The sequence below is a fragment of the Oncorhynchus gorbuscha genome, unplaced genomic scaffold, assembly GCF_021184085.1.
Source record: "Oncorhynchus gorbuscha isolate QuinsamMale2020 ecotype Even-year unplaced genomic scaffold, OgorEven_v1.0 Un_scaffold_607, whole genome shotgun sequence".
Classification (NCBI taxonomy): Eukaryota; Metazoa; Chordata; class Actinopteri; order Salmoniformes; family Salmonidae; genus Oncorhynchus; species Oncorhynchus gorbuscha.
In genome coordinates this window covers 21,746-92,973 of record NW_025745734.1, presented here as the reverse complement: position 1 = coordinate 92,973, position 71,228 = coordinate 21,746, and the positions used below count along the sequence as shown (strand labels likewise).

Below are 71,228 nucleotides of genomic sequence, written 5' to 3'. Positions count from 1 at the left end.
ACAGATTTTTTTAACCTTTTGTCAGCTCAAGGATTCGTTCCAGCAACCTTTCGGTTACTGGCCCAACGCTCTAACCACTAGGCTACCTGCCACCCTATACTTCACTGGTGCAGTGAAGTATAGGGTAGAGACACCCTATAAATACATTACAGACATTTACAACTTAGTAAGACTGTAGCACAATTGAGGCTAGTTGACCAGTAGACGAGTAGGTTTGGAAAGTCCCTTAACTCTCTGCGATAGACACAAGGTTCTATTATGGCCTGGATACAATCCTGACATGGATGTGTTGAGAGGAGGACTAACGTGGCTGTTTTTCTCTGTAGACAGATGGTTTGTTGTTCAGATATTAGCCATGCTTATAAGCCCCAGGCAAACACTGGTGTCATCAGACAGCCCTGTGCCCTATGGGAATCAGAAGAGACGTCTTTAGTACTTCCAGTTGTATCTGAAGCAGATCTCTAACACACAGAGATACACAACTGATGACTGGCTTTCTATCCTCATTGTCTCTCTTTCTCCCCATCCTCATCTCTCTGTTCTCTCTCTCTCTTCCTCCCTATCCCCATCTCTCTCTCTCTGTGTTTCCTCTCTCTTCCTTCCTATCCCCATCTCTCTCTCTCTCTGTTCTCTCTCTTCCTCCCTATCCCCATCTCTCTCTCTCTGTGTTTCCTCTCTCTTCCTTCCTATCCCCATCTCTCTCTCTCTCTGTTCTCTCTCTCTCCTCCCTATCCCCATCTCTCTCTCTCTGTGTTTCTCTCTCTCTTCCTCCCTATCCCCATCTCTCTCTCTCTGTGTTTCCTCTCTCTTCCTTCTTATCTGGCATGCTTAGCTTGTCTTCTTCCTCCCTATCCCATCTCTTTGTCTATCTCTTTCTCCATCTTTTTCTGTCTGATAGTCTCTCTGTTTTTTTCTCTATTTTTAATCTGTCTGTATCTGAGAATAAGGAACCCCAGTCAGCGGACCAGCAATAATGCTGAGTATTTCTTGGTAGTAACAACGCCACTACATCAGTGATGAATGATTTAGCTGGATGTTCTTATTGAGTCAGGGAGACTCCCAAGTACAGTATGTTTACAGGCAGGCAGAGAAACCTCAACCTAGGTTACATTCCTGTGGCATCTCCCAGAGAGGCAGCTTGCTCTCTTCGTCACGGTGTGTGTGCAGGCCAGACCGGGACAGTGATGCCACACAGAGAGGTGGTGTTCCGCTCTCTCACCCCCAGCTGTCCAAGACCCTCTGCTGTGACGTGGCCCACCATGGCATATTGAAGCAGCCTGGTCTTACCGTAGCTGGCTGGGTTTTCTCTCTGAGATTGGGATAATCGCTGTACTACTTGTGATCTCTAACCCCTCTGTAATGTGTTACATGTTGTTTTAGAAGAAGTCGACCATAATCATGTCAGATTATAAGATTGGAATCAATCCTTTCTGTGTGTGTGTGTGTTTTTAACACTGACTAACCACCTCTCTGACCTGTGGTTTCCAGACTGTGGGCTGAACGTACACAAGCAGTGTTCCAAGCTGGTGCCCAGCGACTGTCAGCCAGACCTGCGCAGGATTAAGAAGGTGTTCAGCTGTGACCTCACTACCCTGGTCAAGGCCCACAACACCACACGGCCCATGGTGGTGGACATGTGTATCAAGGAGATAGAACTACGAGGTACCGTTTAGAAGGTTTCTGTGACATTTAGCCAGGTGCACCCTGCATGTTGTTAGCTAAACTGAAAGAATATTCACATTTCAAGGTGAAAATGGATGTCTGTGATTTGGTCTTGTGTGGCTCAGTTGGTAGAGAATGGCACTAGCAACGCCAGGGTTGTGGGTTCGATTCCCACGTGGGACCAGTAAATTTAATGTATGCACCCACAACTGTAAGTGGCTCTGGATAAAAGCGTCTGCTAAATTATTAAAATGTATTGGCTCTCTTGGACCAGGGTTAAGGAGGCTCCTAAATGAAGTGCTGTGTAAACTAATATTTTAAATTAGCATCAAATTCAATCAATCAAATGTATTTATATATCCATTTTTACATCAGCAAATGTCACAAAGGGCTTATACAGAAACCCAGCATAAAACCCCAAACAGCAAGCAATGCAGATGTAGAAGCACAGTGGCGAGGAAAAACTCCCTAAAAAGGAGCATTTGTCCATTTGAACTGTGTTGAACTACTCTCAAAAGGATTATTTCAACTGGATGTGTTATTTCTAAAATACAGTATATATAATAGACTCAACATTTTAATCAAAATATGTAATTTCCCCAAAGTACTGTAATCTGCCTCGAGGCTCCATTGGTTGAAATAAAGGCCACCCTTGTTGAATAATTTTGTTGATCCAAAGAGCTTGTTGAGTTTATTTAGTAGAGACTGCATGGGGTGAAAGAGGGTACAGAGAGTAGAGATAACCGACTCTCTGTGTTGCTGCTTGCAGGTCTGCAGTCTGAGGGCCTCTACAGAGTGTCTGGCTTCTCAGAACACATTGAGGACGTGAGGCTCGCCTTTGACCGAGGTCTGTGTTAACTTCATTTCCTTTGCCTCAGGGCTTAGGTCTGGTTTAAGGTTATGAGACATGAAAGTCCATAGGTTGAAATGAAAAGCACATGAGCAAAGGAAAGCCGTATCAGACTGCCGGATGTCGTTATGTGAGGTGTAAAGGGCAATTATGTTGCATTGTGGTAATTGTAGTGAATATACTGCAGTCTGGTCGGTACATAATGTGTCTGGTGTGTCATCTCTGCAGATGGCGAGAAGGCAGACATCAGTGCCAATGTGTACAACGACATCAACATCATCGCTGGAGCTCTGAAGCTCTATCTGAGAGACCTGCCCATTCCAGTCATCACATTCCACGTGTACTCCAAATTCATACAAGCTGCAAGTACGTACGCCCATACTTATTCCCACAATTAGCTCAATGCACCTTGGGTCTCCAGCGCAATGACTGATTGTGTACTGAGCTAAAGGCTAGGCACTAGCTTGGGGAGCTAAGGAAAATGTTCAGGTCTGTGGCACGGTTATTTATCAGGTGAATGTAACTAACAGTAGTACTTCCTCCTGGTAGAAATTCCCAACCCAGACACCAGACTGGAGGCCATCCACGAGGGGCTGCTGCAGCTCCCACCAGCCCACTACGAGACCCTACGCTACCTGATGATGCATCTCAAGAAGTGATGAAACACACACTGCATCTGATCTTCATGGGGTTGAATCAGTGATGTAGTCTTACATACACATGTGTTGTTTCTCACCTTTCTGACTCATATAATAATCATCTTTCTCACAGGGTCACCACGTTTGAAAAGGACAATTTCATGAATTCTGAGAACCTGGGGATTGTGTTTGGTCCGACGTTAATGCAGCCGCCCGAACAGAACGCCCTGGCCACTCTGAACGACATGAGGCATCAGAAACTCATCATACAGCTCCTGATAGAGCATGAAGACGTCTTGTTTTGAAGGACTGGAGCCCTGTCTGTTGCTGGGCAGGATGGGCTGGAGCCCTGTCTGTTGCTGGGCAGGATGGGCGGGAGCCCTGTCTGTTGCTGGGCAGGAATAGGATGTTTGATTTATTCCATACCAGTGGAATCTCAAGCCATCATGTCTGTCATCATATGAAGTGTCAAAATTCCCAAATGTTTCTATTGTGGTCAGATTTGAGCTTCCATTACTTCTCTCCCATAAGCATGAGTGTTGAAGTTGAGTCTGTGGTACGTCAGTCAGACATCATGTCTTGTTCCAGTAAGGTCAAAGGTTGTCCATCCTGCCATATTCTCCTTAAGAGGAACAAGGTACTGGATACGTCCCAAATGGCACCCTATTTTCATTACTTCTGAACAGGCCCCATAGGGCTCTGGTTAACAGTAGTGTACACTATATAGTGAGTAGGGTGCCGTTTTAGAAAAAGCCATTGATTCCAACATTTTCACACACCTTTCATGGCGTCAAGTAGCCTAGCGGTAAGTGTTGGGCCAGTAAACGAAGGTTGCTGGTTTGAATACCTGAGCCAACAAGGTTAAAAATCAGTCAATGTGCCTTTGAGCAAGGCACTTAATCCTAATTTGCTCCAGGGTCGCTGTACTACCATGGCTGACCCTGTAAAACAACACATTTCACTGCCCCTTTCCGGTGTCTGTGACAATAAAAACATTTTTCCATAAATCTAGCATCATCACACTAACACATTCTTCTTGGTTGATGTCTGTCTGTCTGTATAGTGATTGTCTGCTCAAGTGTGTTCGTTGTGTGCTTATTGGTCAATGAGTCTCATGACTCAGTAACTGTGTGATCCTGTAGGGTGAGATATGGATGGATGGTCTATGTATGAAGCACTGTGCTGATCAATTTATTTTGTGAAGATTTCTTTGTTTTCAGCATCATGTGCTTTTTTCCCCCCTGAAACTGATAGGTTGTCAAGGATCTGCGATGTGTTACATTGTCAAAATACAACAAAACCCTAAAGGAATTGGTAGACAGAGCAGGTTAAACTTGTAAGGAAATGCTTAGAAACATATTTTGAGTGGCACGGTTGAAGTTCCATCTGCAACTGTTTGCTGGTACTATAAAAATAGGCAGAGTTATAGTGTATGGTTTGGGTGAAATGTGTGTGAGCCTAAATGTTTACAGAACTTTTAAATCAAACTTCTCATTCTTTTAAATGAATTAATATAATATATATATTAATATTCATACTTTAGTGGAATACCATGGGGTAATATATGTATATACATATACACACACTGAACAAAAATATTAACGCAGCATACAACAATCTCAACAGAATTTACTGAGTTACAGTGCAAATAAGGAAATCAGTCGCAATAACTGAATTAGGCCCTTATCTATGGATTTCATAAGACTGGGTGGGCCTATGTCCTCCCAGCCCTACCCATGGGTGCTCTGCTGCCGAATCAGAATGAGTTTTTTTCCCCACACAAAGGCTTTATTACAGACAGAAAGACTCCTCAGTTCTATCAGCTGTCCGGGTGGCTGGACTCAGACGATCCCGCAGGTGAAGAAGCCGGATGTGGAGGTCCTGGGCTGGAGTGGTTACACGTGGTTGTGAGGCCAGTTGGACATACTGCCAAATTCTCTAAAATTATGCCTGCTTATGATAGAGAAATGAACATTCAGTTCTCTGAGATATCTGTGGCATTGTGTTGTGACAAAACTGTACATTTTAGAGTGAACTTTCATAGTCCCCAGCACAAGGTGCACCTGTGTAATGATCATGCTGTTTAACCAGCTTCTTGATATGCCACACCTGTCTGGTGGATGGATTATCCTGGCAAAGGAAAAATACTCACAGGGATGTAAATAAATGTGTGCACAACATTTGAGAGAAATAAGCTTTTTGTGTGTATGGAACATTTCTGGGATCTTATTTCAGCTCATGAAACCAACACTTTACATGTTGCGTTTATATTTTTGTTCAGTAATAGCTACTCGTAGACTGCCAAACATCTAGTATGGGTAAGGACTAGACCTCGTAGTGTTCTGACACTATTTGACACTACTAACGTTAGGAAACATGAAGTGTAAATGTTCAGACTATAAAACTGCCTGGAGCAGCTATAGTTGTTGTGGAGCTCGCCTTCTCCAAACAACGTCATGGCAACAGAGTTTACACATTCTCTGTTTTCCATTATTGATAATAATTGAACTCCTTTCTACGAATCCATTTTATTAAAAGTATTTTTGTGATGGGTGCAAATTAAGATTGTAATTGATCAAATGCTGATTTATTAAAAGGATGTAAAATGACATTTTGCTCAATCTTTTATGCGTACGTTTAGGATAGGCTACAATTCAATTGCTCAAAGCAATGTCTGCGTCATGGTGCAATGCAATCACAACACACACGTACTGTACCACACCTTCAATAGGACAACGATGGCTCAATAGCGCTGGTGCTGAAGAGAGCAACAATGGTGGACGCCCTGTACCTGAGGGTACACACATGGAATATGTCTCAAATGGCACCCTATTCCCTATATAGTGCACTACTTTTGAACAGGTTCCATAGGACTTTGGTCAACAGTAGTGCACCATGTAGGGAATAGGCTGCCAATTTGGGACTCAGGCATTATTAGTCACCCTGTTTCTAAATGTAAGGGTGTGGAGGACTTTGCATGTATTGTTTCTTCTGTGTGTCTAGTTCTCAGATCCTGTGTTACTCTGGCTGTCAGGTCAGGTATTCTTCCTGCAGGCTTCCAGGGAGGTAACTTCTCTCCCAGTTTTACGTGCACCAATCAGGTGTGCATGGGTGGGGTTTTGTTTGTAGGCAATATAGACAGCTGTATTCCGATACCTGTAACATTTGTTGCCTCTCAGTGACAAGGAATACATCAGAAGTCAGTTATTTACAGTTCTACTTAAAACATTGGCCTTTGTGTAGATTCAAGCCTTGATTGGATGTTGTAAATTGAGTCTTCCAAGTGGATGCAGCTGTAAACAACTTGGAATCTACACTGTCTTAGAAGGTCTGTGTGCGGGTCATGTTGTCCTCAGCCGAGGACTAACCTCACGTTGAACCCCCTTGGAGATACTAAAGGAGACACCAGAGGGCTGAAAACATACAGGTGAGTTGATTGCAGGTGTATGACATATTATCCATCATAGCTGATCACAAACGTATAGCATGTTTACATGACAGCTCTATGAACATGACTTCCTATATGTTCTATTATTGATATCATTTTTATGGCATGATTTTTTCTCAATACCAGTTTGTCTATATTGACATACACTAATGTATCTTGCAGGTGAAACTTAATGGTCCAGATATGGCAGTGCCTGTAAGATACCCTTGGTGGAGAGCATTTGTGACAAGGAAGAGTATTCCAACAACCCAAGAATCTGGTGAGACCCAACCTTCTGGGGAGAAGATGTCTCCTATCTCCTCCAAATCTACCCCGGACTCAAAGGGAAACGAAACCTTTCCAGATGCAGAAACCTTTGACGATGCAGAGTTTGAGCCAATGTTCAATGAGAAAACCTGTAGACGGAATCTGAAAGTTTCACGTTCTGGACGTTTTAAGGAGAACAGACGAGTACGGGGGACCATACCTGACAATAACAACTTCAGTGGAAGTGTTGCTGCGACTGCTGTTGCTGAGTAGTCCAGGCTACATCATGATCATTATACCTGCCAGACTGCAACCTGTTATGGAGCATTGATGATGAAATATGAATATATTTGGAGGCATTTTTTAAAGATATAACTTTCATAATGTTCATCAATTGCGCCTATCACCAGGTTAATATATTAGGTATACACCTAATTCATAATATGTTTAGGCCAATGAAGCATGGATACGGAATAGCTATGAAGTATCAAATAATTGTAAAGAATGATTTCATAATCATTTTATAGTGAATTCAGGAAGTAGCTCCGTCCGGGACTTAAACCAGGGTCCGGTAACTGTCAAGCCAAGACCTTAATGCCAAGAGTTCTGGGTTAAGGTTACAATATTACCACCTTCCTTCAGGAGAGTGTCCCCACACTTCTCTATACCAAGTCTCTCTCATGTGTACACGCCTCTCAAATGGGCTCACGGGCACCATCCCACTTCACTAGGTGTTTTCATATTTCATACACACACAGCCTAAAGCACATGGTATCTAATGTTACAAATATATCCAGCCAGGGTCAATTACTTATTTTGTCATTTGTTTAAATTGGTTTTTGTGTGTTTGTTTTCTTGACATGAATGACTTGAGGTGGTTTGATATGAAGGACTTGAGGTGGTTTGATATGAAGGATTTGAGGTAGTTTGATATGAAGGACGAGGTGGTTTGATATGAACGACTTGAGGTAGTTTAACATGAAGGACTTGAGGTGGTTTAATATGAAGGACATGAGGTGGTTTGATATGAAGTACGAGGTGGTTTGATATGAAGGACTTGAGGTGGTTTAATATGAAGGTCATGAGGTGGTTTGATATGAAGGACGAGGTGGTTTGATATGAAATGTAAATGTAAGGACGAGGTGGTTTGATATGAAAGACTTGAGGTGGTTTGATATGAAGGACTTGAGGTAGTTTGACATGAAGGACTTGAGGTGGTTTAATATGAAGGACATGAGGTGGTTTGATATGAAGTACGAGGTGGCTTGATATGAAGGACTTGAGGTGGTTTAATATGAAGGACTTGAGGTGGTTTAATATGAAGGACTTGAGGTGGTTTAATATAATCGACTTGAGGTGGTTTGATATGAAGGACTTGAGGTAGTTTGATATGAAGTACGAGGTGGCTTGATATGAAGGACTTGAGGTGGTTTGATATGAAGGACTTGAGGTGGTTTGATATGAAGGACATGAGGTGGTTTGATATGAAGGACTTGAGGTGGTTTGATATGAAGGACTTGAGGTGGTTTGATATGAAGGACTTGAGGTGGTTTGATATGAAGGACATGAGGTGGTTTAATATGAAGGACATGAGGTGGTTTAATATGAAGGACATGAGGTGGTTTGATATGAAGGACATGAGGTGGTTTGATATGAAGGACATGAGGTGGTTTGATATGAAGGACATGAGGTGGTTTGATATGAAGGACTTGAGGTGGTTTGATATGAAGGACTTGAGGTGGTTTGATATGAAGGACATGAGGTGGTTTAATATGAAGGACATGAGGTGGTTTAATATGAAGGACATGAGGTGGTTTGATATGAAGGACATGAGGTGGTTTGATATGAAGGACATGAGGTGGTTTGATATGAAGGACTTGAGGTGGTTTGATATGAAGGACTTGAGGTGGTTTAATATGAAGGACATGAGGTGGTTTGATATGAAGGACATGAGGTGGTTTAATATGAAGGACATGAGGTGGTTTGATATGAAGGACATGAGGTGGTTTAATATGAAGGACATGAGGTGGTTTGATATGAAAGACATGAGGTGGTTTGATATGAAGGACATGAGGTGGTTTGATATGAAGGACATGAGGTGGTTTGATATGAAGGACATGAGGTGGTTTGATATGAAGGACATGAGGTGGTTTAATATGAAGGACTCACATACAACCAAACTTGATTTAGATCATGTTGGATTAATCTGATTCTGTTCATACTGTACTAGGCTACCTAAGGTCTAGTAATGCACTAATGCAGTGGTTCCTAACCATTTTTTGGTTACTGTACCACCAACTGAATTTTGCTCTGCCTAGAGTACCTGCTCATGTGTATTTTACCAGTAAACCTATGGTCTCATGAGTCTTCTCAAGTACCCCTGTGGATAGACCAGGTGCCCCCAGGGGTCTTAGTACCACTGGTTGGGAACCACTGCAGGAATGAACTCTGACAGAGGATGCGAACGAAGGATATGCCAGCATGTACATTAGCTAGTGTTCAGGAGATTGTAAGATTACATTTAGTTGTTTACATCACATAATACTTTAAATGTAAAAATGCGCACACTCACTCAGGAGTTACATATGACGTTAATACACCTTTGTTACATATTTATTGTGGATAATATATTTACTATTTAGTCACGATCTCAAAATATTTGTTTTGAATGGACTATGCCTTCTGTCATCATTGTTAGCAGTCTGCTAAAAGATTACTTCAGAGATGTATATGAAGAAAAAAACATCTACAATATTGTAAATAAATGTGTAAATATGTTATTTGGTTTACTTTGTGTTTTATTTTCACTTAATAACAGATATGGTGAAGAAAGCTAAATACATCTAAAAGTCTAAATACATCTCAAATAAAATAAAATGTTATTTGTCGCACATACATATTTAGCAAATGTTATTGCGGGTATAGCAAAATGCTTATGTTCCTAGCTCCAACAGTAATATCTAACAATCCAAAACAATACACACAAATCTAAAAAGTAAAAGAATGGAATTAAGAAATATATACATATTAGGATGGAAGTCTAAATATATCTAGAAGTCTAAATATATCTAGAAGTCTAAATACACCTAGAAGTCTAAATACACCTGGATGTCTAAATACATCTAGAAGTCTAAATACACCTAGAAGTCTAAATACACCTAGAAGTGTAAATACATCTAGAAGTCTAAATACACCTAGAAGTCTAAATACACCTAGAAGTCTAAATACACCTAGAAGTCTAAATACACCTAGAAGTCTAAATACATCTAGAAGTCTAAATACATCTAGAAGTCTAAATACATCTAGAAGTCTAAATACACCTAGAAGTCTAAATACACCTAGAAGTCTAAATACACCTAGAAGTCTAAAAGTCTAAATGCACCTAGAAGTCTAAAAGTCTAAATACACCTAGAAGTCTAAATACACCTAGAAGTCTAAAAGTCTAAATACACCTAGAAGTCTAAATACATCTAGAAGTCTAAAAGTCTAAATACACCTAGAAGTCTAAATACATCTAGAAGTCTAAATACATCTAGAAGTCTAAATACATCTAAAAGTCTAAATACATCTAGAAGTCTAAAAGTCTAAATACATCGAAAAGTCTAAATACACCTAGAAGTCTAAATACATCTAAAAGTCTAAATACATCTAAAAGTCTAAATACACCTAGACGTCTAAAAGTCTAAATACATCTAGAAGTCTAAATACATCTAAAAGTCTAAATACACCTAGATGTCTAAAAGTCTAAATACATCTAGAAGTCTAAATACATCTAAAAGTCTAAATACACCTAGAAGTCTAAATACACCTAGAAGTCTAAAAGTCTAAATACACCTAGAAGTCTAAATACACCTAGATGTCTAAAAGTCTAAATACATCTAGAAGTCTAAATACATCTAAAAGTCTAAATACACCTAGAAGTCTAAATACATATAAAAGTCTAAATGCATCTAAAAGTCTAAATACACCTAGAAGTCTAAATACATCTAAAAGTCTAAATACACCTAGATGTCTAAAAGTCTAAATACATCTAGAAGTCTAAATACATCTAAAAGTCTAAATACACCTAGAAGTCTAAATACATATAAAAGTCTAAATGCATCTAAAAGTCTAAATACACCTAGAAGTCTAAATACATCTAAAAGTCTAAATACACCTAGATGTCTAAAAGTCTAAATACACCTAGAAGTCTAAATACACCCAGAAGTCTAAATACACATAGAATTCTAAATACACCTAAAAGTCTAAATACACCTAAAAGTCTAAATACACCGAGAAGTCTAAATACACCTAAAAGTCTAAATACACCGAGAAGTCTAAATACACCTAAAAGTCTAAATACACCTAGAAGTCTAAATACACCTAGATGTCTAAATACACCCAGAAGTCTAAATACACCTAAAAGTCTAAATACATCTAGAAGTCTAAATAGATCTAGAAGTCTAAATACACCTAGAAGTCTAAATACACCTAGAAATCTAGTACATCTAGAAGTCTAAATACACCCAGAAGTCTAAAAGTCTAAATACAACTAGAAGTCTAAATACATGTAGAAGTCTAAATACACCTAGAAGTCTAAAAGTCGAAATACACCTAGAAGTCTAAAAGTCTAAATACACCTAGAAGTCTAAATACATCTAGAAGTCTAAATACACCTAGAAGTCTAAATACACCTAGAAATCAAGTACATCTAGAAGTCCAAATACACCCAGAAGTCTAAAAGTCTAAATACACCTAGAAGTCTAAATACATCTAGAAGTCTAAATACACCTAGAAGTCTAAATACACCTAGAAATCTAAATACATCTAGAAGTCTAAATACACCCAGAAGTCTAAAAGTCTAAATACACCTAGAAGTCTAAATACATGTAGAAGTCTAAATACACCTAGAAGTCTAAAAGTCTAAATACACCTAGAAGTCTAAATACATCTAGAAGTCTAAATACACCTAGAAGTCTAAATACACCTAGAAGTCTAAATACATCTAGAAGTCTAAATACATCTAGAAGTCTAAATACACCTAGAAGTCTAAATACACCTAGAAATCTAGTACATCTAGAAGTCTAAATACACCCAGAAGTCTAAAAGTCTAAATACACCTAGAAGTCTAAATACATGTAGAAGTCTAAATACACCTAGAAGTCTAAATACATGGAGATGTCTAAATACACCTAGAAGTCTAAATACACCTAGAAGTCTAAATACACCTAGAAGTCTAAATACATCTAGAAGTCTAAATACATCTAAAAGTCTAAATACATCTAGAAGTCTAAAAGTCTAAATACATCTAGAAGTCTAAAAGTCTAAATACACTTAGAAGTCTAAATACACCCAGAAGTCTAAAAGTCGAAATACACCTAGAAGTCTAAATACACCTAGAAGTCTAAATACATCTAGAAGTCTAAATACATCTAGAAGTCTAAAAGTCTAAATACACCTAGAAGTCTAGAAGTCTAAATACACCTAGAAATCTAAATACATCTAGAAGTCTAAATACATCTAGAAGTCTAAATACACCTAGAAGTCTAAATACACCTAGAAGTCTAAATACACCTAGAAGTCTAAATACACCTAGAAGTCTAAATACATCTAAAAGTCTAAAAGTCTAAATACACCTAGAAGTCTAAATACATCTAGAAGTCTAAATACATCTAGAAGTCTAAATACACCTAGAAGTCTAAATACACCTAGAAGTCTAAATACATCTAGAAGTCTAAATACATGGAGATGTCTAAATACACCTAGAAGTCTAAATACACCTAGAAGTCTAAATACACCTAGAAGTCTAAATACATCTAGAAGTCTAAATACATCTAAAAGTCTAAATACATCTAGAAGTCTAAAAGTCTAAATACATCTAGAAGTCTAAAAGTCTAAATACATCTAGAAGTCTAAATACACATAGAAGTCTAAATACACTTAGAAGTCTAAATACACCCAGAAGTCTAAAAGTCGAAATACACCTAGAAGTCTAAATACACCTAGAAGTCTAAATACATCTAGAAGTCTAAATACATCTAGAAGTCTAAATACACCTAGAAGTCTAAAAGTCTAAATACACCTAGAAGTCTAGAAGTCTAAATACACCTAGAAGTCTAAATACATCTAGAAGTCTAAATACATCTAGAAGTCTAAATACACCTAGAAGTCTAAATACACCTAGAAGTCTAAATACACCTAGAAGTCTAAATACATCTAAAAGTCTAAAAGTCTAAATACACCTAGAAGTCTAAATACATCTAGAAGTCTAAATACATCTAGAAGTCTAAATACACATAGAAGTCTAAATACACCTAGAAGTCTAAATACATCTAGAAGTCTAAATACATCTAGAAGTCTAAATACACCTAGAAGTCTAAATACACCTAAAAGTCTAAATACACCTAGAAGTCTAAATACATCTAGAAGTCTAAATACATCTAGAAGTCTAAATACACATAGAAGTCTAAATACACCTAGAAGTCTAAATACATCTAGAAGTCTAAATACATCTAGAAGTCTAAATACACCTAGAAGTCTAAATACACCTAAAAGTCTAAATACACCTAGAAGTCTAAAAGTCTAAATACACCTAGAAGTCTAAATACATCTAGAAGTCTAAAGACATCTAGATGTCTAAATACATCTAGAAGTCTAAATACATCTAGAAGTCTAAATACACCTAGAAGTCTAAATACATCTAGATGTCTATACACATTTAGAATTTTCAAGATTCTGGTTTATTCTGGTTTCTAGAAGATCAATGGATGCATGACCGCGAACCACACAATAGATGTAGCCATTGTCATTGTTCTATTGCTAGGCCTCTGGGTGTGGTGAAATGTTCAGACAGCAGCTTCCCTGGGGCTGCTGGGGTTATTTTTACATCATACATTCTTGCCTTTTAGAGCACCATTATTAGACACAGAATTACCTTGGCTTATTACAATAAATTATTGATAGATCCGAATGACCAGTTCCTCCTTACTGGATTCGAGGTAGCTACTGTAACTCATTATGGTTCATGTGAACGGCATGGTTGCTAATGACAGTGTCAGGACCTGATCATGGCTGCTAATGACAGTGCCAGGACCTGATAATGGTTGCTAATGACAGTGCCAGGACCTGATAATGGTTGCTAATGACAGTGCCAGGACCTGATCATGGCTGCTAATGACAGTGCCAGGACCTGATAATGGTTGCTAATGACAGTGCCAGGACCTGATCATGGCTGCTAATGACAGTGCCAGGACCTGATAATGGTTGCTAATGACAGTGCCAGGACCTGATAATGGCTGCTAATGACAGTGCCAGGACCTGATCATGGCTGCTAATGACAGTGCCAGGATCTGATCATGGCTGCTAATGACAGTGCCAGGACCTGATAATGGTTGCTAATGACAGTGCCAGGATCTGATCATGGCTGCTAATGACAGTGCCAGGACCTGATCATTGCTGCTAATGACAGTGCCAGGACCTGATAATGGTTGCTAATGACAGTGCCAGGACCTGATAATGGTTGCTAATGACAGTGCCAGGACCTGATCATGGTTGCTAATGACAGTGCCAGGACCTGATAATGGTTGCTAATGACAGTGCCAGGACCTGATAATGGTTGCTAATGACAGTGTCATGACCTGATAATGACAGTGCCAGGACCTGATAATGGTTGCTAATGACAGTGCCAGGACCTGATAATGGTTGCTAATGACAGTGTCATGACCTGATAATGACAGTGACAGGACCTGATAATGGTTGCTAATGACAGTGCCAGGACCTGATAATGGTTGCTAATGACAGTGTCATGACCTGATAATGACAGTGCCAGGACCTGATAATGGTTGCTAATGACAGTGCCAGGACCTGATAATGGTTGCTAATGACAGTGTCATGACCTGATAATGACAGTGCCAGGACCTGATAATGGTTGCTAATGACAGTGCCAGGACCTGATAATGGTTGCTAATGACAGTGTCATGACCTGCTAATGACAGTGCCAGGACCTGCTAATGGTTGCTAATGACAGTGCCAGGACCTGATAATGGTTGCTAATGACAGTGTCATGACCTGATAATGACAGTGCCAGGACCTGATAATGGTTGCTAATGACAGTGCCAGGACCTGATAATGGTTGCTAATGACAGTGTCATGACCTGCTAATGACAGTGCCAGGACCTGATAATGGTTGCTAATGACAGTGCCACGACCTGATAATGGTTGCTAATGACAGTGCCAGGACCTGATCATGGTTGCTAATGACAGTGCCAGGACCTGATAATGACAGTGCCAGGACCTGATCATGGTTGCTAATGACAGTGTCAGGACCTGATAATGACAGTGCCAGGACCTGATCATGGTTGCTAATGACAGTGCCAGGACCTGATAATGACAGTGCCAGGACCTGATCATGGTTGCTAATGACAGTGCCAGGACCTGATAATGGTTGCTAATGACAGTGTCATGACCTGATAATGACAGTGCCAGGACCTGATAATGGTTGCTAATGACAGTGCCAGGACCTGATAATGGTTGCTAATGACAGTGTCATGACCTGATAATGACAGTGACAGGACCTGATAATGGTTGCTAATGACAGTGCCAGGACCTGATAATGGTTGCTAATGACAGTGTCATGACCTGCTAATGACAGTGCCAGGACCTGATAATGGTTGCTAATGACAGTGCCAGGACCTGATAATGGTTGCTAATGACAGTGCCAGGACCTGATCATGGTTGCTAATGACAGTGCCAGGACCTGATAATGGTTGATAATGACAGTGTCAGGACCTGATAATGGTTGCTAATGACAGTGTCATGACCTGCTAATGACAGTGCCAGGACCTGATAATGGTTGCTAATGACAGTGCCAGGACCTGATAATGGTTGCTAATGACAGTGCCAGGACCTGATCATGGTTGCTAATGACAGTGCCAGGACCTGATAATGGTTGCTAATGACAGTGCCAGGACCTGATAATGGTTGCTAATGACAGTGCCAGGACATGATAATGGTTGCTAATGACAGTGCCAGGACCTGATAATGGTTGCTAATGACAGTGCCAGGACCTGATAATGGCTGCTAATGACAGTGCCATGACCTGATAATGACAGTGCCGGGACCTGATAATGGTTGCTAATGACAGTGTCAGGACCTGATAATGACAGTGCCGGGACTGGATAATGGTTGCTAATGACAGTGTCAGGACCTGATAATGACAGTGCCGGGACCTGATAATGGTTGCTAATGACAGTGTCAGGACCTGATAATGACAGTGCCGGGACCTGATAATGGTTGCTAATGACAGTGCCATGACCTGATAATGACAGTGCCGGGACCTGATAATGGTTGCTAATGACAGTGTCAGGACCTGATAATGACACTGCCGGGACTGGATAATGGCTGACTGATGACCTTCGTTAAGTGAAATGTACAGTATAAAGGAATGATCTGGTTAATTATTTTTCAACTCAGATTCACGCAGAAGAAAATACTGTATTCTCCGTTGCTCTATGTAATCTGCTTATTCACTCGTGTTACAGATGGTGTGAAAAAGGGGGACAAATATTTGTGATGGAATGGCTTCTGTGAGTTTTTCACTTCAACTGTTCTCTCCAAGTAAGCAAAGGAGTTGTTCTAGACTTTGGGTATTGGTATGAAAACAGAAGAATTAGCGCCCTCTACTGTTCATCCTGTACTCTACTATCAGTGCCTCTCCAAACACCTCATCTCTGTAACCCAGAAGTAAAATAATCTGCCTACAGGAGATTAACAATCACTAGACCTGGGTTCAAATACTGGGCTTGATTGAGTTTATCCTGGTGTAACAGTATCGCTGTAGCTTGCTTAACAGTATCACTTCCTTCCTTAGGTACCCTGTCCCTTACTGAGCTCGAACCAGGGATCCTCTGCCTCGCAAAAACATGAGTCACATGTAGCTTGTGACTGGAGGGTCCACTAATCCCTGCCGTGTGTAGAGTCCTCTGATGCCTACATCTGGTTTGGAGAGCCTCCAGTCATCGTTTAGATCCATTTCCTGGAACGACTCATGGGACCTGGGACCGTTCCGAATCTCCATGATCTCAATGTCAAAGATCAACGTCCTCTCAGGGTGATTTTACCTGACAAAATACACGTCAGCAATATAACACGTTGGCTGTTTCCCAAATGCCATCCTATTCCCTAGTGTACTTATTTCATCCAGAGCGCTCTAGTCAAAAGTAAAGCATTGTCCCATTTGTGGTGCATCCGATGACATTGACCCTTGACACAAAATAATCACCTAGCGAATTAAAGTCATTATGGATTTCAGTGTTTCAGGAGATCACACTAACGTTCACACTAATGATCAGGCTAACGTTCTGTAATTGGGTATGAAGGGTTAGGTAAGCACTCGGCTACTGGTAGTCATAGGTTAATACAAGTGCAATACCTTTTCCCTCTTTGCCATAGGCCAGAGCTGGGGGGATAATGAGCTCCCTCCTCCCTCCTGGACACATGTTCTTCAGCCCCTTATCCCAACTCTTGATCACCTCTCAGATCCCCAGGGTGAACCACACTGGCTGCTTGTCCCTGTTGTTACGGCTGACAAGAGTCACACAGATCCATCATAGTGTTCTTAAAGAAAAATCAGTAACCACTAAATTAAAGGACTATTTCACACCAGTGGCAGCTGCTGGGAGGAGCAATGGGAGGATGGGCTCATTGTCATGGCTGGAAAGGAATTCATGGAACGGAGTCAAACATGTAGTTTCCATATACTTGATACTGTTCATTCCAGCCATTAAAATGAGCCCATCCTCCTATAGCTTCTCTCACCAGCCTCCTCTGGTTCACACGCAAAAACACAGTTCTGGCATGCACCCTTTTTAGGATTGTATTAATGGTGGACTAATTGACAAAATACCAAAATATAATTTTTGATTGGACTGTCACAAAGACCAAACGGTTACTCAGAAAAACAAACACATCGATTGTCAATGTCGACAAACATGCAGGTGTTATGGGAGTGTGATTAAGGGGATTCATTTGGTGGGCAACTGGGGTTTTTTTTGTGCCAACTTCAAGATCTCAATTCAACCCTTGAGTATGATGGACTGGTTGACCATTGGTTAGTAGACTAAGATTGCAGCAACAGGCAACGGAACCTTATCCAATCAACAGAGCATTTCATATCGGTTTCAACAAGTCACCTGGAATGAAACATGGTGCCATTGCTCTCCAGAAATCCCTCAAAGTGCACAAGAAGTACGTCTCCATATTTCGACTTCTGAAAGCAGGCAAAGGGTTTATGCAAAACCTCAATTTTCACCACTGGTTCGGGTAGTTTAGCGCCATTCATATATATATAAGTTACATTTCAGTGGTTTCTGGTTGGATAGATAGATTAATCACACCAGAGTACACAACTAGGCCTGACTAACAAGTGTGCAACAAATCAAATCAAATCAAATGTATTTATATAGCCCTTCGTACATCAGCTGATATCGCAAAGTGCTGTACAGAAACCCAGCCTAAAACCCCAAACAGCAAGCAATGCAGGTGTAGAAGCACGGAGTCTAGCCCAATTGATGGCTACGTGGCAGTCAAACTGAGAGAGGTACTTGCAAAATGTTTCCCTTGTTCACTTGTGAGACCACCTTTTTTTGCGATTGGAGAGAATGTTTGGAGGCCGCACCCAATTTCTAAATCGTTTCTGTTCATTGGAGGACATACATAGATCCTCCCACATTGTTACGTCCACAGGGCCTAGAACGCAAATCCTTGACGTCATAGAACTGGGCAGGATCTCACGCGATCACATGGAACCCCATTCATGTATGATTTACGTACTTTTCTGTCGTATCCAAATGAAACGGGTCCTTTATTTCCGAAAATCTTACTTGGGAATGAAATTGAGTCTCCAGGATCAGCTGTGGCCGGCGTCTTGTTCTAATAAACAAGTAATGAACCTCAGAAACAGATGAAGAATGGAGGGAATCCTATTCAAGTGGACAAATTACATAAGTGGTAAGAAGAAACTAAGCAGCTAACTGAGCTTCTGAATAAGTCCGCTTTGAATCAGATTGTTAGCTAGCTAGCTAACAACTAGCTGGACAGGTAATAAGCCAGAGAAACAACATGATCTAACCTTAGCTAGCTAGTTAGCTAATTTTCATTGGATGGCACTGAGTCATATTTCTTGCTCTGTTAGCTAGATAGCTAGCAACTACAGGTTACAATGAATAGTGAATGTTGTTTTTCACAGTGGTCATAGTTATCAATATCCTTTTTTCCAGGTTGGCAGCCTCGCTGGTTTGTACTGGAAGGAGGGACTTTGTCCTACTATGACTCGCAAGAGGATTCCTGGAAAGGTTGCAAGGGAAGCATCAAAATCTCAGTGTGTGAAATACAAGGTTGGTACTTGGTAGCTATTATTGGCCTGGTAAAGACACAGTGGCCTGTATTATGACAACATGCTAACTGTTGCGGTCCTTTGAACTAGATAGGCTACACCCTACTGAAGAGTCAATCTGAAGCTTAGTCTATATTGTTTTTGTCCCCAAAAACCCACTTCCTGCTTACCTGTGTGCCTATATACATGTGACCCATGACCCAACATATAGTGCACTCTAGTGTACACATGAAGTGGAATATACAAAGGCAGACAAACTATAGACAACATAACAACCACATATGATTGCCAAAATGTCTCCCACCCCAGTGGGTCCCAACCTGGGCTACTTGGCCTATCCACAGGAGTACTTGAGAAGACTCATGAGCCCAGAGGCCTACTGGTAAATGGCACATGAGGGGGTACTCCAGGCAGAGCTAAATTCAGTTGGTGGTACAGTAACCAAAGCAGGTTGGGAAACACTGTCCTACACCCTTGAGTCTGCTGTTAACTGGGGTTTCTCCACTTTCTGTCTTTCTCTCTCTTCCACCATCTCTCCCTACTAGTCCACTCCTCTGACTTCACACGAGTTGACCTGACCATCCCTGGAGAACAGTACTTCTACCTCAGAGCCATCAACGCAGCGGAGAGGCAGAAATGGCTGGTCGCATTGGGATCTGCAAAGGCCTGCCTCACAGACAACCGAACCAAGAGAGAGAAAGGTAAGGTGTGAGCTTTGGGTTACTCCAAACAAGTCTGAAAACACAATAGCTTGACTGAAACACGATTTCATGCTGCTGTGTGGGTCTTTGGCTTGGTTTTACCTGTTGTAGCCTGGTGCCTGCCATGGACATGTAGGTCTACATGGGTGACCTGTTAAAAGCTATCCAACTGACCTCATGAAATGAATGTGTTTATATTCCTCAACTGGTGGCCTGAGGGAGGGACAAATAAAATCACCCAAGTTTTCTGAGCAAAAAACCCCCCAAAACAATGTGTTTATTTGTTGGACGTGAGACTGTAAAATCTGTTCCAAAGTATTCCCACATAAGAGACGTGATCGTATAAATATAAGCAAGGTTTGAAGTGATTATGTTTTTGTCAAATATATTTTGTGACTCTTGCGGTCAATTTTCAGTCTACAAATGATTTTTAATTATGTTCTGACCCAGCTCAATAAAACAATTGTCCCGCTGCTGACTAGTTGATGATCTACAGCAAGTACGTGAGAACCTCCGCATCCCAAATGGCATCTATTCCCATATAGTGCACTACTTGCCTATTGACCCTGGTCAAAAGTAGTGCACTAAATAGAGAATAGGGTGTCATTTGGGACGTAACCAGTAAAATGAATTTCCAGGTGAACAAAAGAGAAGAGCAGTCTCAGTTAAAGCCAATCCTGTTTATTACAAGTTATAACAGGGAGACGCCTCCAGCACAGCAGCAGAGAAAATGTCTACCTGGCCTTCTCTGAGACTAAATCCTAATCAGCAGACAGCTGCTCTGTAAACACCAGCCCAGAAGGCTTGTATGAAGTTAAAACAAAAGGCAGTGACTGTCGGCTTCTACAGGATCAGTGTTTCAGACAACACAATAATAAACAGTGTGTTTAGTCCTTGTACATCCAGTCTGGCGTCAATCACTATCAACAGATATGAGTTTAATCCTTAACACACAGCATCCAGTCTAGTGACCATCACCCCGAAAGTCACCAACTGGACATTGTGTATTATAGAGAGCCACCAACAGAACACTGGACATTGTGTATTATAGAGAGCCACCAACAGAACACTGGACATTGTGTATTATAGAGAGCCACCAACAGAACACTGGACATTGTGTATTATAGAGAGCCACCAACAGAACACTGGACATTGTGTATTATAGAGAGCCACCAACAGAACACTGGACATTGTGTATTATAGAGAGCCACCAACAGAACACTGGACATTGTGTATTATAGAGAGCCACCAACAGAACACTGGACATTGTGTATTATAGAGGGCCACCAACAGAACACTGGACATTGTGTATTATAGAGGGCCACCAACAGAACACTGGACATTGTGTATTATAGAGAGGGAAATGTATGCAGAGAATCTGATCTTTATTCATCTTAAATATTCACATAACACAACCAAGGATATTTTCATCGCGTCTCTCTCTCTCCCTCAGAGCACCAGGAGAACACAGAGGCTCTTAAGACCAAGATGTCAGAGTTGAGGCTCTACTGTGACCTTCTGCTCCAGCAAGTTAACCAGATCAAGGACAGTGAGGAGACTGAGGAGGTAAGACAGAGGGCGGGGTGAGTTTTCAATGGCCTATTTACTCTCTGTGCAACCAGAACCTTTTCTCACTGAGTTCAGTATGTATGCTCTGTTTGAATCGGCAGTGGATTATGTTACAATGCAAATGGCCAGTCACTTTTACAGCACAAACAAGGGATAAGCAATCTGCTTAGGGGTTGATGTTTGTGTATATCTGTGTGTCTGTTTCAGGCTGGGGAGAACCCTGGCACCATGGTGAAATCTACATGCACTACCTTCATCAAGACGTTGGAGGAGTGCATGCTGATCGCCAACCACACCTTCAGCTCAGACCAGGCCACAAAGACCCCGCCCGGGTCACCTCCCGTGGCAACCATCAAACCCCAGAAGGTACCGGCTTACACATAGAGATGCCAAAGGTTTTTTATAACTAAACCAAGATAGACCACAGCCCATCGTTTCAAATGAGAACAAATTAGTCATATTGGGCAGAACAAGCAAGGAGGTGGGCAGAGCCCAAGCATGAACTAGCAAGATCCTATTGGCGCGTTCTAGTATTCCTTTGCATATTTGCCCCTACCCTGAAGTGAGCATGTGCAACAACTCAATTTGAATTTGCACTCCTAAGTAACAACAATTTTAAAACTTTGGGAAACGGTAAAGTCTACAAAACTTAGTCCACTCTGTTTGTAACATATTTTAGTTTTGGTAACAGAACTGTATTGCGATCAAATGTTTAATTGATGAGAAAATCAGCAGAATGTCGGCCAAAATCCATCTGGTTCCATCTTCACCCACTGCCGGCCACTCGGCTTCCTCTCACCACCATATTTGGTAGTGGCTTCCTCTCACCACCATATTTGGTAGTGGCTTCCTCTCACCACCATATTTGGTAGTGGCTTCCTCTCACCACCATATTTGGTAGTGGCTTCCTCTCACCACCATATTTGGTAGTGGCTTCCTCTCACCACCATATTTGGTAGTGGCTTCCTCTCACCACCATATTTGGTAGTGGCTTCCTCTCACCACCATATTTGGTAGTGCGTTTTGGAAATGTGTTTTATAAGTCTGAGAGAAGTGGAAAAAGATTCTTTAGTTGTTAGTTGTCACAAAATCTAAAGGCTCAACCTAGATTGGAGCCAATATCTTAAGTCGTTTTTATATTTGATATTTTATTTTACCCCCTTTTCTCCCCAATTTCATGGTATCCAATGTTAGTAGTTACTATTTTGTCTCATCGCTACAACTCAAGTACGGGCTCAGGAGAGACGAAGGTCGAAAGCCGTGCGTCCTCCGAAACACAACCCAACCAAGTCGCACTGCTTCATAACACAGCGCGCATCCAACCCAGAAGCCAGCCGCACCAATGTGTCGGAGGAAACATTAGGACTACCTTTTGATTTGACGGCCTCAGTTTGGTGCAAGACGACCGTGATTCTACACATGAGCTGAGCCAGCCAACGGTTTCTCTCCATACTGCTCTGTCTTTGGCTAATGTGCATTTTGTTGTTGTTCCACAGGTCAAACCTGTCAATCAATCAAATCAGGAAAAGTAGGTGGCTCTCTTTTCAGAAGTTTGGTTTGAAGCTAACGTGTTCCTCACGGTCTCAACCTTTACACCAGCACTCCCTTATCTCCATCTTCCATGAATTGCTACATGTCCACTAACTGCATGAAACTACAGCATTAGATATGTATCCATGATAACTCTGGCCGGGATGTGGGGGGTATTTGTCTTGTTCTCCAGGATGTGGGGGTTATTTGTCTTGTTCTTGTTCTCATGGATGTCTTGTTCTCTGGGATGTGGGGGTTTGTCTTGTTCTCTGAGATGTGGGGGTATTTGTCTTGTTCTCCGGGATGTGGGGGTTATTGTCTTGTTCTCTGGGATGTGGGGGGATTATTGTCTTGTTCTCTGGGATGTCGGGGGTTATTGTCTTGTTCTCTGGGATGTCTTGGGGGATGTTTATTGTCTTGTTCTCCGGGATGTCGGGGGGTTATTGTCTTGTTCTCTGGGATGTCGGGGGGTTATTGTCTTGTTCTCTGGGATGTGGGGAGGGTTATTGTCTTGTTCTCTGGGATGTGGGGGGTTATTGTCTTGTTCTCTGGGATGTCGGGGGGGTTATTGTCTTGTTCTCCGGGATGTCGGGGGGGTTATTGTCTTGTTCTCCGGGATGTCGGGGGGTTATTGTCTTGTTCTCTGGGATGTCGGGGGGGGGGTTATTGTCTTGTTCTCTGGGATGTGGGGGTTATTGTCTTGTTCTCTGGGATGTGGGGGTTATTGTCTTGTTCTCTGGGATGTGGGGGTTATTGTCTTGTTCTCTGAGATGTGGGGGTTATTGTCTTGTTCTCTGGGACGTGGGGGGCTTAATTGTCTTGTTCTCTGGGACGTGGGGGTGGCTTAATTGTCTTGTTCTCTGGGATGTGGGGGTGGCTTAATTGTCTTGTTCTCTGGGATGTGGGGGTGGCTTAATTGTTGTCTTGTTCTCTGGGATGTGGGGGGTGGCTTAATTGTCTTGTTCTCTGGGATGTGGGGGGTGGCTTAATTGTCTTGTTCTCCAGACACAGGGAGTGTAAAGAAATCTCCGGAGGATCTGTAACACATGACAACCAGAGCCTTGACTCTGGAGCAGAGGGACCAGACCAACGAGACGGACCAGACACGCTCCCTGAGAGAACCACCCAAACACCCCCAACAGGTCTCTCATTTAAATACACTTGCCCTTTCAAATGTACTTGTATACACACACCCTGTATGTGAACCAGGATCACCTCCAAAGCATGAGACTTTTTACTGCTCACCATGCAGGAGTTCTGTAGAAAGAGGACCAGCTGAATTTGGCAAAGTCTTCTAGAGTTCTGTAGAAAGAGGACCAGCTGAAGTTGGCAAAGTCTTCTAGAGTTCTGTAGAAAGAGGACCAGCTGAAGTTGGCAAAGTCTTCTAGAGTTCTGTAGAAAGAGGACCAGCTGAAGTTGGCAATGATTTATTATATTTATCTTAACATTGATTAAAATAACGGACCCCATTGTACGAAGCTAGATGTATCACTGGCACTTGATAAATGTGGAACTCAGAAAGTGCTTCTTTCACAATATGGCACACCTAGATACTTTTAAGGTAGTGGTTTAGAGTACTCCTTGAAATTACATTGACAATTTCTGTTTGAATGGGTTTCACATGCTAGTTGCTATGGCTCATACATGCCAACTGGAACAGAACATTTGTGAACATGTGTGTCTCTCTGTGCCATACAGAAAATAGCCCAGTCGGCGGGGACCCCCAGGGCCTAGAGGAGTCTGCAGTGGAAGAAGAGGCCACTACCCAAACCACCCACACAAACCCTGACCCAGAACACACCGACCAACCAGCACAGCAGGAAGAGGAGGAGGAGGAGGAGGAGGAATTCAAAGAGGTGGAGCAGGAAATGAGCAACGCCCAAGAAGAAGAGAAACAGGAAGTGACCCAGAACCAACAGGAAGCTGTCACTGACCAAGAGGAAGCCAAGCTGGAGGAGGAGCAGCCTGCCCAGCCACAGGGAGAAGAAGAGGAGACAGAGCAGGTGGACACATTCTTCAGTACGATGAGTCACAGGTATGGGGACACACCGCAGGAGGGACACATACTGTAGACCTTACGGTGTAGGGTGAAGTTGACCCTAGAATGCTGATCTGTGGTCGGTTTTGCATTAAAGGGATAGTTTGTGATTTTGGTAATGTAGCATTAGCTCAAAGACGAAGTCTTGGGTATCTGCTAGCATCCTAGCTGATGCAGAAGACATTTTCTTTGCGCTAAGCTAGTTAGCATTGGCTCACAAAACTACCTCCATCTTCCTTCATATTGAACGCATAGACATCATTGTATTAAGGTAAAATATTTAGCTAAATATCTTGAAATAAGAGAAATGACTTGTATTAAGCATGTTTTTGGTTAGAATATGCACAATTAGCCTGGTACGGGGGAAAAAAAGAAGGAAAAGTCTACATAAGATATTTGGGCTTGCTTAGATTTCACTTGTTGCATTGTGGGAGGGGAAGCTGATGATAGATCCGTAACTCGGGGAAAGCTTCACCCCAGAGTGTAGGTGTTTTACTACTGAGGTCCATGCTAATATTTCACAAGCATTAACTAGACAGAACAAGGGCCAACACATACACTAATGGATTAATCCCCATATTTCCTATAATTATTCTAGGTACTGTAATGATGTTGATTCCACAATGAGGTATTTATTATTGAGGTTAATGTATTTAGTGTGTTCAGATTATGCTGCAAATTGTGCTACTCTGATATATACTGTTTAGCCCCAATGCTAATGCTTTGGGTATGAAAGGGCAAAGGTCATTTTTCCATGCCTGTGCGAAAACAAAAGAGGAGAACTAGCCTGGTCGCAGATCTTTGTGCTCTTGCCAACTCTGTTGCTGTTAATGACTGACTAGGTTAAAACAGAGCAAGTTTTTAGTTGACTTTCTAAACCCATTTGAACATATAACAAGTTTTACCCTGGTGTGTTCTCGGTTGATCACATGACTATTACAGAGATGCCCTCATCTGATTTTGGGGTTGTTTTTTTTTGGTAATCATTTCACTCTTTATTTTCTTTTCATTTTGATGACATTTGAAAGCCGCTTTTTAACAGTGTTATTCAGCATTAAGATGTGATTTTAACGATCATAACCGTGAATTGAATGATCATAACTGTGATATGAATGATCATGATGTTAACTTGTGATATTACAGTATTCCAATGACTGAGAGAGACAATGCTGTGTTAACGTTTTTAAGTGCAGTAAACATCCAACACAGAACTAGTGAAAAGGAAATCCTTAGAACGCCGTAGAGGTTGGGGAACATAGCTGATATGCTTTTGATACATTAGAACTATTTATTATACAGGTGTATCTAAGTTAGAGACAAGAACTCAAAACAAGTATCAAATCACCCAATGGCCTGACAGCATGGTCTTGTGTGGATGCTGTCTTTGGCTTTGGTTGTATCTGTTTCTTTTCTGTTTTGGTTTGATTGAATGAAATAAAGGTTGTCGATGCCGGACCTCACTAATATCTCCCCTTGTTTGAATCTCTCTGACTTCTCTTTAGATTTAGTGATATAAGACTGGACGGTGACAGTGGTATTCCTACACAAGCCTTTTGGACTCATGCTATGCAATAGTGCCTGTATTAGGTAGGACGGTCACTTCACTCCTCTGTCTGTCTCTTCCTCCATCTTTTCTGAAACATGTTGTACATAATCTTTTCCACCTGGTGGTGCATGCTCTGTTCCCTTCAGTCTCCTCTCTCACGTCCATACTGTTCTCCTCGTCTGCATCTAATTGATCATCCTATTGGATGTGTTCTCTGGTTGACTGGAGGCATCTCTTTCTCTTATTTACTAATCAAGTGGATGGGTTTCCTGGGAGGGAGGGAGGGAGGGTGGGTGGGAGGGAGGGAGGGAGGGTGTATGTGAGTCTGGAGTGTGTAATCCATCTTGAAGTCATACAACAGCCCTCTGTCCATTGTTGGTGTGATCCGACCATAATGCATGTCACTGTGATAAACTATAGAGAGCTACGGGTATGTATTGTATGTTACACACATGGCTCTGGATCCTCCAGGCGTACGAGCTCTTCCATGTTATACTTAGAATTTCCTCTTCTAGTGAAGTCTACATCAATTTGTAATGGTTACTGGGGAATAAAACACCGGGGGGGGTCCCGGACACAGATTAACACAAATTCTTGACTCAAAAGAGATTCTCTGTCAAACTGTTTTTTTAGTCCAGGACTATCCTTAATATGTGTCCGTGAAACCGCCCCACAAGGACAAACAATAGTGTAACAAAAATATCCAGCATTGAAGTGACATTGGACTCTCTCTCCTCAGATAAACTAGGATCCACAGTATTTGGTCCAGTAAAAATGGATTTTACAGGCAACATCAAGGTAAGAGGAAAGGCTGTCTTGAGTTTAGAACAATGTTAGATTTTTACATTACAGGAAATTAAAGTTAGATTAAGTTTACTAAAGCCTACCTTTTTAAAAAGCTGCTCAAATCAGCATAACATTCAACATATCAACAGTTCTCTAAATGACCACAAGAGGGACCAAATGGACTTTTACACCCACTGGTTCTGTCCCAAATGGCACCCTATTCCCTATATACGGTAGTGCAGTACAGAAGTAGTGCACTACAGAGGGAATAGGGTCCTTAACCTGCCCTGTGAACTCTTCAGTTGGGCAGAATACACTCTAAACAAATACTGTTCTAACAATTTCTGTGCTGGAAGGTGAAAGTAATATATTGTCATTAGGCAGTGCTGTGTGTATAAAGCACTGGAACATTTCACTAGCAGAGCTTTAACAGAGTTATTTTACTCTACCGCCACCAAGAAATAACAAGCTATGGTTTCCAGTGTTGTCATGGAACAATTAAACCTGCTAAGTGGCAACATGACACGACCAACCAGATTTAGAAACCTATAAGAACTGCTGGGGATGCGTAACAAACGGCGCCCTATTCCCTACGTAGTGCACTACTTTTGACCAGGGCGCACATATAGTGTACTATAAAGGGAATAGGGTGCCATTTGGTCATCAGACATTGTCTTTATGACGACAAGTTCTTCTGTCTCTGTGTGGCTGTCTGTAGAAGATCCACCAAAAGCTGTCGTCGGACCCGGGCAGCTTCCCCACACTGCAGACCATAGTGCTTCACGAGGTGCAGACCGGCGTGGCCCGCGTCCGCAACTCAGCCACCGAGGCCCTGCTGTGGCTCAAACGAGGACTCAAGTTCCTCAAGGAGTTCCTGTCCCTGGTCAACTCTGGGGAAAGGGATATCCCCGGAGCGCTGGGTGAGTTAGCATAGCAACACTGTGGTACACACACACGGTTAATGGTTAGGTGATAGTCCTCTTTTGGTTTAATGTCATATAGTGTATTATGTAATGTCCTCTGTACTCCTAACACACTCCCCTCCCTCGTCCACTCAGGTAATGCTTATGGACGGAGTCTGCGGCAGTATCATGGATGGGTTGTGCGAGGTGTATTTGCTGTGAGTAATACTTGATAATCAGTCTTCAAGCTCTCATGCCCACTTTGGCGGGCGGGCATGTGTCTGTGCGTGCACTAAGGCTATTATAGTCAACTGAAACAAACTAATCAAGGAACAAAAACTATTTAGTAAACGGAAATAAAATAATTAACAAACCTGTTTGAAAAACTATACTGAAACTTATCTTTGACTCCAAAACAAACTAAAATAAAAACGAAAATGTAGTTTTTGGGGGGGGGACAAAAATGGGGTTTAAGGATTTTTTTTTTTTTCCTAATGGGGTTTTCAAGCTTCTGAATCTTGCGGATTACATTGAGATTGACTTTATAATTTAAAGGGGGGCTCCGCAAGACGAGGAGCAGCACTGCAGATATTGGGCGCGTTTGAGTGGTAATTCTAAAACAACCAGCTGTCAAGGACTGGAGTCGGGGGGAGGTGCATTTGCGACAGCTGAAAGTCAGACACTAATGTTCTCTAACAGCAAGGCTCAGATCAACATGGCAGCGTTGCCATTGTTTATAAAAAGGTTTTCTTTATAATGTATATAACCCCTATATCACACACAAACTGAAATAATATTATACTGAACAAAAATATAAATGCAACATGTTAAGTTTCCAGAAATGTTTCATAGGCACGAAAGCTTTCTCTGAAATGTTGTGCCCAAATTTGTTTACATCCCTGATAGTGAGAATTTCTCCCTTGCCAAGACAATCCATTCACCTGACAGATGTGGCATATCAAGAAGCTGATTAAACAGGATGATCATTACACAAGGGCACCTTGTGCTGGGGACAATAAAAGGCCACTAAAATGTGCAGTTTTGTCAAACACAATGCCACAGATGTTCTAAAGTTGAGGGAGCATGCAATTGGCATACTGACTGCAGGAATGTCAACCAGAGCTGTTGCCAGAGAATTTAATCTTAAATTCTCTACCATAAGCCCCCTCCAACATAATTTTAGAGAATTTGACCATACGTCCAACCGGCCTCAACCACACCAGCCCAGGACGTCCACAGCGTGGACACAGCGTTGTACGAGATCTTCAGTCTATTCTTGTTCTGAGAAATGAACGCTATTTAATGTGAGAAATTGCCAAGAAACTGATGAGTTTAAGAAGAAAGTTATTTGTTTCTGGCCATTTTGAGACTGTAATCGAACCCACAAATGTTGATGCTCAACTAGTTTAAAGTAGGTCAGTTTTTTTTGTATTGCTTCTTTAAATCAGCACAACAGTTTTCAGCTGTGCTAACATAATTGCAAAAGGGTTTTCTAATGATCAATTAGCCTTTTAAAATGATGAACTTGGATTAGCTAACACAACGTGCCGTTGGAACACAGGAGTGATGGTTGCTGATAATGGCCTCTGTACGCCTATGTAGATATTCCATTAAACAAATCTGCTGTTTCCAGCTACAATAGTCATTTACAACATCAACAATGTTATTTTAGTGGACAAAAAAAGTGCTTTTCTTTCAAAAACAAGGACATTTTCTAAGTGACCCCAAACTTTTGAACAGTAGTGTAAGTACAAACCTCTAATAACCTTGGTGTGTGAGACTTAGTGACACTTGGTCTCTCCGTTCCCAGCTGGCCCTCCGAGCAGCGCCGTCATACAGCAGCTTCGCAGCGGCTCTGGTGTCCAGAGAGGGGGAGGAACTGAAAGAAGGATTCAACACAGGCATGCACCGGGACCTGGGGGTCTACCTGCCTGCCATGGAGAAACAACTGGCCATCCTGGATGCCCTGTATGAAGAATACAACCTGGAGTCAGATGAGGTGGTCTGAGAGGAGACGAGATCCCAACTGGTGGCCTGAGAGGATGGGAACGAGATCCCAACTGGTGGCCTGAGAGGGACACTACCAGAGGAGGAAGAGAGCCCTCAGACTCAGACCATCTGGGATACACTGATGAAGGAGGAGGAGGAAGAAGTGGAGGAGGTAGAAGAGGAGAGCCCGGTCTGAGCCGCCGCAGCAGAGCGGTGGCTCTGGTGTACTTGATGTAGTGTACAGTACTTTAGACTCAGGCTCTTTTCCCTCCTGTGACTTCCATTATGAACAGCTGCACCTGTGGTTGCTGAGATTGCACAAATATGGACTTTTACTTTAAATTGAGGCTGATATTGTTATTATTGACAGCATTATTTGACAGCCTACATAGGCTGCATGTAATGAACTGCATACAACACTGAAGAGTATAATGTAGCGGTGTTAGTATTGATCCCTGCTGAACTCCTACACCAATATACTGTATCTACATGGATGACCTGCGTACCACCACCAACCCACCTCCTCTCTCCCTCCAGAAGCCACCTCCTCTCTCCCTCCAGAAGTCACCACCTCTCTCCCTCCAGAAGTCACCTCCTCCCTCCCTCCCTCCCTCCCTCCCTCCCTCCAGAAGTCACCTCCTCCCTCCCTCCCTCCCTCCCTCCCTCCAGAAGTCACCTCCTCCCTCCCTCCCTCCAGAAGTCACCTCCTCCCTCCCTCCCTCCAGAAGTCACCTCCTCCCTCCCTCCCTCCCTCCCTCCCTCCCTCCCTCCCTCCCTCCCTCCCTCCCTCCCTCCCTCCCTCCCTCCCTCCCTCCCTCCCTCCCTCCCTCCCTCCCTCCCTCCCTCCCTCCAGAAGCCACCTCCTCCCTCCCTCCCTCCAGAAGCCACCTCCTCCCTCCCTCCAGAAGCCACCTCCTCCCTCCCTCCAGAAGCCACCTCCTCCCTCCCTCCCTCCAGAAGCCACCCCTCCCTCCCTCCAGAAGCCACCCCCTCCCTCCAGAAGCCACCCCCTCCCTCCAGAAGCCACCCCCTCCCTCCAGAAGCCACCCCCTCCCTCCAGAAGCCACCTCCTCCCTCCAGAAGCCACCTCCTCCCTCCAGAAGCCACCTCCTCCCTCCAGAAGCCACCTCCTCCCTCCAGAAGCCACCTCCTCCCTCCAGAAGCCACCTCCTCCCTCCAGAAGCCACCTCCTCCCTCCAGAAGCCACCTCCTCCCTCCAGAAGCCACCTCCTCCCTCCAGAAGCCACCTCCTCCCTCCAGAAGCCACCTCCTCCCTCCCTCCCTCCAGAAGCCACCTCCTCCTTCCCTCCCTCCAGAAGCCACCTCCTCCCTCCCTCCAGAAGCCGCCTCCTCCCTCCCTCCCTCCAGAAGCCGCCTCCTCCCTCCCTCCCTCCCTCCAGAAGCCGCCTCCTCCCTCCCTCCCTCCCTCCAGAAGCCGCCTCCTCCCTCCCTCACTCCAGAAGCCGCCTCCTCCCTCACTCCAGAAGCCGCCTCCTCCCTCCCTCCCTCCAGAAGCCGCCACCTCCCTCCAGAAGCCGCCACCTCCCTCCAGAAGCCCCCTCCTCCCTCCCTCCCTCCAGAAGCCGCCACCTCCCTCCCTCCCTCCAGAAGCCGCCACCTCCCTCCCTCCCTCCAGAAGCCGCCACCTCCCTCCCTCCAGAACCATTCTCATTCTCTCACATTGTCTCATCTACAAATGTATTGTTTACCAAGTGACATTAACATCCTCATTATCGTAATCATTTAAATGTAGTCTTTATGAGTAACTTATGGAATAAACCATGTTCTATATGGATGGAAATGTCGATGTTTTAATGTATAGGGTTCGACTGAGGTGCCAACTGAAGTGGAATATATAGCAAGGCCTTGATTCAAAATGTATTAACAGTCATGGTGGATAGATTGTTATTGTCTTCTATTAGCTGACTTTCCTCTCTGTCACTGATGTTGTGGGTTAAGAATAATACAATGGGGATCATCATAGAGGCAGTCTAACTTTGGCCTCTTAGTTCTGGACATTAATTCAGTCTTGTTATAGATGCACTGAACCATTTAGACAAAGCAGGAATATCTGACTGATGTGCAAAAGGCTGATTCCTTGTGAATTATTTCTACTGTTAATGCTAATGTTTTTGTATCACAATTTCAGAACACATTTTATACGAATGTACATAAGATGGCATTTTTACATATGTATTAAACTTGATGAAATCATGAATGGCTTCGTTTTGGTCATTTGGATGGTATTTCTACCTCTGGCATTTCAGTTTCCATTACAACCCTGTGAAATCCCAACCTTCTAAGACTCCTCTTCATAGCCCTTGATTATGACTCTCCATTACACAGAAGTCATTGGATGAAGGCATCTTCTCCATGGGGTTTTCTTAAGAGTCCTGACACTTGAGTTTGTTGAGAGCATGGTTTTGGAAGCATAAGGACCTTTCATATCAGTGAGAAATAATTGTCAAACAAGGTTAAATTGATACCCACAAGGCTATGTTCATTTGTGAGTAATTCATTTGTTCACTTGAAATTTGTGGCAATAAAACTGAACGTAAAATTCAAGTCATGGCAATCGCCTACACATGCAAACAACTGATTGCTCTAATTGGGAGAAATTGTCAAATATAATTCAAAACTTTTACATTAATTTATTTAAATTGATACTGGTGTCTATATTGTACCCCTGCCAGCCCACGATCCAAGTGCCTCTTTATAAATGCCTGGCCATTAATGTTGCGGCAGAGGCTGATGAATAGATGGTCTAATTTATATAACCTAGAGACCGATGTTGTGGTGAATGCTGTGTGACACAAGTGGAGTCCTATTCATTGCGTAACCATGTGGTGCGCTTTTAATACCTAAACCTTGTTTTTCTGATAATCGTATAATATAACATAATATATGCCATTTAGCAGACGCTTTTATCCAGAGCGACTTACAGTCATGTGTGCATACATTCTACGTATGGGTGGTCCCGGGGATCGGGGATCGAACCCACTACCCTGGCATTACAAGCACCATGCTCTACCAACTGAGCTACAGAAGAACCACATATATACCACCATATATAACATGTTTTATATATTTTTTTACAGTGACAACCTGCCACAGGTGCATTGCGATTTGCATGGATTCATGACAGAACCGTGTTCATCTGTCCTTGTCTTGTGCAACATGTACAAGATCAGATACCTTGGGAAATTGTGTTCTGTTTATTTGTCTACAGTTGTGAAGTGACCACACAGTACGTATGGTCTTTGTCTTTCCAATGACATTCCAGCCATGTAGTATGTTGTGTCGTCTTGTTTCCCTATGAGAGGAGAGGGGAAAGGATTCAGAAAGGCATCCCTTGCAGTAGTAAGATTGTAATATTGTCACGAAGGGCAGCTGACACGATGCCTCCTGTAAATTTAGCGCTCACTGATGCAGGAGATTTAATGGGCAATGGTTGGCAGGCACCCCCTCCTAAAGACGCAGGGATACTGAGAGAGGAGAGAGTGGGCTGTTGAGGGCAGTAGGCAAGAGAGAGTCAGAGAGTGAGAGTGGAGTCGTTTTGCTGCGGCTCCTCAGTAAACCCAAGTTGGAGACAGAGGGCATTGTATTGACAGCAGCATGATCCTTATCACATTTGGACTCTATCTTCCACTATTGTTTTGTTATGTCTTGTCTCAGTCCTCTTTCCTGGACAATATTCTCTCATTCCCAGCAGGTAAGAGAGCCAACCGTGTGTGTGTGTGTGTGTGTGTACATGCGCATACTCATGCATGTGTGTGTGTGTGTGTGTATATATGTGTGTGTGTGTTTATATGTGTCTGTGTATGTGTGTGTTTGTGTCTGTGTGTGTTTATATGTGTGTGTGCGTGCAGGAATATGTCCTGCACGGTGTTGACAAGCTGCAGTCTGACCCTGGGTAAACCCCATGTCGTGTCTTATCCTGATTGTCTTTGCACTTTGAAGAAGTGTGTGTTCCTGTGTATTTTCCCTTCATTTTATGGGATAAGAAATGCTGTCAGAATGGAAATGTCTCTATAAATAGCGTCTGTGGACAGTTCCTGACAGGGAGGCGTACGGTGCTTCATATGTGTGTTCAGTCAGAGCCAGGAGCAGCTCTCTCCGGTGTGGATGACTCCACGTATCATGTTACAGCTCCCAGTCGGAATATTCTGCTGTTCTTATTGGATTCTAGTTATTACGTGTTAGATTTGTAGAGCTATTTTACTTGTTGTTGTATATCTATGTAGATACCACTTCTAGCGTTGTCAACAACCAACCAGACTGTACAGTTGTGGCCAAAAGTTTTGAGAATGACACAAATATGAATTTCCACAAAGTTTGCTGCTTCAGTGTCTTTAGATATTTTTGTCAGATGTTACTATGGAATACTGAAGTATAATTACAAGCATTTCATAAGTGTCAATGGCTTCTATTGACAATTACATGAAGTTGATGCAAAGAGTCAATATTTGCAGTGTTGACCCTTCTTTTTCAAGACCTCTGCAATCCGCCCTGGCATGCTGTCAATTAACTTCTGGGCCACATCCTGACTGATGGCAGACCATTCTTGCATAATCAATGCTTGGAGTTTGTCAGAATTTGTGGGTTTTTGTTTGTCCACCTGCCTCTTGAGGATTGACCACAAGTTCTCAATGGGATTAAGGTCTGGGGAGTTTCCTGGACCCAAAATATAGATGTTTTGTTCCCCAATCCACTTAGTTATCACTTTTGCCCTATGGAAAGGTGCCCCATCATGCTGGAAAAGGCATTGTTCTTCACCAAACTGTTCCTGTATGGTTAGGAGAAGTTTTTCTCTGAGGGTGTGTTGGTACCACTCTTTATACGTGTTCTTAGGCAAAATTGTGAGTGAGCCCCCTCCCTTGGCTGAGAAGGAACCCCACACATGAATGGTCTCAGGATACTGTCGGCATGACATAGGACTGATGGTAGCGCTCACCTTGTCTTCTCCGGACAAGCTTTTTTCCGGATGCCCCAAACAATTGGAAAGGGGATTCTTCAGAGAAAATGACTTTACCCCAGTCCTTAGCAGTCCAATCCCTGTACCTTTTGCAGAATATCAGTCATTCCCTGATGTCTTTCCTGGAGAGAAGTGGCTTCTTTGCTGCCCTTCCTGACACCAGGCCATCCCCCAAAAGTCTACGCCTCACTGTGCAAGCAGATGCACTCACACCTGCCTGCTGCCACTCCTGAGCAAGCTCTGTACTGGTGGTGCCCCGATCCCGCAGCTGAATCAACTTTAGGAGACGGTCCTGGCACTTGCTGGACTTTCTTGGGCGCCCTGAAGCCTTCTTCACAACAATTGAACCGCTCTCCTTGAAGTTCTTGATGATCTGATACATGGTTGATTTAGGTGCAATCTTACTGGCAACCATAACCTTGCCTGTGAAGCCCTTTTTGTGCAAAGCAATGATGACGGCACGTGTCTCCTTGCAGGTAACCATGATTGACAGAGGAAGAACAATGATTCTAAGCACCACCCTCTTGAAGCTTCCAGTCTGTTATTCGAACTCAATCAGCATGACAGAGTGATCTCCAGCCTTGTCCTCGTCAACACTCACACCTGTGTTAACGAGAGAATCGCTGACATGATGTCAGCTGGTCCTTTTGTGGCAGGGCTGAAATGCATTGGAAATGTTTTTTGGGGATTCAGTTCATTTGCATGGCACTTTGCATGGCACTTTGCAATTAATTGCAATTCATCTGATCACTCTTCATAACATTCTAGAGTATATGCAAATTGCATTCATTCTAACTGAGGCAGCAGACTTTGAAAATTAATATTTGTGTCATTCTCTTTTGGCCACAACCGTACATTTGGATACATTTACAGATTACTTTCAGTTCAGCTGATGTTTTTTGTGAAGGGAGGATCTGCTGATTGAGTGGATTTGAACTTGGCAGCTGCAACACCACTTCTTTGCCAATACCCCTATGCAGGAGCTTTTCCTTCATGGCTTGTTAGTGAGGTGTTGGTTCTCTGCCTCTGCAGGATGCAGTAACATACATATTCTATTACACACCTTACCATCCACTCTGATGCTGTTAGAAATAAGTCAACATTGAGTTTTCTTTGAGCCCCTTCAACTAGTTTTGACACGGACTCTATTCATTTAATTTCACACTGATCAACATGACAAACAAATTAAATATGTCTATTACAAGGGCATCCTCTGCAGGGTCGGTGTGTATTTATTTCCCATGTGACTGACTTACCATACTGTCCACTACTTTCCTCAGCTCTCCAACAACAACCTGCCGTGGACCAGCAGAGGAAATTCAACCCCTGCTGTTTACTGAGTCCACCCCCGCCCCCCCTATTCCCTCCTCCTCCCTCACTGTGGCACCCCAGTGGTCATGTGAGTCCAAAGTCATGTGACTTGCCTGTTTGACAAGTGTATGATTGTTGATTTGTCCTTGGGTGCTGTCCAAACCTCAGTCCCTGGCTACGTTCCAAATGGCTCCCTATTCCCTATTTAGCGTACTACATTTGATAGGGCTGTGGTCAAAAGTGGTGGACTATAATGTATAATGTATAGGGAACAGTGTGTCATTTTTGACTTAGCCTCACTCTTGCCCTCCTCCGCCACTGACTAAGAGCAGGGATTTCTGGGATTTCTGTTGATAGAGTAGGTGTGTGCAGGAAGCAATGGATTAACTGGTCTCCCAACAGTGCTGACTGCAGATCAGGGTTGATGAGGTGATACGACCATAGAGGGTCCTCTCAGAGATATAACTCTGTATATCCTGTTAGAGTGTCCTCTCAGAGATATAACTCTGTATATCCTGTTAGAGGGCCCTCTCAGAGATACAACTCTGTATATCCTGTTAGAGGGTCCTCTCAGAGATACAACTCTGTCTGTTAGAGGGTCCTCTCAGAGATACAACTCTGTCTGTTAGAGGGTCCTCTCAGAGATACAACTCTGTCTGTTAGAGGGTCCTCTCAGAGATACAACTCTGTATATCCTGTTAGAGGGTCCTCTCAGAGATACAACTCTGTCTGTTAGAGGGTCCTCTCAGAGATATAACTCTGTCTGTTAGAGGGTCCTCTCAGAGATATAACTCTGTATATCCTGTTAGAGGATCCTCTCAGAGATATAACTCTGTATATCCTGTTAGAGGGTCCTCTCAGAGATACAACTCTGTCTGTTAGAGGGTCCTCTCAGAGATATAACTCTGTATATCCTGTTAGAGGATCCTCTCAGAGATACAACTCTGTATATCCTGTTAGAGGGTCCTCTCAGAGATACAACTCCGTCTGTTAGAGGGTCCTCTCAGAGATATAACTCTGTATATCCTGTTAGAGGATCCTCTCAGAGATACAACTCTGTATATCCTGTTAGAGTGTCCTCTCAGAGATACAACTCTGTATATCCTGTTAGAGGGTCCTCTCAGAGATACAACTCTGTCTGTTAGAGGGTCCTCTCAGAGATACAACTCTGTATATCCTGTTAGAGGGTCCTCTCAGAGATACAACTCTGTCTGTTAGAGGGTCCTCTCAGAGATATAACTCTGTATATCCTGTTAGAGGATCCTCTCAGAGATATAACTCTGTATATCCTGTTAGAGGGTCCTCTCAGAGATACAACTCTGTATATCCTGTTAGAGGGTCCTCTCAGAGATACAACTCTGTATATCCTGTTAGAGGGTCCTCTCAGAGATACAACTCTGTATATCCTGTTAGAGGGTCCTCTCAGAGATACAACTCTGTATATCCTGTTAGAGGGTCCTCTCAGAGATACAACTCTGTATATCCTGTTAGAGGGTCCTCTCAGAGATACAACTCTGTCTGTTAGAGGGTCCTCTCAGAGATATAACTCTGTATATCCTGTTAGAAGATCCTCTCAGAGATACAACTCTGTATATCCTGTTAGAGGTTCCTCTCAGAGATACAACTCTGTCTGTTAGAGGGTCCTCTCAGAGATACAACTCTGTCTGTTAGAGGGTCCTCTCAGAGATACAACTCTGTCTGTTAGAGGGTCCTCTCAGAGATACAACTCTGTCTGTTAGAGGGTCCTCTCAGAGATACAACTCTGTCTGTTAGAGGGTCCTCTCAGAGATACAACTCTGTCTGTTAGAGGGTCCTCTCAGAGATACAACTCTGTCTGTTAGAGGGTCCTCTCAGAGATACAACTCTGTCTGTTAGAGGGTCCTCTCAGAGATACAACTCTGTCTGTTAGAGGGTCCTCTCAGAGATACAACTCTGTATATCATGTTAGAGGGTCCTCTCAGAGATACAACTCTGTCTGTTAGAGGGTCCTCTCAGAGATACAACTCTGTCTGTTAGAGGGTCCTCTGTCGTTCTGCCCCTGAGCAAGGCAGCTATTGTTTCCCGGGCGCCGATGACGTGGATGTTGATTAAGGCACCTCTCTAATTCTCTAATTCAGAGGGGTTGGATTAAATGCAGAAGACACATTTCAGTTGAATGCATTCAGTTGTACAACTGACTAGGTATCTCCCCTTCCCTTTCCCAGAGATACAACCCTCAGTCTAGAGCCTGGACTGTAAACTCAAGAGGGGTGATGAGCAGGAGTTGACACTGAATAATTGTGTAGAATCTCAAATTGAAATTGACAGATGACACGACACACAGCTGTCATTTTGATTCTCAGGTAGTGAGCATAAGTAATTGTAATTGTACTTCAGTACCACAAATGGCTACTGATCATTTTATTATCAAATAAAGCAATGATTGAATAGAAGAGTGTTTTTGTTTGATTGGTTTAGAATGAGGAGCCCAGTAAGGGAGGTGATCACAGACCAGATCCAGATATAGGGACGGAGCTGAAAGGGCCCAGCTGTGTCCCAGGCCCCCCTGGCCCCAACGGACCCCCCGGTCCCCAGGTAGGTAAACCTATCCACCCCCAAATGTGTTAATGTTGTCAACCCACTGGCTTCATCAATTCAATATATATTTTTTAAGCCCGATAATGGCCCATACAGTTATAATACGGTTATAATGCAGATATTTGGAAGAGTATTTAATCAGGGTTTATCAGGTGGAGACAATGGTTAGTTGCCTGAGCTTCCTTACTTGTCAGTAATGGTGGTAGAGAGGTGTTGGGGGGTTGGCTAAGTCCTCTACAGACCTCTATCAGCTCTTTACCATCTGAGACCCATGTGAGTTCCTTCTCCTTCCTTCCTCTTGTTCCTCTAGAGCTGGGGACAGGGACGGGGACGGGGACGGAGACAGGGACGGAGACGGGGACAGGGACGGGGACGGAGACAGGGACGGGGACGGAGACGGGTACAGGGACGGAGACAGGGACAGAGACAGGGACGGAGACGGGGACAGGGACAGGGATGGAGACGGGGACAGAGACAGGGACGGAGATGGGGACAGGGACGGAGACGGGGACAGGGACGGAGACAGGGATGGAGACGGGGACAGGGACGGAGACGGGGACAGAGACAGGGAGGGGGACAGGGACGGAGATGGACGGAGACAGGGACGGAGATAGGGACGGGGACGGAGACAGGGACAGGGACGGAGACAGGGACAGGGACGGAGACGGGGACAGGGACGGAGACGGGGACAGAGACAGGGACGGAGACAGGGACGGGGACAGGGACGGAGACGGACGGAGACAGGGACGGGGACAGGGACGGAGACAGGGATGGAGACAGGGACGGAGACAGGGACGGAGACGGACAGGGACGGAGACAGGAACAGGGATTACATGGAGCTCTGCAACACATTAATGCTCCACATTTAGATACGACGCAAATAGACTTTTTCCACTGACTGACACCCCTCTCCTTCCCTCCACACAGCAACACCCCTCTCCTTCCCTCCACACAGCAACACCCCTCTCCTTCCCTCCACACAGCAACACCCCTCTCCTTCCCTCCACACAGTAACACCCCTCTCCTTCCATTCACACAGTAACACCCCTCTCCTTCCCTCCACACAGTAACACCCCTCTCCTTCCCTCCACACAGTAACACCCCTCTCCTTCCCTCCACACAGTAACACCCCTCTCCTTCCCTCCACACAGCAACACCCCTCTCCTTCCCTCCACACAGCAACACCCCTCTCCTTCCCTCCACACAGCAACACCCCTCTCCTTCCCTCCACACAGTAACACCCCTCTCCTTCCCTCCACACAGTAACACCCCTCTCCTTCCCTCCACACAGCAACACCCCTCTCCTTCCCTCCACACAGCAACACCCCTCTCCTTCCCTCCACACAGCAACACCCCTCTCCTTCTCTCCACACAGCAACACCCCTCTCCTTCCCTCCACTCAGCAACACCCCTCTCCTTCCCTCCACACACCAACACCCCTCTCCTTCCCTCCACACAGCAACACCCCTCTCCTTCCCTCCACACAGCAACACCCCTCTCCTTCCCTCCACACAGCAACACCCCTCTCCTTCCCTCCACACAGCAACACCCCTCTCCTTCCCTCCACTGACTGACACCCCTCTCCTTCCCTCCACACAGTAACACCCCTCTCCTTCCCTCCACTGACTGACACCCCTCTCCTTCCCTCCACTGACTGACACCCCTCTCCTTCCCTCCACACAGCAACACCCCTCTCCTTCCCTCCACACAGCAACACCCCTCTCCTTCCCTCCACACAGCAACACCCCTCTCCTTCCCTCCACACAGCAACACCCCTCTCCTTCCCTCCACACAGCAACACCCCTCTCCTTCCCTCCACTGACTGACACCCCTCTCCTTCCCTCCAAACAGCAACACCCCTCTCCTTCCCTCCACACAGCAACACCCCTCTCCTTCCCTCCACACAGCAACACCCCTCTCCTTCCCTCCACTCAGCAACACCCCTCTCCTTCCCTCCACACAGCAACACCCCTCTCCTTCCCTCCATACAGTAACACCCCTCTCCTTCCCTCCACTGACTGCCACCCCTCTCCTTCCCTCCACACAGTAACACCCCTCTCCTTCCCTCCACACAGTAACACCCCTCTCCTTCCCTCCACACAGCAACACCCCTCTCCTTCCCTCCACACAGCAACACCCCTCTCCTTCCCTCCACACAGCAACACCCCTCTCCTTCCCTCCACACAGCAACACTCCTCTCCTTCCCTCCACACAGCAACACCCCTCTCCTTCCCTCCACACAGCAACACCCCTCTCCTTCCCTCCACACAGCAACACCCCTCTCCTTCCCTCCACACAGCAACACCCCTCTCCTTCCCTCCACACAGCAACACCCCTCTCCTTCCCTCCACACAGCAACACCCCTCTCCTTCCCTCCACACAGCAACACCCCTCTCCTTCCCTCCACTGACTGACACCCCTCTCCTTCCCTCCACACAGCAACACCCCTCTCCTTCCCTCCACACAGCAACACCCCTCTCCTTCCCTCCACACAGCAACACCCCTCTCCTTCCCTCCACACAGCAACACCCCTCTCCTTCCCTCCACACAGCAACACCCCTCTCCTTCCCTCCACACAGCAACACCCCTCTCCTTCCCTCCACTGACTGACACCCCTCTCCTTCCCTCCACACAGCAACACCCCTCTCCTTCCCTCCACACAGCAACACCCCTCTCCTTCCCTCCACTCAGCAACACCCCTCTCCTTCCCTCCACACAGTAACACCCCTCTCCTTCCCTCCACTGACTGCCACCCCTCTCCTTCCCTCCACACAGCAACACCCCTCTCCTTCCCTCCACACAGCAACACCCCACTCCTTCCCTCCACACAGCAACACCCCTCTCCTTCCCTCCACTGACTGACACCCCTCTCCTTCCCTCCACTGACTGACACCCCTCTCCTTCCCTCCACTGACTGACACCCCTCTCCTTCCCTCCACTGACTGACACCCCTCTCCTTCCCTCCACTGACTGACACCCCTCTCCTTCCCTCCCCACAGCAACACCTCCACCCACCCACCCACCCACCCACCCACCCACCCCCACCCTCCACACAGCAGCAACACCACTATCCGTCCCTCCACACACCATTCTTAGAAACAACCCAAACAGTCTGCATGGAAAGACATATTGAGTGGAGGGAGTCAATTCCTGTATCGCCCACCAGGGTGGGTGGTGTTGCTGTGTGGAGGGTGGGTGTTGGTGTTGTTGCTGTGTGGAGGGTGGGGGTGGTGGTGTTGCTGTGTGGAGGGTGGGTGGGTGGAGGTGTTGCTGTGTGGAGGGTGGGTGGTGTTGCTGTGTGGAGGGTGGGTGGTGGTGTTGTTGCTGTGTGGAGGGTGGGTGGTGGTGTTGTTGCTGTGTGGAGGGTGGGGGTGGTGGTGTTGCTGTGTGGAGGGTGGGTGGGTGGAGGTGTTGCTGTGTGGAGGGTGGGTGGTGTTGCTGTGTGGAGGGTGGGTGGTGGTGTTGTTGCTGTGTGGAGGGTGGGTGGTGGTGTTGCTGTGTGGAGGGTGGGTGGAGGTGTTGCTGTGTGGAGGGTGGGTGGTGTTGTTGTGTGGAGGGTGGGTGGTGGTGTTGTTGCTGTGTGGAGGGTGGGTGGTGTTGTTGCTGTGTGGAGGGTGGGGGGTGGTGTTGTTGCTGTGTGGAGGGTGGGTGGTGTTGTTGCTGTGTGGAGGGTGGGTGGTGGTGCTGTGTGGAGGGTGGGTGGTGGTGTTGTTGCTGTGTGGAGGGTGGGTGGTGGTGTTGCTGTGTGGAGGGTGGGTGGAGGTGTTGCTGTGTGGAGGGTGGGTGGTGTTGTTGTGTGGAGGGTGGGTGGTGGTGTTGTTGCTGTGTGGAGGGTGGGTGGTGTTGTTGTGTGGAGGGTGGGTGGTGGTGTTGTTGCTGTGTGGAGGGTGGGTGGTGTTGTTGCTGTGTGGAGGGTGGGTGGTGGTGCTGTGTGGAGGGTGGGTGGTGGTGTTGTTGCTGTGTGGAGGGTGGGTGGTGGTGTTGCTGTGTGGAGGGTGGGTGGAGGTGTTGCTGTGTGGAGGGTGGGTGGTGTTGTTGTGTGGAGGGTGGGTGGTGGTGTTGTTGCTGTGTGGAGGGTGGGTGGTGTTGTTGTGTGGAGGGTGGGTGGTGGTGTTGTTGCTGTGTGGAGGGTGGGTGGTGGTGGTGTTGATGTGTGGAGGGTGGGGGTGGTGTTGTTGCTGTGTGGAGGGTGGGGGTGGTGTTGTTGCTGTGTGGAGGGTGGGGGTGGTGTTGTTGCTGTGTGGAGGGTGGGTGGTGGTGGTGTTTCTGTGTGGAGGGTGGGTGGGTGGTGTTGTTGCTGTGTGGAGGGTGGGTGGTGGTGTTGTTGTTGCTGTGTGGAGGGTGGGGGTGGTGTTGTTGCTGTGTGGAGGGTGGGTGGTGGTGTTGTTGCTGTGTGGAGGGTGGGTGGTGGTGTTTTTGTGTGGGGGTGGGTGGTGGTGTTGTTGCTGTGTGGAGGGTGGGTGGTGGTGGTGTTGATGTGTGGAGGGTGGGGGTGGTGTTGTTGCTGTGTGGAGGGTGGGGGTGGTGTTGTTGCTGTGTGGAGGGTGGGTGGTGTTGTTGCTGTGTGGAGGGTGGGTGGTGGTGCTGTGTGGAGGGTGGGTGGTGTTGTTGTTGCTGTGTGGAGGGTGGGTGGTGGTGTTGCTGTGTGGAGGGTGGGTGGGTGGTGGTGTTGCTGTGTGGAGGGTGGGTGGTGGTGGTGGTGTTGTGTGGGTGGTGGTGGTGTTGCTGTGTGGAGGGTGTGTGGTGGTGGTGTTGCTGTGTGGAGGGTGGGTGGTGGTGTTGTTGTGTGGGTGGTGGTGGTGTTGCTGTGTGGAGGGTGGGTGGTGGTGGTGTTGCTGTGTGGAGGGTGGGTGGTGGTGGTGTTGCTGTGTGGAGGGTCGGTGGTGGTGGTGTTGTTGTGTGTAGTTTTGGTGGGTGGGTGGTGGTGTTCGTGTGTGGAGTTTGGGTGGGTGGGTGGTGGTGTTGCTGTGTGGAGTTTGGGTGGGTGGGTGGTGGTGTTGCTGTGTGGAGTTTGGGTGGGTGGGTGGTGGTGTTGCTGTGTGGAGTTTGGGTGGGTGGTGGTGTGGCTGTGGAGTGTGGGTGGTGGTGGTATTACTGTGTGGAGGGTGGGTGGGTGGTGGTGTGGCTGTGTGGAGGGTGGGTGGTGGTGGTGTTGCTGTGTGGAGGGTGGGTGGGTGGGTGGTGGTGGTGTTGCTGTGTGGAGGGTGGGTGGGTGGTGGTGGTGTTGCTGTGTGGAGGGTGGGTGGTGGTGTTGCTGTGTGGAGGGTGGGTGGAGGTGTTGCTGTGTGGAGGGTGGGTGGTGTTGTTGTGTGGAGGGTGGGTGGTGGTGTTGTTGCTGTGTGGAGGGTGGGTGGTGTTGTTGCTGTGTGGAGGGTGGGTGGTGGTGTTGTTGCTGTGTGGAGGGTGGGTGGTGGTGGTGTTGATGTGTGGAGGGTGGGGGTGGTGTTGTTGCTGTGTGGAGGGTGGGGGGTGGTGTTGTTGCTGTGTGGAGGGTGGGTGGTGTTGTTGCTGTGTGGAGGGTGGGTGGTGGTGCTGTGTGGAGGGTGGGTGGTGGTGTTGTTGCTGTGTGGAGGGTGGGTGGTGGTGTTGCTGTGTGGAGGGTGGGTGGAGGTGTTGCTGTGTGGAGGGTGGGTGGTGTTGTTGTGTGGAGGGTGGGTGGTGGTGTTGTTGCTGTGTGGAGGGTGAGTGGTGTTGTTGTGTGGAGGGTGGGTGGTGGTGTTGTTGCTGTGTGGAGGGTGGGTGGTGGTGGTGTTGATGTGTGGAGGGTGGGGGTGGTGTTGTTGCTGTGTGGAGGGTGGGTGGTGGTGTTGTTGCTGTGTGGAGGGTGGGTGGTGGTGTTTTTGTGTGGGTGGTGGTGGTGTTGCTGTGTGGAGGGTGGGTGGGTGTTGTTGTTGCTGTGTGGAGTTTGGGTGGGTGGGTGGTGGTGTTGCTGTGTGGAGTTTGGGTGGGTGGGTGGTGGTGTTGCTGTGTGGAGTTTGGGTGGGTGGTGGTGTGGCTGTGTGGAGTGTGGGTGGTGGTGGTATTACTGTGTGGAGGGTGGGTGGTGGTGTTGCTGTGTGGAGGGTGGGTGGGTGGGTGGTGGTGTTGCTGTGTGGAGGGTGGGTGGTGGTGGTGGTGTTGTGTGGGTGGTGGTGGTGTTGCTGTGTGGAGGGTGTGTGGTGGTGGTGTTGCTGTGTGGAGGGTGGGTGGTGGTGTTGTTGTGTGGGTGGTGGTGGTGTTGCTGTGTGGAGGGTGGGTGGTGGTGGTGTTGCTGTGTGGAGGGTGGGTGGTGGTGGTGTTGCTGTGTGGAGGGTCGGTGGTGGTGGTGTTGTTGTGTGTAGTTTTGGTGGGTGGGTGGTGGTGTTCGTGTGTGGAGTTTGGGTGGGTGGGTGGTGGTGTTGCTGTGTGGAGTTTGGGTGGGTGGGTGGTGGTGTTGCTGTGTGGAGTTTGGGTGGGTGGGTGGTGGTGTTGCTGTGTGGAGTTTGGGTGGGTGGTGGTGTGGCTGTGGAGTGTGGGTGGTGGTGGTATTACTGTGTGGAGGGTGGGTGGGTGGTGGTGTGGCTGTGTGGAGGGTGGGTGGTGGTGGTGTTGCTGTGTGGAGGGTGGGTGGGTGGGTGGTGGTGGTGTTGCTGTGTGGAGGGTGGGTGGGTGGTGGTGGTGTTGCTGTGTGGAGGGTGGGTGGTGGTGGTGTTGCTGTGTGGAGGGTGGGTGGGTGGTGGTGGTGTGACTGTGTGGAGGGTGGGTGGGTGGTGGTGGTGTGGCTGTGTGGAGGGTGGGTGGTGGTGGTGTTGCTGTGTGGAGGGTGGGTGGGTGGTGGTGGTGTGGCTGTGTGGAGGGTGGGTGGATGGTGGTGGTGTGGCTGTGTGGAGGGTGGGTGGTGGTGGTGTGGCTGTGTGGAGGGTGGGTGGTGGTGGTGTTGCTGTGTGGAGGGTGGGTGGGTGGTGGTGGTGTTGCTGTGTGGAGGGTGGGTGGGTGGTGGTGGTGTGGCTGTGTGGAGGGTGGGTGGGTGGGTGGTGGTGGTGTGGCTGTGTGGAGGGTGGGTGGTGGTGGTGTTGCTGTGTGGAGGGTGGGTGGGTGGTGGTGGTGTGGCTGTGTGGAGGGTGGGTGGTGGTGGTGTGGCTGTGTGGAGGGTGGGTGGTGGTGGTGTTGCTGTGTGGAGGGTGGGTGGTGGTGGTGTTGCTGTGTGGAGGGTGGGTGGTGGTGGTGTTGTAATGCAGAAGATCCTATAGTAATTCCAGAGTCCTATAAATGGCCACTTGCCTAGATGGCATTCTGTCAGGGAGAGGAGAGCATGATTGGTAAACTCTTCAGATTTGTTTTTCACATCTGTATTCATACACAATTTAGCCAATACAGTATGGCATCGGAGTTAGCTGACTGCTAAGGAAGCTAACAACAAACACATTTGGTGTCCGTATGGATCCTGTACTTACTCATTAAAATGACATTGTGAAGGGAAATAATATTTAGAATATTACTGGGATTGTAAATAATCAGTTGATGGCATAAAGACAGAAAAAGCACATGTTCTGATTGGTTAGACATCTGATTATTGTTGACCTTCTACAGGGTCCAGCTGGGCTACCAGGTCTGACGGGACCAAAAGGTGAAAAGGTAAGTGTCATTTATAAACAGTGGTTTTTACATTAGATGTCTAGTGAATGATTGAAAACTACCATTATACGAAGTGGAAAGGCCTTGTATAAAATATCAGCAGTTATATCTCTCTCTGTCTCTTTGTCTCTCTTCTTCGCTCTCTCTCTCCACCTCCATCCAACGATCTTGTTGCCAGGGAGAACTGGGACGACCTGGACAAAAGGTGAGAGCACCCATTGATCATTCTATTAGCTCTGCTAAGTGGATTTGCTGAAAAACGAGATCCAGTCCCTCCTCAGTCTGTCTGGTGGGCTGTAACTCACGTCCCCGCCGCCCGCTGCCTGGTTATGAGCATGATGACATTCAGAGAAAGACAAGCAGCACAACCCGTACACGATGCCAGGACAGCTGGGACACAGAGAGAGAAAGACAAGCAGCACAACCTGTACATGATGCCAGGACATCTAGGACACAGAGAGAGAAAGACAAGCAGCACAACCTTGACATGATGCCAGGACAGCTAGGACACAGAGAGAGAAAGACAAGCAGCACAACCTGTACATGATGCCAGGACAGCTAGGACACAGTGAGAGAAAGACAAGCAGCACAACCTTGACACGATGCCAGGACAGCTAGGACACAGAGAGAGAAAGACAAGCAGCACAACCTGTACATGATGCCAGGACAGCTAGGACACAGAGAGAGAAAGACAAGCAGCACAACCTGTACATGATGCCAGGACAGCTAGGACACAGTGAGAGAAAGACAAGCAGCACAACCTTGACACGATGCCAGGACAGCTAGGACACAGAGAGAGAAAGACAAGCAGCACAACCTTTACACGATGCCAGGACAGCTAGGACACAGAGAGAGAAAGACAAGCAGCACAACCTGTACACGATGCCAGGACAGCTAGGACACAGAGAGAGAAAGACAAGCAGCACAACCTTGACACGTTGCCAGGACAGCTAGGACACAGAGAGAGAAAGACAAGCAGCACAACCTTTACACGATGCCAGGACAGCTGGAACACAGAGAGAGCCGCTGAGATAGAAGATGCATAGAATCATTCTGCTGAGTTGTAGAGGAGAGTGGATGAACCTCCCACCCCGTCCCATGTCTCCTCTAACAGATGGGGAACTTATGGTCACCCTGTTAGCTCCTGAAACCTATCCAGCTTCACTGGGCCCTGTTCAGGAGGGTGCAGCGTTACAGCACCTTCACATAGAGATGTATAGCATAGAAAATAGATGATTGTCGGAGGGATAGGGGAGGAGTGAGACCTGTCAGAAGAGAAGTGTGGTCTTAATCAATTGGTGGCTGCAGTTCTGTATTAAAACAGTTCCGTTGGGAGAGCTTCACAAAGCGTCCCAAACGGCACCCTATTCCATTTATAGTTCACTACTTTTGACCAGGACCCATGGTCAAAAGTAGTGCGCTATATAGAGAATAGGGTGCCATTTGGAACATGTCCTCAGTCACTGCCCTGCTCTGTCTGAGCTGCAGGGCTGGCTGTGTACAGCAGCAGCATTGCAGTGCAATTTAGCTTAGTGCTCGAGCCAGACCATAAATCATTTTATTTCCCACAAGCAGAGGGCCGTCCTGTTCTATATATACGGCCTATCATTTAATTAAAGCGGACAGAGTGACAGACCTTGTTAAAGTCCTTCTCTCTCTCCACATGGCGGACCAGGGTAAAAACAGAACACAGGTTGTCATGTCAACATCCCGACAGGCTTATGGAATTCTCCGTAACTATTCAGAACAATCATGTTTGTAACTCCTGCTATATGCTACTTCTATGATATTACACATGTAAATATTATACTGTACACTACACAGCTTACATGGACAGCTGCTGATTCATTCAATAATTATTCTCTTTATTTAAATGCTCGGTCAGCTGGTCATTTGTTTTTATATGGCAGTCTTCATGCCCTGTGTTTTCTAGTCAGTTCAGAACTTCTGGTCTGGTTAAGGTAGTGTTCTAACAGTTCTGATATGGCTCAGCTATTCCCACACATACCCTATGTACCGTACACAGGAGGCTGCTGAGGGAGGACGGCTCATAATAACGTCCGGAACGCCACAAATGGAATGGCATCAAACACATGGAAACCATGGAAACCATGTGTTTGATGTATTTGATACCATTCCACAAAGTCTGCTCCAACCATTACTGTGTGATAACTGTAAAAAGTCTGCTCCAACCATTACTGTGTGATAACTGTAAAAAGTCTGCTCCAACCATTACTGTGTATGTGATAACTGTAAAAAGTCTGCTCCAACCATTACTGTGTGATAACTGTAAAAAGTCTGCTCCAACCATTACTGTGTGATAACTGTAAAAGGTCTGCTCCAACCATTACTGTGTGATAACTGTAAAAAGTCTGCTCCAACCATTACTGTGTGATAACTGTAAAAAGTCTGCTCCAACCATTACTGTGTGATAACTGTAAAAAGTCTGCTCCAACCATTACTGTGTGATAACTGTAAAAAGTCTGCTCCAACCATTACTGTGTGATAATTGTAAAAAGTCTGCTCCAACCATTACTGTGTGATAACTGTAAAAAGTCTGCTCCAACCATTACTGTGTGATAACTGTAAAAAGTCTGCTCCAACCATTACTGTGTGATAACTGTAAAAAGTCTGCTCCAACCATTACTGTGTGATAACTGTAAAAAGTCTGCTCCAACCATTACTGTGTGATAACTGTAAAAAGTCTGCTCCAACCATTACTGTGTGATAACTGTAAAAAGTCTGCTCCAACCATTACTGTGTGATAACTGTAAAAAGTCTGCTCCAACCATTACTGTGTGATAACTGTAAAAAGTCTGCTCCAACCATTACTGTGTGATAACTGTAAAAAGTCTGCTCCAACCATTACTGTGTGATAACTGTAAAAAGTCTGCTCCAACCATTACTGTGTGATAACTGTAAAAAGTCTGCTCCAACCATTACTGTGTGATAACTGTAATAAGTCTGCTCCAACCATTACTGTGTGATAACTGTAAAAAGTCTGCTCCAACCATTACTGTGTGATAACTGTAAAAAGTCTGCTCCAACCATTACTGTGTGATAACTGTAAAAAGTCTGCTCCAACCATTACTGTGTGATAACTGTAAAAAGTCTGCTCCAACCATTACTGTGTGATAACTGTAATAAGTCTGCTCCAACCATTACTGTGTGATAACTGTAAAAAGTCTGCTCCAACCATTACTGTGTGATAACTGTAAAAAGTCTGCTCCAACCATTACTGTGTGATAACTGTAAAAAGTCTGCTCCAACCATTACTGTGTGATAACTGTAAAAAGTCTGCTCCAACCATTACTGTGTGATAACTGTAAAAAGTCTGCTCCAACCATTACTGTGTGATAACTGTAAAAAGTCTGCTATAACCATTACTGTGTGATAACTGTAAAAAGTCTGCTCCAACCATTACTGTGTGATAACTGTAAAAAGTCTGCTCCAACCATTACTGTGTGATAACTGTAAAAAGTCTGCTCCAACCATTACTGTGTGATAACTGTAAAAAGTTTGCTCCAACCATTACTGTGTGATAACTGTAAAAAGCCTGCTCCAACCATTACTGTGTGATAAATGTAAAAAGTCTGCTCCAACCATTACTGTGTGATAACTGTAAAAAGTCTGCTCCAACCATTACTGTGTGATAACTGTACAAAGTCTGCTAAATCAGGCATTTCCAAAGTGGAAGTACTGCAGGGGATTTGCGGCATGACTCTTATTTTTTTTTACAATAATAATACATTCATTAATACAATATATTTTTTATTAATATTGCTAGCAACAACCGATTAAACACATTTTGCAGAAGGGATCTGTGAAGAGTGTTTAGACTCGAGGGTGCAATACAATGCAATGTATTATTCAACCACAATTTCTGTTAAACCTTAGATGCACAGCCTGGGACTGGGAGGTTCATTGGTACATAGATATCCACAGTTCTCCATCAATTATACATTTATTTAACTAAATTCTTCTTGTATTCCCCAAAATGTTGTTTTGAACATAATGGCACTGTAATTTATACCTAAAACGGCAACATTTTCTCTGTGTCCATGGCAAAATGGGTAGAACTAATTTGGTCACCTGTTTTAGTCTTAGACCTTGATTTAATCAGATTAAGTGTTAACAGGTGATATCCGACACCCGCAGAGCTGATGTTTTGGCGGAGTCAGAGGTGTAACTCTGTTAGAGCTGTCAAATCGATGAGAGGCAGCTGCTCATGTGGTCATTTTCACGAAGCCACATCCATTTCACTCTTGTCAGAAGTTCAGAATGAGAAAGTGTCGGCTATATAGAAATGACACTCAAACAACATAATTACAATTTACACTGAGTGGACAAAACGTTACGGAAAAACATTATGTTCTTTCCATAATCTCTACAGGATTGGTGAGTCCCCCTCCGGAAGGTTGAGCTAACGTAGGCTAATGCGATTAGCATGAGGTTGTAAGTAAGAAGAAGATCTCACCGGACATAGACATATCTGATATTGGCAGAAAGCTTAAATTCTTGTTAATCTAACTGCACTGTCCAATTTACTGTAGCTATTACAGTGAAAGAATACCATGCTATTGTTTGAAGAGAGTTATTTCCATAACATAGACTCGCCAGGTGAATTCAGGTGAACACTATTGATGTAGTTTGTTAAATCCACTTCAGTCAGTGTAGATGAAGGGGAGGAAACAGGTTAAAGGAGTATTTTTAAGCCTTGAGACAATTGGGACATGGATTGTGTCTGTGTTGCCATTCAGAGGGTCAATGGGCAAGACAAAAGATTTAAGTGCCTTTAAATGGGGTATGGTAGTAGGAGCCAGGCGCACCGGTTTGTGTCAAGAACTGCAATGCTGCTGGGTTTTTCACTCTCAACAGTTTCCTGTGTGTATCAAGAATGGTCCACCACACAGAGGACATCCAGCCAACTTGACACAACTGTGGGAAGCATTGGAGTCAACATGGGCCAGCATCCCTGTGGAACACTTTGGACACCTTGTAGAGTCAACATGGGCCAGCATCCCTGTGGAACACTTTGGACACCTTGTAGAGTCAACATGGGCCAGCATCCCTGTGCAACACTTTGGACACCTTGTAGAGTCAACATGGGCCAGCATCCCTGTGGAACGCTTTGGACACCTTGTAGAGTCAACATGGGCCAGCATCCCTGTGGAACGCTTTGGACACCTTGTAGAGTCAACATGGGCCAGCATCCCTGTGGAACACTTTGGACACCTTGTAGAGTCAACATGGGCCAGCATCCCTGTGGAACGCTTTGGACACCTTGTAGAGTCAACATGGGCCAGCATCCCTGTGGAACACTTTGGACACCTTGTAGAGTCAACATGGGCCAGCATCCCTGTGGAACACTTTGGACACCTTGTAGAGTCAACATGGGCCAGCATCCCTGTGGAACGCTTTGGACACCTTGTAGAGTCAACATGGGCCAGCATCCCTGTGGAACACTTTGGACACCTTGTAGACTCCATGCCCCAACAAATTGAGACTGTTCTGAGGGCAAAAGGGGGATGCAACTCAATATTAGGAAGGTGTTCTTAATGTTTGGTACACTCAGTGTATATCAACCTAATGGAGGTGTAGATTACATTCAGGTGGCCTTGTCCCACTAGGCCTACTGTCCCTGGTATAATTTAGCCACATTGATATTGTGGCAGATTGTAACCAAAGCCAGCCATAATTAACCATAAAGGCTGGGCTACAGGTAAATAAAATGTACAGCTCTGATTTTCTCCCCATCATGACTGTTGAAGGGGTAAATAACAATTGTTTCATTGAAGGGGAGAATTTTAGCTTTCCAGAAATTCCAGAAATACTATTGTATGGGAAAATAGAGCTTCTGATGATATCAAAACAGAACTTCCCTACATGAAAGTAAGAAAGAGAATAAACATTATTGTTTCTGGTTGAGGTTAGTTACAAGTTAAGTGTCTTGGCTTCACATCAGTTCAAAAGATGGACTGAAGAGACCACCTGGGAGCTTTGTGGGAGAGTCGGATAGGTCAGCTAAATCAGATCGCACAACTGAATGATGTCAACTCTGCCAATGAGAGGGTTGCATGAAATATCCTGACTTCTTCTGATTGGACAAAACAGATGAAAAGGAGCTTCATGTCAAATGAAATGTCCATTAGTCTCGTGTGGAATTCTCATCTGGTCACATCTGGTCACTAAAATGAAGTTACAGTTATCGGTTTCTTCCAGAGCGTCTCATTATCATAGCTTTAGTCAGGAAAAACAAGTTGTCAAGTATTTTTTTGCCCCACTGTAGTTGTTGTTGGCGAAATTTACACTGGTACTAGAATTGCAAGAAATCAACTTTAAAATGGCAAAATAGCCTCTATGCCCAAAGGCAAAATGTGTAGAATTCCGGGTAATAAGCGTTTAAAGATGTTTTTCCTGGAACCCAAGACTTGAAGTCATAGTAAAACTGCTTCTATGCTGTTTATAGTCCACTCTGAAGTAGGACTTGTGTTCTGATATTATGAGGTGGTCCCTGATGAATTTGCTATCACATAAGGGGTCCCCCATGCAAAAAATTTTTTTTGGGAACCCTGTGCTAAAGAAATTATGTTGTGGCCCTCCAGGGTCGGACGGGGCCTCCAGGTCTCCCGGGGCGCCAGGGACCAGCCGGGTGGCCAGGACCAAATGGGCCCAAGGTGAGTAAGTCCTATTTCATGGTGCCCAAATGTCAATATGATATTATACTGTACCATAGTATGGAAGAAAAAAATGATAGAACACAAATTATGCAATAAGATAAGATGGTATGTGTGTTCCTGTACCTACAGGTGTTAGGTCTTAATTTGACCAGTTTCGTCGCAGGAGTAAAATAATCTTGCAGCAGGAGGATTTGATTATTTTTTTAAAGTGATCATTTCTAATGAGAATGGACTGTAGTTTTGATAGGCCACAGCAGGCTATATATTAACAGTAAGATCTAGTAAGGGAAAGAGAACTGTGCGTTTTCAGTGAATTTATGTGAATCATGAGCTCATTTGAATTTCCTATGGTGCAGGAAAATTCTCTGCGACAGAGTGATCAAAATTAAGATACCACATCTGTATAATATTATTTGTAAAGGTAGATGAAGACTGTGTTGTCAGAGCCGTGTGTGTGTGTGCGTGCGTGCGTGTGTGCGTGCGTGCGTGCGTGTCTGGCAGGGGGAGAAGGGAGATGGTGGATTGATGGGAATACCTGGAGCAAGAGGACCTCTTGGACCTAAGGTCTGTGAACCTTCATCTTTCACTGAGAAAATTGTCTGATTTCAACATTATATTATTCATAATTTCTATACTTCAGACTTCTGATCTTCCTTCCTAGGGTTTACCTGGATACAAAGGAGAAAAGGTGGGTGATTACTTCAAATGTTTTTGACTCCTTACTTTTATTCTATTACATTACAAACCATATTTGAGTTCCTCTGGGTTGGTTCAACAACATGTGTGTGTTTTCAGTGTGTTTATGGATGTTTTGTTTACAGTTGTTTTGTGTCCTGTCTGTCTCATCAGGGTTCCCGTGGTGACCGTAGTGAGAGAGGGATGAAGGGAGACAAGGGCACAATGGGCTTCCCTGGAATGCTTGGACAGAAAGTGAGACATACATCTTGTAACATGATCTGATGTTTATCAGCTGCTGGGGTTGATGTGGAGGAGCTGGAGGAAGGGGAGCAGGAGCAGGAGGAGCAGCAGGAGGAGGAGCTGGAGGAAGGGGAGGAGGAGCAGGAGGAGGTCATTGTAGGGTGACGTGTAGTGGAGGTTCATTGAACTACAGGATAGAACCAGAATCAACTGGCCCTCCATAATAACTGAAGAACACAATTCTAAACTGGATCACAGTTATTTATATGACGTACCGGCATATGTTGTTGTTGATGGAGTGCTGTGCTTTATGTCCTCAGGGGGAAATGGGTCCAAAGGGAGAACCTGGAATCTCAGGGAATAGAGGACCGACGGGCAGACCAGGGAAGAGGGGCAAACAGGTGAGAGAGATATCTTATTATTAAACAGGTGAGAGAGATATCTTATTAGTAAACAGGTGAGAGATATATCTTATTATTAAACAGGTGAGAGATATATCTTATTATTAAACAGGTGAGAGAGATCTTATTAGTAAACAGGTGAGAGATATATCTTATTATTAAACAGGTGAGAGAGATATCTTATTAGTAAACAGGTGACAGATATATCTTATTATTAAACAGGTGAGAGATATATCTTATTAGTAAACAGGTGAGAGAGATATCTTATTATTAAACAGGTGAGAGATATATCTTATTATTAAACAGGTGAGAGAGATATCTTATTAGTAAACAGGTGACAGATATATCTTATTATTAAACAGGTGAGAGATATATCTTATTATTAAACAGGTGAGAGAGATATCTTATTATTAAACAGGTGAGAGATATATCTTATTATTAAACAGGTGAGAGAGATATCTTATTATTAAACAGGTGAGAGATATATCTTATTATTAAACAGGTGAGAGAGATATCTTATTAGTAAACAGGTGACAGATATATCTTATTATTAAACAGGTGAGAGATATATCTTATTAGTAAACAGGTGAGAGATATATCTTATTATTAAACAGGTGAGAGAGATATCTTATTATTAAACAGGTGAGAGAGATATCTTATTAGTAAACAGGTGACAGATATATCTTATTATTAAACAGGTGAGAGATACTGTATTAAACAGGTGTGAGATGCTCTATTAAACGGGTGAGAGATGCTGTATTAAACAGGTGAGAGATGCTGTATTAAACAGGTGAGAGATGCTGTATTAAACAGGTGAGAGATGCTGTATTAAACAGGTGAGAGATGCTGTATTAAACAGGTGAGAGATGCTGTATTAAACAGGTGAGAGAGATGCTGTATTAAACAGGTGAGAGATGCTGTATTAAAAAGGTGAGAGATGCTGTATTAAAAAGGTGAGAGATATACTGTATTAATCAGGTGAGAGAGATACTGTATTAAAGAGGTGTGTGAGATGCTGTATTAAACAGGTGAGAGATACTGTATTAAACAGGTGTTTTGTTTATTAAACAGGTGAGAGATATACTGTATTAGGATCTTACTTGGATCTTAATGACATAATATCATATGCTGTTAGGCAGAACTTTTTTAATCACAGCTTCTATCTTTTTTATTTATTTTTCCTTTATTTAACTAGGCAAGTCAGTTAAGAACAAATTCTTATTTTCAATCATTTTCAGGGGCAGAACAACAGATTTTGACCTTGTCAGCTCGGGGATTTGATCTAGCAACCTTTCGATTACTAGTCCAACGCTCTAACCACTATGCTACCTGCTGCCCTCTTTGAGCAACATACTGTAACTTCAAATCACTATGATGTGGTGACATGTTTTGACCAATAAAGGTTTACCATATGTTTGTCTGTCAATGTTTTTACATGTGGTATTTTTCTTGTCTGATTAAACAGGGAGGGAAGGGCGACAATGGGATTATTGGCCCTCTAGGTCCAGCAGGTCCTCAGGGGCCCCCAGGCCACCCTGGTCCCCCAGGTCTCCCAGCCTCAGGTAAGGACTCCACCTCCATCAACTCTCCCATCTGAGCTTCGCTTCATTAGAGACCGCTGTAGGGCTAGGGAGTGTGGCTGGGCTAACATGCTAATCTGTTGCCAGTCTGTGATATGCAGGCTGAGTGTGTACCTGGATGAATTCCAGGGAAGAACATCGAGTCAGATTTAGAGTGATTGGTATGTTCTTTGTTGGTGGCTCTGCCCATTTTCTGGACTCTGAAGGCTAGTTTCTCAGACCTAGATTTTTAAAACCTTCTCCTGTAATTAAAAGACAGGCAAAATGGAGAATCTCACTGGAAAGTACATTTTGAGGTTTAGTATGAGGTCCTGTCAGTGTGAGAAGCTTCAGGGATGGGTGTGAGAAGCTTCAGGGATGGGTGTGAGAAGCTTCAGGTATGGGTGTGAGAAGCTTCAGGGATGGGTCTGAGAAGCTTCAGGGATGGGTGTGAGAAGCTTCAGGGATGGGTGTGAGAAGCTTCAGGGATGGGTGTGAGAAGCTTCAGGGATGGGTGTGAGAAGCTTCGGGGATGGGTGTGAGAAGCTTCAGGGATGGGTGTGAGAAGCTTCAGGGATGGGTGTGAGAAGCTTCAGGGATGGGTGTGAGAAGCTTCAGGGATGGGTGTGAGAAGCTTCAGGTATGGGTGTGAGAAGCTTCAGGGATGGGTGTGAGAAGCTTCAGGTATGGGTCTGAGAAGCTTCAGGAATGGCTGTGGGAAGCTTCAGGTATGGGTCTGAGAAGCTTCAGGGATGGGTGTGAGAAGCTTCAGGTATGGGTCTGAGTAGCTTCAGGGATGGGTGTGAGAAACTTCAGGGATGGGTCTGAGAAGCTTCAGGGATGGGTGTGAGAAGCTTCAGGCAGGCAGCCCCCGTGCAGCATCAGCGAAAGGAAGCAGACATTAAATCACAGCAGGAGGTAACACCAGAGAGCTTATTTAGCTTCAGAGGAACCTGATCACCGCCCCTCTCTCCCCCTCCTGAGGTGTAACAGATACCATGAGGGGGGTGGCGGGGGGATCTGGGATGGGACGGATGCTAAAGCCATGACATCATGTCCTTAAAACAAATTCATCGTGGGCCAAGAAGCTCCTTACATATTTACAAACATTATGTCACCATGTAATTAAACTGTGACAACCGGTGTCTTGTTCAGGTGTCTGCGCAAATTAAGTTGATTGCTTTACCAACTTCATAGATAGACGAGGGGGCCAGGATAGTGCATTTCAGCAGAGGTATTTATAACATATAGTCCCTGTGACCTCGCTCATGGCTGTCTCTGAATGTGGTACTCTGTGATATAGAGATGGTTTCATGTGTACAGCACTTTTTGTACATATGCCTACATTGATAATATATGATCTAAATGTATAGTTCTTGTTCAGGACTCTACGTGGTTGGAACGAAAGGTGAGAGGGGGCTACCAGGTCTTCCTGGACCTTGCAGCTGTAACTCCATTAGTGTGAAGAGTCCACAGCTTGATGAACATAGTTCCAGGAGCGACTACGCCAAAGTGCCAGCGGTGAGCAGGCAACACAAGTAACAGCGAAAGGAGGTTAATAGGCCGAATTAGTCTTTATTGTGTCTCACCCAGAATGTATCTTGTTGTTTCTCGTACAGATATTTGTGGTAAACAGTCAAGAAGAACTAGATGGTCTTCATACGGACAATGCCCTAGCCTTCCGGAAAGACCAGAGGTCGCTTTACTTCAAAGACACCAGCGGATGGCTGCCCATTCAGGTACCTCACTTGATACTTGGGGTGGCAGCGTAGCCTAGTGGTTAGAGCGTTGGACTAGTAACCGGAAGGTTGCGAGTTCAAACCCCCGAGCTGACAAGGTACAAATCTGTCGTTCTGTCCCTGAACAAGCAGTTAACCCACTGTTCCCAGACCGTCATTGAAAATAAGAATATGTTCTCAACTGACTTGCCTGGTTAAATAAAGGTTAATTTTTTAAAATTTTAAATTTTCTAAACGGGATATGTCTAAGTGCTTACATTATTACTTGGCAAGATTCATCTTTAAGTTAGTTTTATTTCATTTTCTTAGTTTTAGTTTCTAATCTCTGTAAAAGACTTCTTTCTTCCAGCTGACACCGTTCCAGTCTACGGAGAACGCTCCGGAACAGGAAGGTTACTGTGGCGACGGGATCGTTCAGATCCCCAATGGGGAGGAATGTGACGACGGGAATAGGATTGTCACCGACGGCTGCGTCAGTAAGTCATGTTATCAGAGTGGATGAACCAGATTCGTGGTTTGGTTCTGCTGATGGTTCTGTTTGTTGGCGCCTGGGGTTGTGGGTTCGATTACCGCATGGGAAGTTGATTAGGATAAATGAAATTGTTAAATGATATTGCTATTGACGACATGCAGAAGCACTGGTCTGGTTTGAATGGCTATTGATCTCTCCCTGTCTCTCTGTGTCTTTCTCTCTCCGCGGGTCTCTATGTTTCTCCCCCTCTGTTTCTCTCTCCATCTCTTCCTCCTCAGAGTGTAAACATGCTTACTGTGGAGATGGTTATCGCTACGACGGGGCCGAGGAATGTGATGGAAAGGACTTTGGCTATCAGACATGCAACTCATATCTCCCAGGGTTAGTAGGCTTACTGGCTTGATCCATTCTTGTCTGCTTTCCATATCTTACTGTACGTAACCTCATAACTTTGTGTTCCCTATGAAGCAGTAACTGTCTGCCATTGTCATGATTAGTTTGACAGAGGGTTCTAATTCTCCTTGATTCCCAGGTCTTATGGTCGTCTCAGATGCACTCCGTACTGTGTCATTGACTCTACAAACTGCAAGTATTTCACATGAGGAGGAACCTGGACACAGCAGTGGGATCCTTCTTGTCTCGTTTGCTTTGGTACTGAACAGGAGGACGGCAAATAAAAGATCAACAACAACACTGCAAACAAGAGACTCAAAAAGGAAGTGTTGACAAACTGGACTAAGCCTGACAAAATAACCAAAACTACACACACTAACTCTGTTGTATCGCTGCTGAAGCCATGTAGCTCCCGAGGAGGGGAGCCGGGGCCAGTAAAACGCCCCCTCATCCATTCGCACTGGACAATTTCACTTTGTCTTAAATAAAACTCAACTCAAGACTGAAGAGGCTCTGCCCACCTGATAGGACCAGCCGCTGAAGGAGAGGCGGTCAAATGAGAGACAGCCAGGAAGGGAGAGACAGCCAATGGGAAAGCTCTGAGAAAGTGAGAGACTCGTGGGTGGAGCCGGAAGCCATATTTACCTCGACGTAGCACTGTTAAAGAAGAGAGAACCAGGTCTGAACAATCAGAAGTAGGGTGCTGTGTATTTTACTGCAACGTCAATGACGTCATGTACTGTAGCATTTGCATGAGGCTGAGATTGCTGTGAGACCATGGCCACAGATGTCATTACCTAGGAATTTAACCAATCACAATACTTACTATCGTTGTCATGAGCTTCGTACTGTGTATATATAGTAGGTATACGTCTCCAATTGTACGTAGGGAGTATATTGTATGTTATAATTGTACTAATCAGGACAGCAGGGGCATGTTATAATGATACAGTATTCAGGAGGATTCTGAGAGCCTTGGTCAGTCTGTACTGAAGAGGCAGATCTTAAGCCTTGGTCAGTCTGTACTGAAGAGGCAGATCTTAAGCCTTAGTCAGTCTGTACTGAAGAGGCAGATCTTAAGCCTTGGTCAGTCTGTACTGTAGAGGCAGATCTTAAGCCTTGGTCAGTCTGTACTGTAGAGGCAGATCTTAAGCCTTGGTCAGTCTGTACTGAAGAGGCAGATCTTAAGCCTTGGTCAGATCCTCTTCAGAAGAACAGTAAAGCTATGTACTGTACAGTAGTAGCATTAAGCCAAGATGGCTGCCTGTGGAAATAGCAGCCAAGCTGATAGACCGAGAACCCTCACCTTCTGGTAGAACTGAACAGCTGTTGTCCCAAATGACACCCTATTTCCCATGTAGTGCACTACTTGTGACAAGAGTCCTATGGGCCCTGGTTAAAAGTAGTGCACTATATAGGGGATAGTGTACCATTTGGACAGCCAGGCCCGTGCGCTCTATTAGCTTTTGATGGCACTGTACTGTAGTTGAAGCGGGCCGTTCAGAATCTGGACTTTGTGGGCAAGGTCACCTTTGCTTTAGTTTAGATTGACATTTCCACGGTTTAACTCAGGAACCTCTAACATAATGTTTTCAGAGAAATCCTCCCTCATATCCACTGTAGAACACAGATGAGACCAATGAGTCTATGCTGCACACTGACTGTTACACTGTCTCCCTCCTCACTCAGATGTGCTTACTGTACATGTTGATGACTCGTGCCATCAGTCCTCCAGGTAAAGAGGAGGACCTCAGTGAACTACTGTCTGCAGGGAGATATGACACGTGAAGGCAGGCATGTTATTATTACTGCTACATGTTCTTAAATAATTTCCTCATTGCAGAACTGGAAGCTTTTTTAGCTGCTAATTGGTAGGAAGTGAATTCCGATAGTTAGGGTGGGAAACCTTATGACAGTCTACGGTGCATCAGTTAGAAAGCTCTGGACATCTTCCTGTCTCATATTTATAGCAGTACTCCTCTTGATACCTCCAGCCTGCCTGCTTAAATAACTGGAGCAGAACTACTGCACCACTCAGTGGAGAACTGAACACTATAGTTGTAGTCTGCATTACTTCCTGTATTCCCTCAGTAGTTTAAGAGAACGTTTCAGGATAAGCTGTTCTTTACCTCCGTGCCAATGGAGGCCGACCTTTAACCTCACCCACACTTAGGAAAATATTGTTGCTCACGTAAAAGTGGGTGTATGAAAATATGTAATTTCAAGACTGTTCTAAATGTTACATCTGCATGTTAGTGGTACTGTAATTTACAAGTTTAAAATGCGACCGATTTGCCAAAGGAGGCTGTGAATGAAGCCTACATGCTGTAAGTAAATATTAGTCTACTCTCGACAAGGTATATGCTTTTAAAGAAATATTGATGGTTCTTGTTAATGTAACTGTATAACTGTAAGGACTGAATATTACGTCAACTTTTATATGACAGGTATAAATGTATTATCCATTGCACCGTGTATAAACACATGAAATATCCATTTGTTTGGCTAATATGAGTGTACTGTATGCTGTAGGTACACTGGTAGCATGTGGTAACATTACACAATGCTTGGTGGTGGTGAATGCGCTCGCATATCAGGATTTCAATACTCCTCTGAGTTCATAATTAACACACGTTTGACACAGACATGAATTATTGAGAACAAAATAAAGATGAGAAAATGGAAGCTGTTGACTGCTACAAGCTATTTACTCAGCCAAGGAACTCACATCAAATGGTTGCATACACATTTTTGACCAGAATCAATACTCTCTAGTTAGTGTCAGGGCATCTGGTTGGTCTGACATGGGGCTGGGAGTCAGGGGTTTGTCAGCATCCCCGAGTAGAGGAGTCTCCTCTGTCGTTGACAGTGACTGGATGGTTGGTGTGTGGTGGGGAGCAGACTGACAGTTACGGAAATTCTGTTGACGTTCTCTCAGGAAGGAAGAGAACACATTGCACAGCGGTGGACCTGCATCAAGCAGAGAAAAGACTCTGTCAGCAGGCAGCTGCTGACAAAGTGCTGTGTCTCTCTGTACTATTTCATGTATTGGCAGGGCATAAATATCCTCAGGGAGACAGAGTCTTGAACTGAACACACCACAGCTAGAACTGTCATCAACTCTCCCGGATTTGGCCTAGTGTTCTATAGTCAGCCTGATGGTCTACCTCACGAGCAGTAACATTATTCTGGGACTATTTTGTAAATGCCCTAATCAACTGAAAAGCAAACAAAGGAATTGTATGAGCTCTCTCTGTGTGTGTGTGTGTGTGTGTGTGTGTGTGTGTGTGTGTGTGTGTGTGTGTGTGTGTGTGTGTGTGTGTGTGTGTGGCAGAAGATTGAGGGCTCAGGTTGTGGCAGGGAGCCATGGGTACAGGACAGGAGTAGATAGGAGTTGGCTGCCGTTCTGCCCTCCCCTCTCCGTAACTCAATTACCATGTCATATTTCACTCCATGATTTCATTAAGGTTCATTTGCCTGCAGAGATGCCCAAGTAAAAGCTTACTTCTGCTTTTCTTTGTCCTACCACTCTGGGTTCCCTAACCAGACCAATGTGATTTGAGGGCAGAGTACAGATGTCTCTCTGTCGATGCCGTTAGAAATGAAGCCCATTCTATTATCTTAATGAAGTTGATAAAAGAATACAGAGACAATTTTCCCTAAAGCCATTTTGTGCTCTGTGTGACCCTAAAATGTAATTTGAGATGGACAGTCTGGGTGACCTTCATCAGTTTATCCTGGGTGGGGGGGGGGCTTTGACCTCTGACCCATCAGGATGCCTGAGTGAGACAGGAGTGGTGGCGGGTCATGACCTCTGACCCATCAGGATGCCTGAGTGAGACAGGAGTGGTGGTGGGTCATGACCTCTGACCCATCAGGATGCCTGAGTGAGACAGGAGTGGTGGCGGGTCATGAAATAATGAACACAGTCACTGGCTTTTCGTTCCCACAGAAAAGTGTTGTGGAAATTCAGTACTGAGAGAGACTTGGTCTTAGACATTTCTTCAGACAATCATCTTTATTTAACATCAATGAATTATTGCAATAATGAGACCGTCAGCCCACCAGTCTTGACTGACTGTTAGGCTGAGAGTCTAGCCTTTACAGACAACGCACAGTTTTTATATAGCTGATACCAAGATTGCTTAGTCAGTCACTTCTAACCTTCCCATAAGCCACCTTGGTTATCTACACAGCATGGTCTTTTACATAGTTTCCCAGATGCCAGGAAGATGAGACAACATTATTCTTAATTCTTCCAGGCTCTCTCTATCTCGAGTCACACAGACCACATCTTGTCTATAGAATGCTAGCTTTTAGGTTATCACCAACACAAGTCCGGAAGGTAGCAAGTTCAAATCCCCGAGCTGACAAGGTACAAATCTGTCGTTCTGCCCCTGAACAGGCACTTAACCCACTGTTCCTAGGCCATAATTGTAAATAAGAATTTGTTCTTAACTGACTTGCCTAGTTAAATAAAGGTACATTTAAAAAAAAACAACAAGTTTTATATATAATGTCAGCTTCAAGCTATCTCTCGTAGAACCCATGTCCTCAACACCCAGACTAGCGGCAGGGTGCTAGAGTGGAGACCATAAAACACAGCATTAGCAGGACAGAAATATCTTACTGTTTGTTAAGTAAATAATAGTTACATATCCAACAAATAAGGTGAATACATCATGTTTCCCTCACAAAACAGAAAGTGTGTTATTTGAGTGCAGGTTGTGGTGGAGTTAAGTTACGGTTGTAAGGGGAGGAGGGCGTGGGGTGACGCTGGGCTGGGGAGGCCTCAGGGCAGGAAGCAGGCAGGGACCCAGCTGTCCACCCAGTCCCAGTGGAAATCCCTGACCTATAGAGAGGAATGACAGGCATGCAGGGTGCTGCTGGCGAGGCAGGGACACAGCCACACATAGAAAATGCAATGCATGCACGCACGCGCACACGCACACGGGCCTTATTCCAACCAGTGGAGGTCGGTACTGTTTAAGATGAGGGATGATTTTTTTTTTCAATTACAGCATATTGGATGACTGTCATTCATATTCCGTTCACCTATCTCAATGTAACATTGATAGGTTTAGGATACTCACATTTACCGTATAGCCATCATGAGGATGCTACAACCTAGCCTATGAGTGAAAGTTTACAATGTAGCACAGGTCGAGAGAAATTTCACTAATCAAGGTGACAGACAGTGACACATTCAATACCGCCTTGCACACTCTTGCCTGTATCGAGCTGATCTAGGGTGTAATCATTAGCCCAACAGTTGCAAACAAGAGTTTCTATTGGAGAAATTCAGGTATGTTTATCCCCTTTTTGTTCAATTAATGTTTTTTTAACAGAGTAGGTGGAATGAATACACCCACTCACACAAACACAGTTCACTTCCATAGCAGCCACACACACAGTGTGACTTTGATCATTGGCTAATTCCTTCTTGCATCTACACACTCTCCTCCTCTCACCTTTACCTTCACTTGTGGACTTCAGTGCACAACACATCAGCTGTCAGGCGAAAAAACACATTCCAAGCCAAATCTTCATATCATAACCGCTACACACAGCCTACACTGTTGTCACCATATTAGCTCACGTCAAGTCAACATGGCTACTAGAACTAACACGTTAGTAAACCCGCTACAATAATGCACTAGTGTATAGTCAGCAAGCAGTTACACTGGCGGCCCCAGTGGCAATAAATTCATAAAACCAAAAGCTTACCGTGACTTGGAAGAGTTCCAGTGTTGGATAGCCTTAGCCAGCTAGCTAGGTAACATAGCATCCCTCTCTGTTTGAGTAGGCTAAACTAGCTAGCGAAGTAAGTGAAAGTGGAAAAAAATATATAGCTAGCTCTCTCTCGCTTCATTTTTAAAATAAATTCCTTTGTTTAGCTTCAATTATTGTCTTTCTCTTTGAGTCAACTACTCACCACATGCTATGCACTGCAGTGCTAGCTAGCTGTAGCTTATGCTTTCAGTACTAGATGAATTATCTGATCCTTTGATTGGGTCAACAACATGTCAGTTAATGCTGCAAGAGCTCCGATAGGTCCTCTGGAATTTGTGTACATTTTTGGAAGGGGGTGAGAACCACGACCCTCCTAGGTTTTATATTGAAGTCAATGTACCCAGAGGAGGAAGCTAGCTGTCCTCCAGCGACACCATAGTGCTACCCTACAGAGTGCTGTTGAGGCTACTGTCAACCTTCATTGCAACACTGTATTTTAATAGATTATTTGGCGACATTAATATATTTAGTTTTATCTAAAAAGGTTCACTTTAATGTTTCACTGTTTTTATGTTTATGAAATTCACTGAGGAGGATGGTCCTCCCCTTCCTCCCGAGGAGCCTCCACTGATTCCAACCCAATGTCACACAGACTGACATTGCACACAGTTCTCATTAAATAATGTCAGCCATGATGTTTCCTTGGCAGAGGAACCCTGAAGAGGGGTAAGAGGTTAGTTTGAGGAAGGAGTTGCGTTGACCACATGCTACCAATGATCTTATTTTCAGCTGGAGGACTTTGTAATATCAGCAGTTACCTGGGTACTGTTGAGGGACTGGAGAGAAGGACTGAGGGACTGGAGAGATGAACAGGACACAGAATAATTTCCTTTACTTCAAAAGGAAGTGGCAAAGAGTCCTCTAGTCTACTGCTCTGAAAGACATTGAATTCACTTATAATTTTCTAAAATAACTACTAATATATTTTCTGCAACAAAGTTTATTTTCAAGGACACTTGTACAAATATAGTAAACAAGCCAAAGACAAATATTATACCTGACATTTTCTCACAAATCTACATCTTAATCATGGTATAAATTTCCAAAATCGAAAATGTAATACTACCGTGTAGTAAATGTGACTTGATTAAAACATTTCATAGAAACATGATTATTTTTTAGATACAAAAACACATGCAGCCTTCTCATGGTCGAGAGAGGAGCTGTCATTGTCTCCAAACACCACGTTATAGAGAGAAACTTCACTGACAAGGGCTGCATACCAAATGGCACCATATTCCCTAATTAGTGCACTACTTTTAACCAGAGCCCATAGAGAATGAAACTTATAGAGAAGAGGTTGCCATTTGGGATGTACCCAATTTGTCCATCAGTTGGCAGAAGGAAGCAGGTCTTCCTCACTGGCCTACAGGTTGGAACGAGTTAGCCATGGAAACTCCTAAGAGACAGAGACAGACCATGGACAGTCAGTCGAACTGGCTTTGACGTCCAGATTTGAATTTGCCTGGTATAGACCAGGGAACGGGGTGTCATGTCAGATTTGTCCTGTAGTTACCTGTTGCTTCCTGTCTGAGGAGGGGTCTATGAGGACGTTGAGGAGACTAGGTCTCTCCCAGTCACTGAGGCTGAGCTGTAAGGCACTACGCAGCTCCTCCTCTGTCCGTACCAGGAACCCTCGTCCTCCGAAGGCGTTCATGACCTCATCATAGCGGGCTTCAGGCAGCAGGGTCACAGGGGGGGCTCTGGAGAGGAGAGGGGAGAGTGGAGGGGAGAGAACCGAGGACAAGATGACCAACATACCATCACTAGAGGTAATCCTGACCTTGACATAACCAGTCAGAGTAGGCCCAGTCCCAAATTGACCTTTAAACCCAAACCCCTCTGTACTCACACAGTGGTGAGATCTCCCATCTTCCCCATCATTTCCCACGTCTCTGCATCCACGCCGCTGTAAATCCCGTTGTTGTTGACCACGATGATGACCACCGGGAGTTTATACCTGGTCAGAGGGGAAAGCATCAACGACGAGGGGAAAGCATCAATAACGAGGGAAAGCATCAATGACTAGGTTAGGGGTTGACACTTTAATTCTCCTATGCACCTGACCAGTGATTACTACAACCACATTTTGCTATGTGAGAGAGACCTTGACTGTACCAACCTGCACATGGTCTCCACCTCCATTCCAGAGAATCCAAAGGCACTGTCCCCCTCCACACACACCACCCTCTGGCCTGTTTTCTGGTTCCTCTGCACTGTTGCAGCCGCGATGGCAAAGCCCAGACCCACCCCCATGGTCCCAAAGGTGCCAGCATCCAACCTGCACACACACACACACAGACACACACACGCACGCACGCACACACACACGGCTGTGTGAGCTCAGAGTGTGTAAAAAAATGTATCTTTGTTTGTGTGTGTGTCTGTGTGTTAAGTAGGAAGCAAGGAACAATATCTGGGGGGTTAAGATACTAAGAGAGTCCATCTAGTCAGCCTGCCAGGCAGCACTACATTGGGAAGTCATCTAGTCAGCCTGCCAGGCAGCACTACATTGAGAAGTCATCTAGTCAGCCTGCCAGGCAGCACTACATTGAGAGGTCAACCTGTCAGGCAGCACTACATTGGGAAGTCATCTAGTCAGCCTGCCAGGCAGCACTACATTGAGAGGTCAACCTGTCAGGCAGCACTACATTGGGAAGTCATCTAGTCAGCCTGCCAGGCAGCACTACATTGAGAGGTCAACCTGTCAGGCAGCACTACATTGGGAAGTCATCTAGTCAGCCTGCCAGGCAGCACTACATTGAGAGGTCAACCTGTCAGGCAGCACTACATTGGGAAGTCATCTAGTCAGCCTGCCAGGCAGCACTACATTGAGAGGTCAACCTGTCAGGCAGCACTACATTGGGAAGTCATCTAGTCAGCCTGCCAGGCAGCACTACATTGAGAGGTCAACCTGTCAGGCAGCACTACATTGGGAAGTCATCTAGTCAGCCTGCCAGGCAGCACTACATTGAGAGGTCAACCTGTCAGGCAGCACTACATTGGGAAGTCATCTAGTCAGCCTGCCAGGCAGCACTACATTGAGAGGTCAACCTGTCAGGCAGCACTACATTGGGAAGTCATCTAGTCAGCCTGCCAGGCAGCACTACATTGGGAAGTCATCTAGTCAGCCTGCCAGGCAGCACTACATTGGGAAGTCATCTAGTCAGCCTGCCAGGCAGCACTACATTGGGAAGTCATCTAGTCAGCCTGCCAGGCAGCACTACATTGAGAGGTCAACCTGTCAGATTGCACTATATTGAGGAATCATCTAGTCAGCCTGCCAGGCAGCACTACATTGAGAAGTCAGGCAGTCAACCTGTCAGGCAGCACTACATTGAGAAGTCATCCAGTCAACCTGTCAGGCAGCACTAGATTGAGAAGTTATCCAGTCAACCTGTCAGGCAGCACTAGATTGAGAAGTCATCCAGTCAACCTGTCAGGCAGCACTAGATTGAGAAGTCATCCAGTCAACCTGTCAGGCAGCACTACATTGAGAAGTCATCCAGTCAACCTGTCAGGCAGCACTAGATTGAGAAGTCATCCAGTCAACCTGTCAGGCAGCACTAGATTGAGAAGTCATCCAGTCAACCTGTCAGGCAGCACTACATTGAGAAGTCATCCAGTCAACCTGTCAGGCAGCACTACATTGAGAAGTCATCCAGTCGACCTGTCAGGCAGCACTACATTGAGAAGTCATCCAGTCGACCTGTCAGGCAGCACTACATTGAGAAGTCATCCAGTCGACCTGTCAGGCAGCACTACATTGAAGTCATCCAGTCAACCTGTCAGGCAGCACTAGATTGAGAAGTCATCCAGTCAACCTGTCAGGCAGCACTACATTGAGAAGTCATCCAGTCAACCTGTCAGGCAGCACTAGATTGAGAAGTCATCCAGTCAACCTGTCAGGCAGCACTAGATTGAGAAGTCATCCAGTCAACCTGCCAGGCAGCACTACATTGAGAAGTCATCCAGTCAACCTGCCAGGCAGCACTACATTGAGAAGTCATCCAGTCAACCTGTCAGGCAGCACTACATTGAGAAGTCATCCAGTCAACCTGTCAGGCAGCACTAGATTGAGAAGTCATCCAGTCAACCTGTCAGGCAGCACTAGATTGAGAAGTCATCCAGTCAACCTGCCAGGCAGCACTACATTGAGAAGTCATCCAGTCAACCTGTCAGGTTCCTGGACAACAACAACTAATTCCTACTTGCCTACAGGGAAAAGACTTGTGTGAGGCGGCATGCCTTGCCTGTGTCGAGGAAGGTAGTTGTTCAACATGGTACGACCAATGTCCATGGTGTTGGCCCCCTCACTCACGATGACACAGTCGTGGGGCAGCAGCTGGGAGATGTGGTGGAACACTTGGTAGTAGTTCATGGGTGTTGTTGACTGAAGAGCTAATGCCTGGAGAGAGAAACACAATCAAATCAGGGGTGGTAGATAGGCTAGCTTGCTTAGGTCACAGGTCATGGACGCACACACCAACACACCTTTGTCATTGTTGCGTTAGCAGCCATCTTCTCTTTCAATGTGGTCCACCATTCTGTATCAGCTGGATACTTCCAGCCATCTTTATGAACATACTCTAGGAGCTGAAAGTTAAGACGAGGAGTAGAAACTAAGCAAACTGAATCAAGTACAGATGTACGATCTTAATTTGAGCACCCTGTAGCAGGAGAACTTTCCTGCAATGCAGGACATGTAAAATGTGTTGTATATTTGAGGTTTAAAAAGGCTTCTGAAGTGTTTACTCGTATACATTTCAGACTTGATTTTCCCCTATGAGAAATGTATCAACCCCTACAGAAAATGTAAAATTATTATAATCCACATAATAATTCACATTCCTGTTGCTGCAGGATTATTTTCCTGCTGTAGCAGACTGGTTCAAATAAGATCCTACATCTGTACCAATTCAATTCCATGTATACTTTGCTGAAAATCAAATAGTTGTTACAGACAGGATAATCAATGCTTGTTTCTTTAAAAAAATACATTTGTTTTAAACATTTTTATTTTAATTTTAAAGTGTATTGAGACTTGTTAAATGCACTGTAAATACAGACCACCTGGACCCAGCAATACAGTAACATACAGATATGGGGCACATATTAAATTAAATTCCTGAGTTGTGTTACCTGCTTGACAATAGCATTGACGTCCCCCAGGACTGAGATGTGTTACCTGCTTGACAATAGCATTGACATCCCCCAGGACTGAGATGTGTTACCTGCTTGACAATAGCATTGACATCCCCCAGGACTGAGATGTGTTACCTGCTTGACAATAGCATTGACGTCCCCCAGGACTGAGATGTGTTACCTGCTTGACAATAGCATTGACGTCCCCCAGGACTGAGTTGTGTTACCTGCTTGACAATAGCATTGACGTCCCCCAGGACTGAGATGTGTTACCTGCTTGACAATAGCATTGACATCCCCCAGGACTGAGTTGTGTTACCTGCTTGACAATAGCATTGACGTCCCCCAGGACTGAGTTGTGTTACCTGCTTGACAATAGCATTGACATCCCCCAGGACTGAGTTGTGTTACCTGCTTGACAATAGCATTGACGTCCCCCAGGACTGAGTTGTGTTACCTGCTTGACAATAGCATTGACGTCCCCCAGGACTGAGTTGTGTTACCTGCTTGACAATAGCATTGACGTCCCCCAGGACTGAGTTGTGTTACCTGCTTGACAATAGCATTGACGTCCCCCAGGACTGAGTTGTGTTACCTGCTTGACAATAGCATTTACGTCCCCCAGGACTGAGCTGTGTTACCTGCTTGACAATAGCATTGACATCCCCCAGGACTGAGTTGTGTTACCTGCTTGACAATAGCATTGACGTCCCCTAGGAGAGCCGCAGCAGGTTGCATGTTGTTCCCCATCTCCTCTGCACATAGATCAACCTTGACATAAATAAAGTATGTGGAACGTTACTACAACATACCAGCAACGACATATGACAGGAAGAGCACCGTGCGCGACACATGACAGGAAGAGCACCGTGCGCGACACATGACACGAGGAGCACCGTGCGCGACACATGACACAAGGAGCACCGTGCGCGACACATGACAGGAAGAGCACCGTGCACGACACATGACAGGAAGAGCACCGTGCACGACACATGACAGGAAGAGCACCGTGCGCGACACATGACAGGAAGAGCACCCTGCGCGACACATGACACGAGGAGCACCGTGCGCAACACATGACAGGAAGAGCACCGTGCGCGACACATGACAGGAAGAGAACCGTGCACGACACATGACAGGAAGAGCACCGTGCGCGACACATGACAGGAAGAGCACCCTGCGCGACACATGACACGAGGAGCACCGTGCGCAACACATGACAGGAAGAGCACCGTGCGCGACACATGACAGGAAGAGCACCGTGCACGACACATGACAGGAAGAGCACCGTGCGCGACACATGACAGGAAGAGCACCGTGCGCAACACATGACAGGAAGAGCACCGTGCGCGACACATGACAGGAAGAGCACCGTGCGCAACACATGACAGGAAGAG

At 45.1% G+C, this 71,228-nt stretch overlaps 4 protein-coding genes, 1 long non-coding RNA gene and 1 pseudogene across 6 annotated transcripts in view; 4 read left to right on the top strand and 2 right to left on the bottom strand.

Annotated features, from left to right (window-relative positions):
- Positions 1-5,136, top strand: part of chn2 (chimerin 2) — a 51,315-nt gene extending 46,179 nt beyond the window's left edge. Inside the window, exons 9-13 of the mRNA XM_046334836.1 lie at positions 1,489-1,662; positions 2,432-2,509; positions 2,741-2,878; positions 3,062-3,167; positions 3,284-5,136. Of these exons, the coding sequence (XP_046190792.1) occupies positions 1,489-1,662; positions 2,432-2,509; positions 2,741-2,878; positions 3,062-3,167; positions 3,284-3,455 (668 nt within the window). The 3' untranslated portion in view covers positions 3,456-5,136. The remainder of the gene's footprint in view (positions 1-1,488; positions 1,663-2,431; positions 2,510-2,740; positions 2,879-3,061; positions 3,168-3,283) is intronic.
- Positions 5,137-6,328: 1,192 nt separating this feature from the next.
- LOC124019493 lies at positions 6,329-9,624 on the top strand. The gene is made up of 2 exons (XR_006835786.1): positions 6,329-6,577; positions 6,761-9,624. It is a non-coding gene; the product is annotated as an uncharacterized LOC124019493 (long non-coding RNA).
- A 7,124-nt stretch (positions 9,625-16,748) lies between these two features.
- On the bottom strand, positions 16,749-18,173 carry LOC124019495 (annotated as a pseudogene).
- A 422-nt stretch (positions 18,174-18,595) lies between these two features.
- Positions 18,596-30,877, top strand: LOC124019487 (pleckstrin homology domain-containing family A member 8-like). Its single transcript, XM_046334838.1, is given in 14 exon segments — positions 18,596-18,829; positions 19,099-19,215; positions 19,760-19,915; positions 21,369-21,481; positions 21,692-21,850; positions 22,981-23,012; positions 24,020-24,156; positions 24,713-25,049; positions 26,555-26,604; positions 26,607-26,639; positions 27,338-27,396; positions 28,103-28,304; positions 28,443-28,504; positions 30,097-30,877. Coding segments are annotated over 14 exon segments (1,695 nt in total). The 5' UTR covers positions 18,596-18,789; the 3' UTR covers positions 30,295-30,877.
- A 2,901-nt stretch (positions 30,878-33,778) lies between these two features.
- On the top strand, positions 33,779-61,593 carry LOC124019496 (acetylcholinesterase collagenic tail peptide-like). Of its 2 annotated transcripts, none has more exons than XM_046334847.1 (16): positions 33,779-33,987; positions 36,531-36,649; positions 39,019-39,135; positions 46,687-46,731; positions 46,910-46,936; positions 53,337-53,408; positions 53,913-53,975; positions 54,073-54,099; positions 54,261-54,341; positions 54,650-54,730; positions 56,196-56,292; positions 57,674-57,810; positions 57,909-58,028; positions 58,378-58,504; positions 58,779-58,881; positions 59,033-61,593. In XM_046334847.1, the coding sequence occupies exons 1-16, from the start codon at positions 33,891-33,893 to the stop codon at positions 59,100-59,102; spliced, it is 1,383 nt and encodes a 460-aa protein (XP_046190803.1). In that variant the 5' UTR covers positions 33,779-33,890; the 3' UTR covers positions 59,103-61,593. The 2 variants fall into 2 exon arrangements, with proteins under 2 accessions (XP_046190803.1, XP_046190802.1); XM_046334846.1 differs by having other exon boundaries at positions 58,363-58,504.
- Positions 61,594-65,610: 4,017 nt separating this feature from the next.
- The window catches only part of LOC124019490 (2-hydroxyacyl-CoA lyase 1-like), a 17,600-nt gene continuing 11,982 nt past the window's right edge, over positions 65,611-71,228 (bottom strand). Inside the window, exons 11-17 of the mRNA XM_046334840.1 lie at positions 70,519-70,602; positions 69,181-69,282; positions 68,940-69,094; positions 66,809-66,967; positions 66,539-66,646; positions 66,203-66,389; positions 65,611-66,085 (exon numbers count right to left, since the gene is read on the bottom strand). Coding sequence (XP_046190796.1) covers positions 66,053-66,085; positions 66,203-66,389; positions 66,539-66,646; positions 66,809-66,967; positions 68,940-69,094; positions 69,181-69,282; positions 70,519-70,602 — 828 coding nt within the window. The 3' untranslated portion in view covers positions 65,611-66,052. The remainder of the gene's footprint in view (positions 66,086-66,202; positions 66,390-66,538; positions 66,647-66,808; positions 66,968-68,939; positions 69,095-69,180; positions 69,283-70,518; positions 70,603-71,228) is intronic.

Excerpts from the sequence above, each read along its gene's own strand:
- LOC124019496 (XM_046334846.1), top strand. The coding sequence starts at position 33,891 with ATGATCCTTATCACATTTGGACTCTATCTTCCACTATTGTTTTGTTAT. Across the intron at positions 33,988-36,530 it reads TATTCTCTCATTCCCAGCAG|CTCTCCAACAACAACCTGCC; the intron begins GTAAGAGAGCCA and ends TACTTTCCTCAG. Across the intron at positions 54,100-54,260 it reads CTGGATACAAAGGAGAAAAG|GGTTCCCGTGGTGACCGTAG; the intron begins GTGGGTGATTAC and ends CTGTCTCATCAG.